Genomic DNA, 72,089 nt, shown 5'->3' on the forward strand with positions numbered 1-72,089 from the left:
GGAGGAAAGCTTCAGCAATAGAACAAAAGGCAAGTGGGGAAACAGATCTGGTAAGTGGAAGTTTGAGTGCTGGAAATGGAACAAAGCAGAGACCTGTTGTAGCTGGCTGGATTTCCACATGTAGACCGTTGCACTCTGGCGCAGATCGGGCTGCAGGCTGGAGAGCAGGGCAGGGTGGAGCAAGTCCCAGGTGTGTACACGGAAAGGGCAGGGCCTATGATGATCTCCAGGAGCGACGAGAGACGTGGGTGGGGCCACAAACTAGGAAGAGAAAGGAGAGCTGCAAATATTGATTTTATTGATATGGGTTTCGATACTGCTATGCAAGCATCAATACTAATTAACATATGCCCATTTTAAGGCTAGTCATCAATTTTAGACACCATAGGGGCATTTCTTTATTGTTTTATATCAAATCAGAAAAAAAGACATATCAAAAAAGACATACAAGGCCATAAATAGCGTAAGCATATTAGATGTAGTTTGTCCATGATTGTGTTGCCATAGGCCTTGCATCTGGTTATGATTACAAATCTGTAATGGCTAAGTTTAGGAAAAGGGTTTGGGCTTGTCTTCAGTGTAAAACAATGTCAAGTTTTGCAAATTTACATTGAAAACTGTGACCAGGAAACAGTGGACTCTGCCGGTCTTTTGCCATGGCCCTCTTTGTTTACTTTTAGGGACATGTGGATAGAGATAAGTCACGTGAGGGTCTTCCTGGTGGAGGTCTGCAGGTTTGGTCCTCTGGGTGGAGCTCTGCAGCCAGATCGCTCTCATTTATGATGCGTTATGTGTCATGCTGATGAATAATGACAATACGGGTGATTGCAGAGGAATCGTGTCAGGAATAGGTCGATTCAGTCCTGTCCATGATAGGCCTGGTTCAAATAAGGTCACACTGTTATTGTCCAGGCCAATTTATGTGTATCCATTACAGTGCAATAGTTTGAATCCTTACACTCCACTAGCTTCATATGATAGGAGCTAGTTGCCTCTCCACATCACCAAACTAACAGGTTACAAGGAGCTTAAATCAATTTGCAATTTCTCCCCTCGATCACGCCTGATGGTTTTTGAAATTGTGGATGACAAAATGAATGCAAGCTGGGAGTCATAAGGTTTTGTGCAAATTACACAGTGGATAGTCTCTGTTGTATATCTCATGGGTAGAGCAGAGCAGCAATGTTTCAGGCAAAGAATGGCCTTGTGCAATGATCAATTGGCAGTTTGAGGAATTCACTATATTATTATTGTAACACGTGTTATGTTTTGATATTTTTGGGCTACTCTTGCTCACAATGGCTTTTCTTTCTCTGTTTTTTCCCAGCTTGCTGCCGCCAGACTTACCTTCTTGTACATACATATATACATATACATACATATACACTGCCTGGCCAAAAACAAAGTCGCCACCAAAAAAAAGGCCACACACTCTAATATTCGGTTAGACCGCCATAGCTTTAATTACAGTATGCATTAGCTGAGGCATTGTTTCCATAAGATTCTGCAGTGTCACAAGGTTTATTTCCATCCAGTGTTGCATTAATTTTTCACCAAGATGTTGCATTGATGATGTTAGAGTCTGACGCTGCACAAAGCCTCTCCAGCACATCCCAAAGATTCTCAATGGGGTTAAGGTCTGGACTCTGTGGTGGACAATCCATGTGTGAAAATGACGTCTCATGCTCCTGAACCTGACTCACTCTTTCACAATTTCAGCCCGATGAATCCTGGCATTGTCATCTTGGAATATGCCCGTGCCATCAGGGAAGAAAAAATCCATTGATGGAATAACCTGGTCATTCAGTATATTCAGGTGTCAGCTGACCTCATTCTTTGAGCACAGACTGTTACTGAACCTAGACCTGACCAACTGGAGGAGGCTCGTAAATATTTGCTTACCGGTAGTTAAATCCAGGGGGTGACCTTTTTTTTTGGCCATGCAGTGTATAAACCAATTCTAAAGAAGAGCTAGAATTCAGTGGCAAGTCATCTAACTGTCACCAGAACAATGCAGAAAATTTTAATGATTTAACTAAAATGTATATAGAGAGACAATTGCTGGATAACCTACTGACAGACTGTTGATTTGTTCCAGATTCTGGACTATTGCAAGGTCAATTATAAACATTACTTATTCTAAGCACATTGGGTTATAAATGGAGCATCTTAAACTTTGTCTGATGCAAAGAATATATGTGCTCTTTCCTCCCACCGCTCTAACGCTACTAGTATAAACTTGATGACTGATCATCTCATTTATCATGTATGTGTTCACTTCCAAACAGCAGCAAAAGCATAAATGTTTTATTAGAGTTGGTTTTAGGACAACAGGGCATGGATTTTCCCACAGCACAAAACCCAACAGGTTCCCACCAGATGCGCTTTTGATGGTGTAACTTCAACCCATCTGGGACTGTGGATTAAATGTTATTGTCTGTCAAAGCACCAAACTGTGATCAAGCATCAAAAGGTTTTATACAAAGCAAAGAGACAAAAACTACAAGATTTATTTATTTTGCTCATTGATGCATGGTCTCTAAGCAGGGCATCTCTTAATGAAGTAATTGACTAACGTGATAACCAATCAGAAGCTGCGATGCCTGAGGGCGGGAAGGCGTCTGCTGTCGACACAACTGACTGATTTCCATTTAGCTCGCTCCCTCACACAGGCGTTTATCCCACGCAGTCTACACACAGAGAATATTTGTTCATTACCAGCTGCCCGTGTACAAGTAACAGTGCGGCTGCTGGGGTTTGGTATGTGCGAACCAGGGAGACAGATTGTGGAGAAAGGGGGCGATGTGCGACACGCTTCGTCATTGACTTTACAACAAGGTGTGAGTGGCTATCTGCAAGCTACATACTCCAACAGGTTAGGGGGACGGGGTCACACATGGCAGACATTGTTAGCTACAACATGCCAGTTTGACGAGAAAAAACAACACTGGAAGGAAAATAATTCACTATGCATGTATGTCTTTGCTTGAGAAGATGTGATTGAGTAAAAGGATAAGGGTCACTATTGTGCTTAGTTAAAAACACGGACTTAATCAAGGAATCCACTCATTTGATCGTAACTCAGATGGACAAACCATTCATTGCCCCACTATGCTTAGCTGTGTTGACAGAAAACCTTGGTGTACTTAGGCCTATTACAACTTTTTTTTATGTCAGCTTTTCCAATACGTTGAGCTGGAAGTCAATAGAGAGATAAAGACTATGGGAGATTGAATTACTACACAACAGAGAACAAAACAGGGAGAAGAGAAATCAAGTCATTTACTGAGAATATAACAGCAGAAATAAGGAAACAACATGTCTATCTTACCTTTTCTGGGAAGTTACTGCTCCCTTCATCTTGAGCAATTACACAATCTTTTATGAGGAACCTTTTCCCAAACAAATAAGACAAGAGGTCACAGTCAGCAGAGGTGGGCAGTACTAGTGACATTTACTTGAGTAACTTTCAAAAGAACATGCACTTTTCCAGCAGTATACTTCAGGCATACTCCTACTTGAGTAATATTTGACTCAAGTAGGCCTAACATTACACTTACTTGTGTTTTGGTGACTGGTAGTATCATATTCATAAAGTTGCAGGTAGTTTTATTCAGCGCGAGATCACACACGTGACCTGAGGTCACACTCGTGACCTAAGATCACACTCGTGACCTAAGATCACACACGTGACCTGAGGCCCCACACGTGACCCCTCGCTGTTCTCGGGCTCGTGCAGTGTCCATGTTGATCTCAGCCTTTCCTCATCTTGGCTGCAGTCGCCTTCTCTCACCGACAATCCAGGCGAGGATTTGTGCATTTTAAAAACATGCAAATATCCTACAGTCCCACGTGCACCGCGTGACTCGAGTTGGTTCACTTCATGTAAAGAGCGGGATTTTCAGTTTTCCTCAGCGCTTCTCCGTCCCTAAGATGCACTATGTGTGCAGTGTGCGCTGTGTGCACACGCTGACACGCTGCTCCTCCACTTTAAACGTGCAGATTCGGGGCGTTTCACTCACGTTTGCGCAGCGCTCCATCGCGGTGCGTCTGGACAAACCGGGACATTTCCGGGTTCATGTTGTAAAACGCACATTTCCCGGCTCCAGGCTCGTGTCATGTGAGGCTCAGATCTGGAAAGGCCTGTGGTCTCACTGGGTAAGTTTCACATTGTTGTTTTCCCAAAAATATTGGCAGGATCTTGTCCTGAACATGAACACATTTGATCTTTGCCTCACACATGTCGAGATATATTTTATCACGCGGAAATATAAAAGTTGAAATTAGAATTAAGTTGTGTTTGTTTTGTTTGGATGTTATGAACTCATGACTGTACTGCCATCATAAATAATCATTTTGTATTTGTATTTTTATATATAAAAAGTTGAGTTTGACTGTTGAACTTGTATTCTGATCTATTTATCTTTTGTGTGTGTGTGGGGGGGTGTGTGTGTGTGTGTGTGTGCATACTTTTTTTTCCCAGCTAAAAGGCACTAAGCACACAAAGGAGCAGATTGGGAAAATCGTACTCAAGACTTTATGTGGAAGTAAGGACCAGGAGGATGTCCCAGTGATGGTACAGCTGCTGTTAGACTGGTTTTGCAGTTTGTCAGTGACCACAGACGTTCAGCCGTGTCCGGGGTTCTGCTGCACCTCCACCATCCATAGAGCGGGTAAGGAACGTCTTTCTATTGGCACTCCACAGCGTTAGTTCAAAGCTTCTGTGTACCTGGGAAAATCAGAGAAGCTCAGAGACACTAGTCCTCTGTGATCTAATGACCAAAAGTCAGACTGCTGTCATTATGAATCTGCTCTGCAAATTAACCAGTAATGGACATCTGGAGCTGCTTGTGGTGCACTTGTTGCTTTTCCTGTGATTGTTCCAGTTCAGTTTCTAAATTGTTTTACTGTGAATATTATTTTCGAATACTACTACACTAAATATAACTTTATAGTTAAATATTTTGTACATCCATATCCCTTCTAAGCTTGTTGTTTCTTTTGGGTGAATCCTGCATGTACTCTCCCTGAGCCCTGAAAGATGAAGTCAATAACATCGACTGTCTTGTTACCTTCTAGCCTGCTAGTTATTGGGCCATTTCAGGAGGAAATGAATGCCCTAAAGCCAGGCAATACTCCTCATTCATTGTGGAGCTTCGTTGAGTGAATATGTCCTGAACACAACACAACTAAAAGGATTCTGCTCGAGCTTAAGCATGTGGGCTGTTCTGTTCTGCAGTGATCAGTGGAGGAGGGCACCACATGAGTTCAGAATTACAGCACATAGAACACACGCTGATTTTACACATGCCATCAACTTATAGCAAGCTTCAACTCGGCTATAAGTTGTTGTTTTTTTTACCATTGGAGTGGGAAATGATGAAGGCAAATGTTGCAGGCTGGAACATTCTGTTATTCAGTATTTTGGAGGAGTGACTCGTGATGACAAGACGATTGGGTTTGTGCATTGAGAGAAATATTGAGAGAATCACACCTACTCCACATGACTAAGACAATCTTCTATCTTCTGCTGCTATTGTGGGCTGAGGTGATCTGTGAAGGAAGGCAGCAAAGTTTAAAATGATAAAGGGCTTGAGACTTGAATTCCAATACCACAATGACGATAATGTAATGTGAAAATAAAGTAATAATAATTTCTTCAATATGTCGTCTTATACTATTTAGATCCAAACCATTCTGAAACAGTCCAGGAAAGGTCGAATTCAGTTCTATTTGAGTGATATTATTTCACTTCTTTTTTTTGTATTGATTAGTATTTCAGTATGGATTTTATTGACCAACTTAGTCCCTTATGCATTCCAACAATGTAATAATACAACACAGCAGATTTGAAGTATCCCAGCATGCCTGAGCGTGAGAGACGAGGACCCGTAGTGTTATTGCTTTTGGATGTGGCGTATGGCTCTCAAAGGGTGCAGCGGACACGGCCCCGGGCGACCAGCTTCCATTACTTCAGATAGCGGTGATTTGGATGCTATCTGCTGCACTCTACTGCACCATTTGTGTGTGCATGGGCGGTCATAGGTGCTTTGTGTGTGGTCCCTAATACGCTTGTGATGGACTGGCGTGGGTCCCATTCAAAAAGAAGGAGAGGGATAAAACCACCTTCTTGTTTTTTCCACCTTACTTTCCCAATCTTGGTTTGAGTTTTGAAGTACCTGCAGGATCACACTGAATCTTCTCAAATGTTATCTACATCTTATAATGTCAGCACAATCAGAGCAGGACTAAAACACACTCACGGTCACTCTGCCTGCCTGTCACGTGCACACGAAGAGATAAAGAAATTCATTTGAGTTTTTAATTTGTTGATGCAATATTTACAGTTTATTTTAGGTGGCTATTCTTAACTGACAGGCTCCTCACTCAGTCTCAGTAAAGTTGACAGGTTAATGTTGCCTTTGTCCAAAAATGATCCCCCATTTGAGTACTGCCTCATTTAGATTTTGTTTAGTTTTTTTCTTCGTATTGCCCTGACTTCCAAAAAATGCATTTAAATCAGCAGCTATCCATTTGTCAAGATATTGGAAACAAGTGCAGACATATTTTTCATTGCCAAGTGTTCTTTCTCTAGCTGAACCATTTATTAAATATAGTATTTTAAATCAGATGTGTGGACTATAATCTGGAACACCCAGTGCCTTGGCTGAGCTGAAGTACCTAAAGATCACTGTCAGGGTGAGTGTCCTACCTACAGTTGTTTTACCAGTGAAGGGAAAAAACAAAGGCTACACAACCAACAGTTGTAAATTTGTATTTTAGTAAGATGTTGTATTTTTGTGATGTTTACTTACATGTGTAACAGCAGAGCTACTCTGCCCACATGATATTATAGATCGGACATATCATCATTAACCTGTTAAACCCATGCCAACTTTATCTGGACCAACTCAACTAATCAATGTGCGGGTTTTCTCAACCTGTACAAGGAGATGTATCATACTGAGAAAAAGTAAAGAACAAGTAAATGAGAGTTAAACACAGACATTTAAATCTGTCAACATGTGATGATCAGCTATGTTTGCTGCAGAAAAAAAGCAGGCCAAAGTGTCTCCACTTTTAGCAGAAAGTGTTTTGTACTAATCTGATGCCCATGTTTCATTGGCACTCGGTGGTATCAGCAAATTTACCAAAACACAAACACAATCTTGAGCTAAAATATCACATTCTGACAGACAATGTTCACTACATAAACATTTTAAAATAATTTACACTACAATACGACCAATAAAAAGATTACACGAAATATGGCATATTTAGATGTACCAGCTTATCTATATTGTGTTACTTGCATGGGGATTGTACATGCTCCCATCTTTATAGACTTATGTTTATACTAAATGAGATTGGGAGCCCTTTTCCACAGTCGATGGATCCTCTCTCCATAGACCACTTTGTAGAACTCCTCCAGAGTCGGCTCCTCTGAAACAGACCAAGTGTCCTGCTCACACTGGAGCGCATGTGGGACAGGCTCCAGAGGGAGCGACTGCGCCGTGTCACATGACCACATCAAACATGATAAAACTCTTGAGTTTTAATAAATATCAATGCTTCTACAAATGAAAGTGTCTTTATGTGTCAACATTCATTCAAACATGTGAATAATACAGGTTAAGTGAATCATGTGTTCTCTGTGGTTTAGGCTGATCATTAAATAAACACATGCACAGCCTGAAACCTATTGAGATGATCATTTGATCCACAATGTCCTTCTTAAAAACTTTTTGCTGCCATTGTCCTGATTTGAATTCATCTGATCTGATAATAGTGTTTTAGTGTTGGCAAAGTATTTACTCCTTTTTTATTGTGTAATGACCTTTATTTTATTAAAATGCATTTTACTGCTTAAGTTAGTAAAAAATGAAAGTTGTGTTGCATTGTGGGCAATTTCAAGCACTCCTAGGTGGCCAAGGATACACAGATGCATCCTAGATAAATGAGCCAAACGGAGGAGTCGACGTGAGGGCTTTGGGGGAATTGGAACATCACTTGGCGGAGCTCTGATGACGTGGAACTCTCTGAAGTGGTTCAGAAGCCGAGGATTCTGGCAATTGGGAAGCACCCAATTTTTGCTTTCTCCCAGAAAATGGCTTTCTGATAGGTTGAAGTATATAAGTAATGCTAATGCTAACTTTGGCAAAAGTGACTTCTAATGAAAAACACAAAAGTAATGGGCAAAGCAAGGCAAGTTTATTTGTATAGCACAATTTGTACAAAGTAATTCAAAGTGCTTTACAGAATAAGGACATTAAAATCACACAAATCAAAACATAAATAATCACAAATAATCATTATAAAATTAACATTAAAACAGAAGAGTGCAGAATAAAAAAACTTTCAGTCATAGTCACAGCTAAACAGAACTGTTTTGAGCCTAGATTTAATACATTGCCAGAATTACTGACTGTTTTTCTCCACTCTTTGCTTGGTGATTACTAGACTAATTATTATGGTATTCTTAAATTCAGCTGGTTGCTAGCTTTCAGATGATGTATAGATTTTGTAGCTGGAGCAGCATTTGCCTTTGTTTCAGCATTTCAATTTTTTATTTTATTTTTTTAATATTGCTTTGTTGTGCTGTGTCCATTTATTCTAGAATTGGTTTAGCTGGCTTTGTAGCAGATTTTATTTGTATTTTTCTTATTTAAAGGATGTATGGCATGTGGGTGTTGTCATTGGCAGTTCCTGTATAAACAGTAAAAAAAATGTAGGCGGAGTCATACCAGTGTGGGTGGGCTTAAGAGGTTTTAAACAGCATATAGTTGCCTACCTCCTCTCTTTTACAGTATGCTTAACCCAGCACTACACTTATTTCTCTCCTCACTCACTCTGAGACTGAGATGCCAGGGCTGTAACTTCCAGGCTACAACAGAGCACATTATCAAGACAGAACACACAGCATTGTGAACAAACCCAAACTTTATCTGTGGTCTCAGCAAAGCAAGAATGAAAGGAGACAGACAGAGCAATCCGTATATGAAATTTAACCTGTGAGCCAATCAGAGCATTCACAATAAAACAAAAGAACACTTACATTTTACCAAGTAAGCCAGGCTTGTACTAATGCAGTAGAAAATGCTGTACACTTAAGTGGTAGTTTAAGTTGTAAATTGTAAACCTACATTTATTTTATTGACCAGTTTAAATAGATTTCATTGTTCTTTATAGCATTTTTCAATAAATTGTTGATCTGTACTGCATCCATTTCCATTCAAAGATTTTAAAGGCACTATACTTGATTTTACAGTCTTAAAATGTGAAAAAAAAAAAGTTCATTTTAAACAGTTTGGATCAGTTCAAACGTATTCCTCACTTTCCCAGTGTATTCCCTACCATCCTAATCATTTCCCATTACAGCAATACTAACAGCTATCTTGCTAACAGCACAACAAAGATAAACATATGTTAGAATTAGGTGCAAACAGCCCACAGCGGTCTCATTTTGACCCTAAGACCTGCTTTTTCAATACATCTACTGGGCCAATTTTTATTTTTTTATTTTTTTATTTCATGAAAAAAATGTAGGACAGACCCTTTGAGGTGTTTTTCCCCCCTTATCAAAAAAACATGTGCCTTGACAGTACAAAAATAATTGCGTTTTGTAACATGGCTGCAATACCTGTGAATCTATGTACAAAAAATACCAATTGGTTTAACAATGGCCCTCCGTAAACCAACAAAAAGAAAAGAACCACACAGAACCAGCGTGATTCTCCAGTAATGCTGTACATAGATTGTGCAGGGAATGGCTTGTCTATAGTGACAGGTAGTGTTATGATCACATGGGAAGGGTGACCTAGTGCTTTGAGATACTATCCAATTACTGAAAGGTCACGGCTTTGATCACAGGACCAGCCAAGAGGTGTCCATCAGTGGGGAAGTCTGCTGTCAAATGGTCCTTGGGTTAGTCAGAGCTCAAAAAGCCTCCCCGGAAAGTCATGACAGGGGCTCGATTGGTAAACAGTGTTAAAGAATGGGCATAAATCAAATTGGTCAGATAAAATGTTCTAATTTAACTGTGTTTGACCTTGGTGAGAAATTAGATCAAAACGATTGCCTTTCATAAATCTTAAAATCTGAACTTGAATGCGAACCGATCAAAAGATTACACATTTTAAAGCGCCTATATTATGCTATTTTCTGATCTATTATGTTGTTTCCTCATCACAATTAGACCTGGAGTTGTGTTTTGTTCCATTCACACATGTTTAACACACAGACAAATAATGCATGATTACTCAAACGTGTGAATGAAACAAAACACAACTCCAGATATGTTTTTAAGGATGTAACAACATTCTAACATGGTTTAAACCTCACAAGAATCCATTTTGTGTAATATAGGACCTCTAACATCATGTTCTGTGACAGCTGTAACACAATCTGACTCTAACTAGCAGCATTTCATAACCTTGTAGCACCAAAAAGCTCCAGAATTCTTCAAACTAATTTGTTAATTTGCTTGTTTTTTCTCTCCATGAACTTCACCAGCAAATATAGTATCTCACCCACAGGCATTAAGAGCTGTAAGTGGTCTTAATGTTATAGCATATGACTCATCCGTGGGATTATAGAAGCCCTACATTAACATTTACAGTGTTTTTTAACCTTGATGAGAACTCCAGTGTAGATTGCTGTGTTGCCATATAAGATTCATCAGGTGGTTACAGTTTACATTCATCTAAAATGGCTGGACATGCGGGAAGTAGCTTCGACACCTCACTTAAGAGACCTCTAGGGCTTGCTAATGTTAAACACACCTATATCTACCTGGTCAGCACGGTGATAATGTGCCACTCAGCAAGAAGCATTACAGGCTTGTGAAAATGAAAACGCGGCCTCGCTCGCAGTTAACATCACACGAGGTAAAATGAATCCGACACAACGAACCATAGATCTCGTATTATGTGTGGGGAATGACAAATGAGAAATTATGCTTTGGAATCTACTTCCCTCTGTGTCATGGAGAAATTATAAGCTTCTCAAGATTTCTCAGGCAGCCTTCAGCACCACGGACAGCTCCTCAACACAAGCTACAAAATAGTGAAGTGAAGTATGTGCGAGCTGTGATTTCACAAACCAAATAAGCAAACAGCTAGAAATGTGTTCCATTAAAAGGTCCCAGTATAACCAGAAAAGGTTAAGCTACCACTGGTACCACTGTCCAGCACTTAAAGAAGTTACCAGGCAATCCCATCAAAATGAATTATTAGATATACTTTTTTATTCATAAAAACTGTCTTTTATGTAACTCCATCCATCCATTTTCTTCCGCTTATCCAGGGCCAGGTCACGGGGGCAGCAGTCTAAGCAGGGACTCCCAGACTTCCCCCACCCCAGACATGTCCTCCAGCTCCTCTGGTGGGACCCCAAGGCATTTATGTAACTTCAGGAGATAATGAATAGTATAGGAATAGGTATAGGGGAGCATTCTACTATGAACAGACATATTTTATTATTTTTGATTTGATTTTTTTTTTTTTTTTTTTTTTTTTTTTTTTTTTTTGCATTTATTTATTTTATTTTGATTTTATTTATTTATTTATTTTGAGTGAAAATGTCACTGTAAACTTTTTTTTTTTTTTTTTTTTGTAATCAGTAGGCCTGTCCCAAGAATTACCACAGTATATTTAAAAACTGTTTTGCCGGGATTATCTTGGGATCTTCTTCATCACTTTTTCTGTAAAGGTCACAATTTTTCCACTGCAACTATGAGTGAGTTTGGGATGGATAAGCGTAGCACTGATACCAAATGTAAGACTGTTAGGTCCCATCGTGGCAGGTTGAGTTGTAAATTAGGGGTAATTAAAAAGAAATTCTAATGCTGTGACTGAAAATGGCCAACCTTCATCCCAATCAGATAAGCCACTGTAGGTATGTGAAAGAAAGGCTGTAAGTGTGTAACAGAGGTGGTCCGGTTGAAGGCTGGGAGTGCATGTGAGGGATGGAGCTAGAGATTGAACAGAAAGAGATAGATGGATGAGGAAGGCCCCCTGCCGAAAGGTCAGCTGTCCCTGCTCCACTTAATGTTTGAGCTTTTATCTTGTGAGAGCCCCGCATGGTGACAGATTACAGATTAGAGCAGGTATCAGTCAGTGAAATCCTGATTTTATGTGCGTGTAATGAAGTCGACACTAAATACAGATGGAGGAAGTTTGTGCGTTATTTGAAAGGATTGTGCAGTTTTGTTCTTTGGTTTTACATGGGGTTAAATGGTGCTCGAGGTCAGAAGTAAATGGGACGATTTATGGACTCTCAGTCTGAAGGGAATGGGCGATGTGCAGCTTTGTTTCTGGATGAATAGGGCACCTCCAAAATGCAGTTAGATCCGAAAAGTCTAACTTGTATGACTGCATTGTAAACTTTCAAAATATGCCCTTTTGTATTATTACAATTTGGTGATATTTGTGCCATTTCTTTAATATGTAGCTTGGAATTTACAATATGGTAAGTGGTCGCAAAAATTGTTGTGTGAAATTGTCTAAAAAAATTCTTCTCTCTTTTTTCTGGCATTTAGCAAATAGAAATAATTTTGGTAATCCTAATTGACCTAAAACAGTAAAAATTTAGTTTGATTTAATCTCAAACAGTGAGAAAAAAAAGCATATGTGTCTTTTTTATATAGTGTATGCAAGCTTCTGATTTCAGCTGTATGCCGAGAGCGGGATTCGAACCGCCAACCTTCAGATCAGTGGACAAACACTCCAACTGAGGTACTATCTTTACTATGCACAAATCAAAACTTTTTTTAAACGCAGTCTCATATTTATGCTTATGTAACACATGCCGACATCCAGGGTCCTTTTTATTCAAATGTAAACAGTGGAAGAAATAATGGCTCTGACTCACCCACCCTTGTTACTCACATTTAAAGGCTTTCAATTTAAAGGTAATTAGACTTAATCTAAGTGAACTCTTGTGACCTTTGGCCCCACAAATGACTCCCCTTTATTAGCTGCCATTCATCCGTAGCTGGTCTGACCAATGAGCTTTGTCATTGGCCTGTGATATGCTTGATTGCAGCGTTAACCTTTTTGTGTATTTGTATCACATTGCAAGTACCTTGCTTGAATTAAAAATATTTGTGTTACATTGATTATTGATTACTGTTTGTTTTTGTTTCTATGGCATTTTTTTGGTCGTCAAGTGCATACAATTTAATGAATTTGATACACAAAGATGGAAAGTCAGTTTATTTTTCTTTGAAAAAAAAAATTAAATGAAAAAATAATAAAAACAAAATAATAACATTAAAATAAAATAATAATAATTTATTAAATAAATCAAAAAAAAAATGGTGCCTGTGGGCTGCACTGAAAAAAGTTGCCAGGTGTTCTTTTCAAAATGAATTATTAGAAATATATATTTTTTATTCATAAAATGTGTTCTTTTATTATTATTATTAGAGTAGATAATGAATAATAAAGAAATAGTTATCAATAGGAGTACTGCTACAGAATGAAAAGGTATCCAGTTCTTGCACATAACAGCTTTCTACTATGAACACATATATTATATAGTGGAGAGTGTGCACAATTTCATCAATTTGATACTCAAGGATGAAAAGTTACTTGTAGATGTATTTTATAGGTACAATTTTGAGTACAATACTATCAGAAAAAACATCTTCAATTAAGAGTAATAATATGAGGATGTGCACTTGAGTCGATGTGGCTTTGAAGGTGAACTCACGTGAAGAATTAGGGCATTGATTAACTTATTGATTATCCCATGTTGCCTCTTTACTACATTAGCATGTACATTAGCATTAGCACTGGAAAAGATAGCCTCCATGTTTGTGTCCCCTCAAACAAATCAATGAAGGGCCGTCGGTCTGTTGAATGCATGTAAACACAAATATGAAATGTTTTTATCAGGTTTACCGTGCAGCTGTGAGTTTATTTATTCAGAGATGAAAAGGAATTATACATCTCACTTTTCTCATATGGCCTCACGGCATTTTTAGCACGCCTCGTTCCATTCACAGGCACACAGCTGGAGGCGCTGCTTAGGGGTAGCCCGTAATACAAGCAAATTGGAACAAAAACAGTGGGATCACAACCTAACAATAATAGAGCTGTGTCAACTGAACTCTCATAAATGCCTGATTGTTTCTGTGTATTTAGGTAAGTGACTTCAGTATGTTGCAAAAAAACAAAAAAAAAAACATTTCTATCTTGACGCCAAGTTTCTGTGTTAAAGGGCTCATATTACTCTATTTTTTTATATTTTCTGATATGTTATAACGTTTCTTCATCAAAAACATATCTGGAGTTGTGTTTTGTTTCATTCACACATGTTTAACACACAAACCCTGCATGTTTAGGCTTCTCTCTTGTTCTTCTCTCAAACTGAAAACACTCTGTTCCACCTTGTGATGTCATGAGGTAATACAGGAAGTGCATCACTGTGTTTTTAAACTCTATACACCTCCATAGGCCTGTCACGATAAATGCTATATCGACTTATCATTCAATCTCCACTGAATAAAAGGTAAAAGGAGCTGATAACTTGAAAACTACCACTTCATGACGTCACAAGGTGGAACAGAGCATTTTGACCTTTTTTGAGACCTACTCAAACATGTGTGAATGAAACAAAACACATGTCCAGGTGTGTTTTTGATGACCTAACAACATTCTAACATGACTTAAACCTCACAAGAGTCAATTGTCCGTAATGTAAGACCTTTTAAGACGGGTGAATTCCATTATATTTTCCCCTTTTATAAGTTTTACAGTTCACTACATGTTTTCCCGGATGATCTTAATTTCATTCTAAAATGCTTGGTTTGTTCACAAAGTCATTATGTACACACTCCATACATTTCAGCTGTCAAGGATAGGACTATAATTAATCCATATTCTGCTCCGAGCCACTGCTTTTAAGTAACGTCCCAAAAACATATACCATCCCAGATACTGTTTAATTAGTACGTTTATTCTCCGTCAGCTTAACAGAACCCCACAGAACAAGTAAGGTCACAGTACTTGTGTAGCATTAGAGTAGTACGCTGAATGGAAAGCATGTGTCCTGAATGAAAAGGTCTGTCATGATAAATACAGCATCAACTTATCGTTCAATATATGACAGATGGAACCTTTTTTTTAAATATTTATTGTGGGTACTTTTACTTTATAGTAGTGGGATACTTTTTTGCAATATGATAAGATTTGACGTGTAGAAGGTTGTATACATAACTTTTATGACTCATTATAGACACAGACTAACTACTTAAGTGTTGCATTTTGCTACTTTGTTATTTCAGCTCATGTTTTTTTAGAATACTTTATGGTTTGGTTTCAATATTATTGTTCATCGTCTATATTTACTTCAGCAATATATCACGCTTTAAAATGTGTTATTGTGACAGGCTATTCATGAATAATATAATTTGAAAGTGATGGTTTTGTTGTTGTTGCCATGATTCAAAAAAATCTACCAAGGAAAAGACTCAAAATCACTTGGTTTTGACACAAATGATGATTAAAAATATGTTTTTCAGCCTGCTGGTTTGAATGAGTGCCTAGATTAAATACTGTTTTTTGAGTCAATTAGTATCTGGGTATTTTTTGGAAATTACTAATTCCTGGGTACAACTTTGGAGTACTTTACCCACCTCTGAGTACCTGGCCAATCACAGCAGACCCATCAACTCGCATAAAACTCGACTCTCGTTTTAAATATAGAATTCTCCACAGCCCCTCCTCTGTTGTCCTTGAGCGAACACTTACCCCCAACTTCCCCATATTCATCTTGAGGTCCTGCCGAGTGTTTTGAATAATGCAATGCAAAACCCCACAATGAAAAAAAAACATCTCTAGCTTACCAACACACATAGCAAATCAATCCATCTCAAGGAACCCGGGGTGTAAGAAATCTTAAAGTTTTGCATTAGCATTTTCTTTAAGTATCACTTCTGAATAATACATTACTGTGTACAAGAGGTGTGTATCTCTCTTTCCTTGGGGTTCTGAGCGATTGGAATTCATTGCTTCAGGCTTTGTCCTATGTCCTTTACTTGTTCTGACACACAAACGCGCACACGCACACTGTCTTCTGAACGTGACCTGACATATCGGCTTACATGTCCAGTGCAGAGGTTAACCTATATTTATGACTATTTCTTGATGTTTTCATGGGAAGTAAAAAGCTTGACAACTTATGATGCATTATCTTAGAACCTCAATGCTATATGTAACAATAATGGTAAATAGCCACATTTTTATATAGCGCTTTTCCATCTTCAAGACACTCAAAGGGCTTTACATCAAGGAACTACTCACCCATTCACACATACATTCATACACCAGTGAACGCAGACACTGGGGGCGAGGTGGGTTAAGTGTCTTGTCCAAGGACACAACAACAGTATTGATTTGTGACAGTGGTCAGTGGGTCAGATCCGACAGCTCCACCAATGATGTTTATGTTGAGAGTTGTATCCAAGCTACCAACCAGTGGACAAATGCTCTACTGAGCTACTGTTGCCCCAATAATAATGATGAAAGAACCTAGCCTCTTTGGTCTAATGCAATGCTTCTCAGACTTTGGTACGTGCACTCCTTGTGGTACGCAGGATTATTCTGTTCGTACTTGGGTTCCACGGCTGGTCCAGTCTTTGTGTGGAAAATATAGTTGATGTTATTTAACGTTTTGTCCTCTTTTGAGTTCTTTTGTTTAGAACTTTTTAAGTGTTTTTTGACCTGCTGTTCGTGGGTATCAGCTTCCTGTTCGAGGGTATTAGCTCCCTGTTCGTGGGTATCAGCTTCCTGTTCGAGGGTATTAGCTTCCTGTTCGAGGGTATTAGCTTCCTGTTCGAGGGTATTAGCTTCCTGTTCAAGGGTATTAGCTTCCTGTTCGTGGGTATCAACTTCCTTTTCGAGGATATCAGCTTACTGTAACATTTTAAAACTTCAAATTCAAAAGATATAATTTGTTTTCAGCTGTTAATCACTAAAGAAACGGTCCTATTTATAATTTTTTTATGTATTTATTGTTTTATTTATTCTGAAACATGGATACCTGATTTAAACTTGTCGCAGTCCTGGTGGCGGTGCTCAGAAGGCCAGATATTTTCTTTAGTATCAACGTCTACTGAAAATGCTGAAATAAAAAAAAACATTTTATTTTGGCCAAGCACCAAAATTTCCATCAAACTAGCAATTTGCGTGCTAACAAAACACAGCAATAAATACTCGTCCATAGTAGCTGCACCATGCCAAAGTCAGTTAACTGCGTGTCTGAAACTTGACCTCTGACCTCTTTGATAAATGACTGTAAACACAGCTTTATAGCAAGGCTTAACGCTCACAAGAGACTATTTTATGTAATATAGGACCTATAAATCTTCTTAATGCAAACACACAAGCCATAGAAAAGTTGTGATATTACTTTATTGGAAGGTGTCAGGGTGTTAAAATGTTAAGCAAAAACTGAAATATGCATAAAACGCTTTTACTGAATCTATTATATTTAGTTAAACTCTGCCAAAAATCCTGTATCTTACATCTTATAATCTGCAATATATTAAAACTGCTGGTGGATGGGTATATTTCACTTTTTTTATTCTTAGTTCAATAGATTTAGAGATTACTTAGCTCTCCAGGAAATTCTGAATTCAATGCCAATTTAAAGGGAAAACACACTATTTTTTGATTTGTGTTATAATGTTGTTTCCGCATCAAAAACATACTTGGAGTTGTATTTTGTTCCATTCACACGTTTAACACAAAAACCCTGCATATTTAGTCTGAGTTCTTCTCTCAAACACAAAACACTCTGTTCCACCTTGTGATGTCATGTGGTAATACAGGAAGTGCTCCACTGTGTTTTTAAACTCCATACACCTTCACTAGAATCATTTGGATGATTTCAGCCCCGTTATTTCCCATAGTTACTGAAGAAAATGTAAAAGGTAGCTGCTAACGTAAAAACTACCACTTCATGACATCACAAGGTGGAACAGATCATTTTGAGGTTTGCAGATGTAGACACACTAATAATAAAGGGTTGCTCAAACATGTGTGAATGAAACAAAACACAAGTCCAAGTCCAAGTTTGATGAGGAAACAACATTATGACATGACGTAAAATTCATAAGTCAAGTTTGTGTAATATAGGACCTTTTATCCCATAGTTGATTGAAAATGCTTTAAATCTTCCTCCAAATATCTATAGTTTGATACTTGTGAATCCATAGTAGTTACTTTGATTTATACAGTTCTAGAGAGCGCTCTGTCTCTTGTCTCCGCGCGCTGCCGGGTGGATATGTTTGCTCTCTCAAGCACCTTTTTACACTTCCTTTTCATGTTTTTTCATTAGCACAGACCTCTTCCCATTTACCTCCTCCCAAACGTTTTTACGACTGTGTTTTATATCAACCACACTGATGCTCTGAATCAATGTGCATTTAATCTGGTTGTAGCATTAATATGCAGCGAGCGTTTTACAGCACATACAGAAATGAGATTGCACATTTCAGATCAGAGAGACGGCCAGGCTCTATGCCGCGGCTTTGTTGTACATCGTTTTCTCTGACAAAAGACGGTACCGGCACAGTGCAAAGCCATCTCATAATAGTCTTATTATATTACTGCAATTATCATTTTTCATCTATGGAAATAATGGCCGAGTTGTGTTACCACAGATACAGACTTTATGGATCAGAAAGACCGTTTTGTCTCATTCAATTTGTTACAGTTTGTAGTGGTTTGACATAAAGACCATACATGGCGTACATTATTAGATATCGACCAAATGCCAATAGCAATTTTTATTTCTTTAATCCACAGCAACAGATGGCAGATAAACTCTACAGGTAGTTTGAGGCTGATATGCAGGGGCCAATTTTCAATGATAAAATTATATGATTTTGAATTAAGCCCGGTTGGTGTCCATTGAGTGCACTGATACATTAGAAAAGTATAATGATAAAAAATAATACAGCAATCTTCGAGTTGTACAGGGTGTTCATAAAGTCTCTCTGCAATTAAAAACGAATATTACAAAGGCAAGTGATAAAATATCTTAATCAGACTTGTTCTTAGTACAAACTCTCGTGGTGTTAGGTGAGAATACAACAGGGGCGAGTCGTTGGCCTGTCACGATAATTACTATATTGAGTTATCGTTGAATATATGACGGATGGAACAGTCATTTTTGAACGTGGTACTTTTTCTTACTAGTGCTTGTGCAGGTCTTTTTGTTATTTTTTTGTGCCACGATAAGATTTGAGCTGAAAAGGGTTGAATGAATAACGTTTATGACTCATTATAGATACAAAATAACTACTCAAGTGTCTCATTTTCATATTTATTTTTACATTTAGAATAGTTTTTGGAGATAATTCTAGCTAAGCGTTACTGCGTTTGGCATGCATTTGTTTCAGTATTATCATGTATCATCTATATTTCTTGCAAGTATTATTTTTAGATATCTTTAAAAATAAACATATAAAGTGTATAAAAAAAAGGCTTGAGAGCGACACACGGATGCTGGAGGTGTGTTGTGTCCATACACCTGGCATCTTTCTCACCTCACTCATGTGGAGGTGTTTCCTCTTGATCTGCCTCCTCACACTGAATCTATAAAACCCTCCAACACCGGAATGAAACAGAATCTTTTAAGAGCCAGAAAGACTGATTCCAATCGCAGTCCCACTTTTTTGTGAAGTCTTTTCTTAGACAGATTAAGTTTTGTGAAGCTGTTGTTACTATATCCAGCTCAATACATACTGATGTTTTAGATTAATTGTGTTGTGAGGCATGGATGTGTTTTTTGATTGTGTTAGGATCAACTATGGACTAGGACTCTTTTTTTTCACTATTTTCCTCTTAAAAATCAGATTGTTATAGATATTCCGTCTTGTCCATATTGCTAATCCCCATCTGCATATGTCCTGTCCGGATTTTTTTGTACATTTACTTACCACCATCCAAAAACATACATGAATTCGGAGCATTTGTATTTCTCACAATGATCATTTTCTCAAGTATTCCCTTTTTATGTGTCTCATAGAAAAAAAAACAAAAAAAAACAGTGCTTTGTTATTGCATCTGCTACATTCTTTTTTATGTCCTTTTGTCCAATCTCCCTCGGGACTCACACTTTACACGTTTACACTTCACTTCTGGCTATTTGCATGTTAATATTTCATAATTTATTTTCTTTAAGTGGGTAATCCCCTCTGTGTTTCCCAGAAGTACAAAAATGGACACATTCAGCTGTTTAGAGGATCAGCTTGTTTTTGACCTGGAACTCTATTTGAGTGGTCTGTGGGGAAGAACACAAGAATACACATTAATTACGGCCTACAGGTCTGTCAATGAATATGCAGTCAGCCATTATATACTGTATAGCAGAGGTGGGCGAAGTACTCAAGTAGAGATACCAGGGCAAAAAAATACTCAGGTAAAAGTATCACCTGAAAATGTCCATTTAAGCAAAAGTATTAAAGCACCTGTTTAAAAATGTACTTGAAGAGTAAAAAGTAAAAGTATTTTTCACATATTTTGAGATAAAAAGCTTCAAATGTAGTGATTTTGATACAGATTTGTGCTAAATTTTGTTCAACAGAAACAAATGAATGTCAATATTTTTTTCATAGCTGTTTTTATTTGTATATTTTTGTTTGCTCAAATTATGAACGTGTTAAAAATAAACCCCCCGGCCTTGTCAGTAGCTCTCAAACTATAATAAATACCTGCTCTCAAATGTAGTGAAGTGAAAGTAAAAGTACAGATACCTAAAATGTATACTTAAGTGCAGTACTTTACTACTTTTACTTTGTTACCACTGCAGTATTGTTGAATCATTTGGATCAGTATGCATAATTATGGCATATCATTTACTGAAGAATATCACACACAAATCAATAGCCTTTCAAAGTATATTTTTGTCTTGTATGATCAAATATCAGACATATACTTCTCACATGAATCACGCCTTTATATCAGTGGGAAAATGATTTGAGATACTAGAGCGGGGTTGAAACCTGGCAGCTGTTGACTGTGGCCTCTAAGCTTCTCCCAGCTGAGATTTCATCAGAGGCAGTGTATACTTTTTCTCAAAGTTTTTGTGCAAACCTGATTAACATTTGAAACAAAGTCAAGGGTAAACTTTGTAAGGTTAGAAGAAGTGAAGGCACAGGGAAAAGGGGCCAGGGAGTGGAGCGGCCTGGTAATGTTCTGGAGAAACATTTTGAGCCTCACATGCTTCGAATGCATTAATTTCAGTCATCGTGAGAGCCTGTGTAAGTAAACCTGTAATTGGACAGCATTATGTATATTATTTAATCCTATAATTACACACACACAAGGTCCAGACCAAGTTTTGGACGTGTGGGGATGGACAGTTGAAGTGTCAAACCGTCCTGCTCTATATAGCACAGATGTCTTTTGACAGCTCCTGTTACTTACTGTAAATATTTCAAAGCCTGCCTGTCAAACAACATTACTGTGTCTGCAAAAATGTGCGAAACTGCAATTTTATGGAGATATCCTGATCTGCTGTGGTCAGTAAAGTGATCCAAAGACGCAACAGTGGTGAAGATGTGACAGGTGAACATGTGGAGAGCCAAGGCTGGACCAGGTCTGATCCAACGGACACTCTAAATGAGTCTAACATGTATGTGTGTTCATTTGGAAAATACATAGGATTTTGTGGTGTGTATTAAGGATGGACCGATCCGATACTGATATTGGATATTGGCGCTGATACTGAAAAATTTGCTACATGGGATATCGGCTTCCAAATGTCGATTCAAACGATATCCTGGTTTGACATATACACTCATGTAATAATTTACTGGTGGTAGTCGGCCCAGGAAGCCTCATAATATTTGAACTTTTATTTTAACAAAGCTCTTCAGTAGTTACTTGAGAGATAAGGAACAGGTACTTAACCCTTTAAGGACTAAGCACAGTATAGACCAGTATAGCTCGCATAGACTTTTATTCTTTTTTTAGCCATAAAAATCATGTTAAAGGAAGTATCAGCATGTACTGCATTTTTTCACACAACTACCTTTACTTTACATATGCATCCATATTTTTTCTTTGACTCACCAAATAAGTGACTGGGAAAATCCCAGTGGCACCTGCGCTCTGATTCGTCATCTTCGAGGGACAATGGAGGCAGATTACTGTAATGACAGTAAAATATTTAAAGAGCCCCATGCCTCTGCTTTGAGATGCCATTTGAATTTACATGAAGCACAATTGTTTGCGGAGTTATGATAACGGAAAGTCCGCAACCGTGCTCTATCAGCAACAATGGTATCTGCCACTATAGGGTTAACACATTTAGATCCATTTTGTCTATTGATATCCGGTATTGGCAGATATCTAAAATTACAGTCATCAGTATCAGAACTGAAAAGGCTGGATCGGAGTATCCCTAATGCGTATCACAGGATGTGTGTGTATCAGACCACTATTAAATATAAGCAAGTGTTCATAATATTTTGCTTGACCAGTGTGTTTTTGCATATTGCCTTTCTGTCAGCAAAAAAGGCAACACTTTACTTTTAAAAGGTGACATATGGCTACCCAAAGCTGTGACTGGAGCGAACCAGCTTTGCCACTTTAAAACTTTGACATTGTTGGGCTTGCCAGTCATTGGCAGCCCACAGGAGAAGAATGTTAGCAAAACTCTCACTCATAATAGGCAGTGACCCTGACCCTCTCCATAACACACTGTCAGTCCAAGCCCAAACCTTCAGCCATCAGCTCATATCACAAAGCCATGCCAAAAAGCCCATCAAGCGCAGCTCTTGCCAACCACCAGCTGCCCCTACAATGCCCCCTCCCACAGCAAAATCAGCAGTAGCCCCAAGTGCTGCCAGCTGGGAGGGTGTTCAAAACATACTCAGCCTAGGGATTCACCGATCCAGCTTTTTCAGCTCAGATACCGATTCTAATACTATATCCAAGTGTCTGCCGAAACCCGATATCAACCGACAAGAATGCAGAGAAAGAAACAGCATCTATTTTTTAAAAACAAAAATAAAATAAGACAGAACTGATCCAAATGTGTTATGTAGCTGTTATTTATCCTTAAATAATTACAACAACTTTGTTTAAATATTAAATACAAGTTCAAACATTATGAGCCTTTCTGGGCTGATTCCACCCAGTACTCTTATTACATCAACGTATATGTCTGTCCAGGATATCCGGAACCGATATTTCTCAGTATTGTTGCTGATATCCGATGCCAGTATCAAAGCGGTGCATCTCTATGATCCACCCCTCCACATTGTGGCCAGACGGCATGGGCTGGGTGTTTTTATTGACGTTTAAAATTTCATGATCTAATTTTTGTTGCTTCACCAATCTGATGTTTGCAGCAGGCTCAGATATGAGGAAGAGTGTTATTATCAAGGCAAAGTTTAGGCTGAAATTCTCCTAAATTTGCACAATGATTTCAACAAAAGGCATAACATGTGGAAAGTCTGATAATATTAAAAATAATATATGAATACTGTGTTGCTTAGTGAAAAAGGTGACAAATCACAGCCCCCTCACCTGGCATGTAACAGAATGATTACGTTATGGGTAGATTTTAAAATACTACATCCACCACAGTGTTTGATGACACAGCAGTGTGACCACTGGCTCCTGAAAAATGAACAGAATATAATTCTTATATAGAGGTGTTTTTGTTGATTAGTAAAAGCTACGCTGCAATAGCACTGAGTAGAATTAGTTTGTATTAGCGCTCTGGCAAACGACTTTCTGAAACTGAACGAACATGTTGAAAATCCAGAGGTAAAACTGATCCATCCATCAACACAGTGCTGCCTCCTCTCGGGGGTGGGTCAGTGCTGCCTCCTCTCGGGGCTGGGTCAGTGCTGCCTCTTCTCGGCGGTGGGTCAGTGGTGGGTTAGTGCTGTTTCCTCTTGGGGGTGGGTCAGTGCTGTCTCTTCTTGGGGATGGGTCAGTGCTTCCTCCTCTCGGGGCTGGGTCCGTGCTGTCTTCTCTCGGGGGTGGGTCAGCGCTGCCTCATCTCGGGGGTGGGTCAGCGCTGCCTCTTCTCGGGAGTCAGCGCTGTCTCCTCTCGTGGGGGGAGTCAGCGCTGTCTCCTCTCGTGGGGGGAGTCAGTGCTGCCTCCTCTCGTGGGGGGAGTCAGTGCTGCCTCCTCTCGTGGGGGGAGTCAGTGCTGCCTCCTCTCGTGGGGGGAGTCAGTGCTGCCTCCTCTCATGGGGGGTCAGAGCTGGTCTGTGAGAGCTCAGCCTGATGTCGATTGGCTCCTGCAGGTGCCTCAGATGCACACTGTTCCTCGTTGTAGTGTGCCGTAGGGAGCGCTCACAGAACCAATGAGCTGCTTCTCGTTGTACAGCCCAAAACTCTACTCCCAGTGATTTTTTTTGCAGATTTACACCATTCATATAAATGAACTATTTCAAGATTAAAACATGAATTATGTTGAAAGGTGTCCACTTTGTACGACATGTTTGATAGTACTGATAATAGCGAAATTGAGAATTTAGCCCGATATTCCTTTCTGCAAACACCGTTATGCCACACTACCAATTCAAAGAAGCATTACAGGTGGAAATACACTGACATGGATCCAGTCCACAGGCAGTAACACCAGGTATAGATGTGGTGCCATTTAATCCATTCCCTTTACTTGCCACTGCAGTTTATAATCAACCATACTCTCCTCATGGTTTTCTATTTTCTGTGTGCCATCATGTCTTCTTCATTCCGTCCTCAAGTCCAGCTGTGCACATGTTCACATCTCTTGTTGTACAGCCATAGCCAATCCCCTGTTTATCACTGTATTGGAGGAAGCTGATGGTAAGGAAAACATTAGATGAGCTCTCCACACTTCACTCACTTCTGGAAGTTACTTTAACAGACAGACAGCTTGAGTTTAATAACTGTTGCCTTTCAATTTGGAGTGATCCACACAGTATATAATCTCATAGAGGGGTGTCGGTGGAGCTCGGGTCAAAATGCCACAGAGCAAATTCACAGGAGCTAGAAAGTTTTGAGTTGGTAATTTGAGTCCATAAGTTGATGACTCTTTCCTTGGTTCAATAGAGAGTTTTTGATTTGAATAATGTAACTTTCACACTGCATAACTCAAGTACTACTCAAGGAATACCCGAGCAGCATTTTATGTAGCAGGAGTGCACAATACAAACTGAACCGAAATGCTTGAGAAAAACATAATCATTACTGTCATAAGATGTCTGTGTAGACCCTCAGTCGTCCAGGTCTGATCCATAGCAAACAAACAGATCCATAGCAACAAACAGATTTAACTTTGTTGTTTGCTATTACTGTCATAACTACAAATATATAACTTATTGTCACTATGCTACTGAAAAGGAGTCAGACATATGTGAATACACCTGCCAGTTGGCCTTAAAAGAACTGAGCATCAAAGTTGACCTCGCTCTTTATTAAACAATCAAATCGCAATCGTAAAGACGGGTTAGTGCCGTACTTTATACTCTGTTCTATACGGCAGCTCAAATGGTGCACAGCGAGTGGAACATTTAATAAAAATCCTTTAGTATTAGGTGTACAGCAGCTGAAAACATTGCGAAAAGTTATCCCTGAAGGCAGTATGGTACCCCTGAGGCCCTCCCGTTGTCTAATCTCTTGATGAAAGTATTGACCTTCTATGATCACATAATGGACAATGGACCCTGGTGCAGCTACCCATGTCGGTAAGAGTTATTCTACCTTTATCACAACAGATTTCCAAAATAACAACCCAATCAAAGCATTTTTAGCTGTGGCTTCCTCATCCCCCGAGACACACAACACTATAAATCCCTCCAGCAATACACTAAAGCAAGGTACAAAGACTGCAAAGGGGGGAAATACTTACCTTTGACCATCAGAAAATGAAAGAAAAACTTCTTCTGTAGATATCCCATGGCTACCAGAGCTGTAATCTTGATCGACTACAGACTTGCAATGCGCATCGATTAGTTGGCGTTGAAGTTAGCAAAATATCTCAAAGCTATCTCTATAATGTTTCCATATATTTGACACGTGGTCCGAAGTGCACTGACAAGACGAGAAAAGCAGTAAGCGTCATCTTTATATGTAAAAAGGCAGATTAAATTCACGTTTCATTCCCAAATCTCCATCTTACTCACTCCACGTGTCCTCCTTTCCGCTGTTCTTTGAAGAAATCCATTACAACGCCAATAAAAATAATTAGTCAACAGATAAAAAATGGGTTAACTCCAACTCAAAGACGCCAACCGCTCGTTTGAAGCTACTGAGGATACTGAGGAAATGGTTTGAGAGAGGAGTTAAAGAAGTATTTTTTTTGCTAGGAAAGACAATCCATCTTTGAACAGGAATGGAGGCTTCTATAGACATCATTTATTTCCTATTTATAACTCCATCCTTAGACCTAAATCAAAACAAGAAAAAACAATAGTGATGATCAGTATGCTAATAGATGTGAGAGCAACCATTAGGGGCCTGAACGATTATGCAGAATATGTCTCAGGCACAGCTCACATTTACTGTAGTAGTTGTAGTAGTAATAGTAGTAGTAGTAGCAGTAGTTTCAGTGTCATTAACTCCTCCCTTTAGATGGATATAAGGCAGTGTCCAGCAGCAATCTGACCAGAACTGAAAAAGCGGCTTGGATAAACACCGAAACGTCTTTACTCTAAAACTTTTGTCCAGTTTTTCTAACATATCATCGACGGATTATTTAACTTAACACCAAAAAGCCTACACCCCTAATGGCTACGAGGGAAGGCTCCTCAGATATAGGATTCTCTATAGACTGGTCTCCCTACACTATATGTGCACAGTAAAGCGCCTATAAAAAGAACAAGCCCATTGATGTTATTCTGCACACTATGTTCTCATGATCTAATGCATATTAATGGCAGAGTTATGTAAATATTATTACTGCACCAATTGTAGCGTCGTTACCTTTGCGATGGTTCATTAGCGACTTCACTGGCTTAATGTGGAGAATGTCAGTTGTTATTACGTCTATTGAGTATTTAAGTGGAAAAGCTACAGCTAAATGTCAATAGAAACTCTAGCCTCTGTGATTTTTGTTTAGTAATCACTTCTAACATGGAGATGATGCAAACAAAGACATGGCAGAGGTATGGTTGCTTGGTACTGAATGGTTGTTAGTTGTACTGTATGTACCGACAAAAAAATGGTTAATGTATAGCTGAATATTGGTTCACTGGTTCATGGGCGGTGTCTGCGTACACTGGTATATGGGTGTTCCTTGGTGTAAAGTACTTTGAGTGCCACCATTGATTCCTGCTCAGCCCTGTTTTTGTGTCAGTGGCATAAAGTAGTTTCAGTATTATCATTTTTATCGTTTGTTGTTAGTTTTTTTTAGGTTTGTAAGAGCAAAAAAAAAAACATTTCCTGATTCCACTGACTGTATGAGTGGACAGAACTTTAAACCTAAATATCTCAGAGCTACCCTGAACACGGATAGAAACTTATAATTCTAAAGGGACAAAATGTGTTGGTTGAGGTTTAAAGGTCCCATATTACACTATTTTATGTACTATGTTATAATGTTGTATCCTCATCAAAAATATACCTGGAGTTGTGTTTTGTTTCATTCACACACACATGTTAAACACACGCAAACCTTGCACACTTAGGCTGAGTTCTTCTCTCAAACAGAAAACACCCTGTTCCACCTTGTGATGTCATCTGATAATACATGAAGTGCTCCACTGTGTTTTTAAACTCCATACACCTTCACTAGAATAATTTGGAGCCCTGGAATTGCCCATCTCTCTTGAACTAAAGGTAATATGTAGCTGTTAACTTGAAAACTACCACTACATGACATCACAAGGTGGAGATGTAGACAGATTAATAACAAAGGATTACGCAAACATGTGTGAATGAAAAAAAACCCACAACTTCAGGTATCTTTTTGAGGAGGTAACAACACTATAACATGGCTTAAAACTCACAAGAGCCCATTTTACATAGTATAGGACGTTTAAGTATCAGGCGAGTACTTGGAGGGAGACCAGGAATACCATTTACCACAGTGGGGATTAAGTGGCTCTTGTACAAAACTGTTGTTGTGTCTTTAGGCAAGGCACTTAATCCACCTTGCCTTGTCATTTGCAGCGTTAATAGCCACTTCTCTGTCAATCTGTCTGGGTTATATCAGGACTGGACTTACCTCTGCTAGTGTGTGACTGTGGAGAGCATGAATAATGGTCAAGATTTAAGCCATCCAATTATCTTTAGTCCGTCAGAGGATACACCGAGGCATACGGAGCCAATCTTCTTTATTTCATCACTTTCGGTTTCCATCACATAACACATTTCTGACTCTCCTGTATAATTAAAGGCAGAATCCAAGCCAAGACACACTGCTTGTGGGAGAACACAATGAACCACCACTTTATTAATGTCCATTTTGCTGCTTCTTTTCGATTGTTCTTTCTTGCCAACTTTGGGAAATGTTGCACTGTCTTTTGGAGAAACTGAATGAGTGCTGAGTGCTAAATGGCAGGTATGGCTTTACAACCAATTGTTCAAAGGAAGTCTCTTAACGATTATAATTTAAGCTTTTCTTGATTAAACTCTGATTTCACACTAAGAAAAAAATGTCTTTCATCAGTTGTACCACTTTAATCTTCTCTGCTTGTGTGCGTACATTCTACCTCATTAAAGCTCGACATTTAACCGAGCTATGGATCCTTGCCCTCCGCTCTTCTTGTCACCAAAATATGGGGGGAAAACACAGAGAAGACAAAGTATGAAAGGTCAGGTGTACAGTTGAAACCAGAAGTTTACATACACTATATAAAAAAACAGATATACTTTTTTTTGACATGAAATTAGACTAAACTCTTCCTGTTTTAGATCATTTAGGATTACCAAAATTATTTCTATTTGCTAAATGTTAATGAGAGGAGGATTTTTTTAGACATTTTTTTCATTACTTTCCTCAAAGTCAGAAGTTTACATACAGTAAGAACTTTAAATAATTTGGGAAAACCCAGACTGTGATACCATGTCTTTGGAAGCTTCTGATAGGTTTATTGACAACATTTGAGTTAATTAGGCACACACCTGTGGATGCATTTGAAGGCACACCTGAACACACACTGCTTCTTTGTGTAACATCATGGCAAAGTCAAAAGAAATCAGTCAAGATATCAGGAAGAGGATTACAGACTTGACCACAAGTCTGGTTCATCCTTGGTGTGATTTCCAGACGCCTGAAGGTGCCACGTTCATCTGTTCAAACAAGTATACACAATTATAAACACCATGGGAACGTCCAGCCGTCATAACGCTCAAGAAGGAAACGGTTCTGTGGCGCAGAGATGAAGAGATGATGATGCTTTGGTCTGAAATGTGTATATCAACCCAAGAAAAAAGCAGAAAAAGACCTTGTAAAGATGCTGGCTGAAGCTGGTATGAGTGTATCATTATCCACAGTGAAACGAGGACTGTACCGACATGCACTGAAAGGACACTGCCAGGAAGAAGCCATTACTCCAAAAGAAATATAAAAAATCCAGTTACAGTTTGCAAATGCACACAGGGACATACCAAATACTAATTAAACGTGTGTAAATGTCTGACTTTGTAAAGTAATTCTCAAAGTTATCCACTAGAAATCATTTTGGTTATCCTAATTGACCAAAAACATGAAAAGTTTTATTTGATTTCATGCCAGACATCGAGGAAAAAAAAAAGCATATGTGTCTTTTTATATAGTGCATGTAAACTTCTGCTTTCAACTGTATATGAGGAGAGAGAGGGCCTGCAGAACAAAGGAGTCCAAACACTGCACACAGTAAAATGGATATAGAGGCGCTGTGATGACTGTAAATGCATTTAGCTGGCGGCATCTGTCTACTTCTTATTGGAGGGACACATCACTGTCCAGATGTCACATGGTCTAAGTGTGTATTCCAGAGCGTGCCTGTGTACTGTGCGATGGTCGCGCCCAAGAGCCTTCTGGGATGATAAATGAAGCTGATGATGATGTGAACCGCACAGAGCCGTATTAAAATAAACAACTTTAACAGCTCAGATAGACATGTTTACAGCCTGCCAGAATGCGTGGTGCTTTATGAGAGTGTTTGCATGTAAAGTTAATGTAAAACAACAGTTATAGCGGCGCTGGCAGCTCTATGCCACTTTATGAAAACTTTGGATGTTGTGTTTGGAACAATGAGTCTACGGGTGATTAATTTCACTCTCTTTCAGCGAGCTTACACTTTAAAACTGGCCTTCATGATCAAAACCGTTACCGTACTGTGTCATGGGATTTGGCAAAGTCTGAATTATGATTCTCAAATGACAGAGTTGATTTGCTTTGTTCTGTGAAATACAAGAATAAAGTATATTACCGTCAGAAGAAAATTTTTTATACTTTAACCCTTTTACACAACAAAAAGGCTTGAATTTTGGGACCGGGAGCATCTTGCTATGTTGTTATCAGTTTGTGTGTGTGTGTTTGTGGGTGGAGTCTTGTTTGCCAGTCACTCTCCTGAACCACATCTGTAATCAACCTCAGCCACTACTTCAGTTCTTCAATCGTGACAAGGTTAGATGTCACTGGTTAACACTCCTGTCGCGTGGGTGAAGGTTGTAGATTGGTCTGGTTCCTTGAGTAAAGTCTAAAAGTAATTTAAATGTACAAAGCTAATCTTTTCCAAGTTCCAACAGAACAAAAGATACAATTGTACAATTTAAACGGCATCAAATTAGTTTATGCAGTAATTCTAACTAAGACTCATGGTGTCTGCAGAGATTCTATTCCAAATATCACAAGTAAAAACGTTTTGGGCTGTAGACGCTGCTCTGTTGATGCGTGTAAAAATGCATTTGTTACAATTACGCGATATACGAGCTCCAGTTTGTGAAGGCCTGATGTATTTTTAGAAAGTCCATTCAGGCAGAATCTGACTTGAGATGGAGAGGAGCAGTGAGAGCAGGAGTCATGCTGGATCGGAGCAGCAGGAGACGCAGACTGACAGCTTCCCTTCATGTGAGATCCACTCGCACTTTTGTCTCTGCTGAAAAAACTGCATTTAACTGAGGGGTGAGCTGTCTAAAATAAGATCAAAGACATCCATAGATTCCTAATTTTAGCAAGAAATCCGGCCCTAAATAACCTCCAATCGTCTATGAATTTTGCGATGCACTTTTTATGTAGAGTCTGCTGGTGTCTTTCTTTTTGTTAATACACACGTTATATGGAAATATCAACTAGAGACAAATGCAAACATCAACCTTACGTAGTGCTCATTCAATGTCAGTAAGAGTACAAGTATAAAACTGTGGGTTAACTATATACATTTTAAGTTGCAAGTGCTAAAAGTTGCAGTGCCATTTATTTTACCGAGCACTGCAGCTTTACTTTCAAACCTAAACTATTAAGTGCTGCCAGTAGAGCGACAAAACACAAACTGGTTAGAAATGCAAAGCGTCGGCAACAAGTAGACTGGTGAGGGAACTTGCTGCCAGATATTGCAAACCCCAACCCGTACAATCAACTGCCAAGCAACCAGATGACTTTCCGTTGCCAGCTCTGCGTGTTGGATAAAAGCGCTAGAGTCTCCAGGCTAGTTAGCATCTTCACATGTCTGCCCAGTTCAGGTCGTGGGGATTAGCTTTAGCATGTGTGAGTTCCCATGACAGTTGGAGAGAGAGTTGGTGTTTTTCGAGAGGGAGGAGGCGGGGGAGGTGGGGGCTAAAGGCTCGGCAGGGCGCCAACGTCCTGGTTTGACACACGAGACACTGACAGGTCTCAAGGTCTGCCAACGCGCTCGCTCACACACATACGCAGACGCACTCACACACTCGCACACACTTGCACACACGCGCTGCCTGTCTGTGCAAGGTCTGCCAACTCACATCTGTAAAAGTTTTCATGGCCAGAGGCTGTTATTGGGGGAGTGTAGGGGGGAGATGGGAAGGGAGATTGTGAGGGATGAGAACAAGGGGGTTAGCATGACAGACCAGAGAACTACACACACAGAAACACACACAAACACACACAAGCCTGACTCAGACAAGTGCTAATAAGCCTTTAAGGTGCAGGCTAAAGAACAACAGGGATTTTAACAGGACGCTTGAATGGGCTGATCGGAGAAGGAGGAATGGGAGGATCAAGGATGTATTATTTATTCTTGGCTCCTTGTGGCTGGTCCCGTCTGGTTTGCCACCCTGCTGTGACTGGCATATACTCAAATCAGGTGGAACATTAAGACAACTGCCAGATAAAGTTAATAGCCTAGATTATCTTTTTATCTCAGCACCTGTTTCGGATGCCAAAATGTTGATGTTTGACGCATTGTAAGTAAGTAAGATGGAAAAGCATTTAGCAAGCTTAGGGAGAAAGTGTGATGGTAAAAGACTGCAGAGGAGCATCTCCAAACTGCAGCTTGATCCGTGTAGATTTGGAAGGATTTTGCCTCGTGCCAAAGAGAACGCTTTATTCAATGTAGGGATGTGAAGATTATATGGTTTCATCGATAATCTTGATTGTCAGGCCACAGTAATGTTAATAATTGTAAAAACGACAGAAAAATCGATCGCATTTTAAAGCAATGGACAAAAAGTTGTGGAGATGAAAACGTTTCGCTGCTCATTCAAGCGGCTCAACAGGAATGGGGGGCTTTGACATCATTTATCTTCCATTTATAACTCCATCTTCATACCTAAATCTAAACGAGGAAAACAATAGAGCTAGCCAGTATGCTAATAGGTGTGAGAGAAACCTATTAGGGGCCTGAATGATTATGCTAAATATGACTCAGGCACAGTTCACACTTAAGTTAGCTCAATAGACTGAACGAACAAACAGAAATGATAAACAATAGGTGCTCAGAAGGGGAGGGACTTAGCACAGGGAGCAAGGGGAAGGTGGGCTCAGAGCACCAAAAACAAAAGTGAAACTTATAAAACATGTTAATATGTTGTTTTTTGGCCAATATACCATTTTCAAAATAATGAAAGGTAACATGGTGGTCTAAATATGTGACAAGTTAGTAGGTAATACCCCATAGAAATAACATACCCCCTCATTTTAAAAAACTGTCAGAGGCCTTGACACTATGATTTGATGTTCAAGTTCAAGCGGCTCAACAGGAATGGGGGGCTTTGACATCATTTATCTTCCATTTATAAGTCCATCTTCAGACCTAAATCTAAACGAGGAAAACAATAGAGCTAGCCAGTATGCTAATAGGTGTGAGAGAAACCTATTAGGGGCCTGAATGATTATGCTAAATATGACTCGGGCACAGTTCACACTTAAGTTGGCTCAATAGACTGAACGAACAAACAGAAATGATAAACAATAGGTGTTCAGAAGAAGAAGCCCCTTCTTCAGTTCTGGTCAGACTGAGGGGTGCTCAGTCTGACCAGAACTGAAGAAGGAGCTTGGATGAGCGCCAAAACGGCTTCACTCCCAACAACTTTTTGTCCAAATGGCAGATTTGAATTTTTCTTTTACTAAGCTGGTACATGGTAACGTAATTTGAAAGTAATGAAAGTGAACTAAGGATTCCGTCAAGTGCTATATCGTTATTTTTCTTCACTAAAATTTGCTAATAAAATCTGATGAACACAGTCAGCCATCTGCATTCAGCTAAGTCCAGTTCCAAACCGAAACCCTGAACAATAATGACTAGTATCGACTATGTTTAATTGCCTCTTGATTTAATTGCAGCTCCATTGATTCCCTGGTGGAGTATGAACACTTGAATGTGGAGCTCGGTATTGACAGGAGCTTAACGCCTCGGCCACATTGGGTGAAGCGCTCCCGGTGAAACACTGCAGGGCTGGGCGAGCGAATTAACAAATGTTCGGATGTAGTTATCTGAAGGCGTCCCTCTATCTGTGTTAATGAGCATGTTAAACGTGCTGCTTCTGCTTAGAGAGCAGTTCCTAAATGTCAGTCTGTCCCCCTTAGGGCTTAACTTCCATGGTACTGCAGGATTATGGGAAAAATGTCAGGGAAAAGGGGAAGTAGTGGCAAGTGCAAATGTAACAAAAAGGCAAAGAAAGACGGAGAGATGTGGCGAATGGGTTTGGGGAATATGGGATGAATGGCAAGAATTAATCATAAGCCATAGATTTGAAAAGGGCAGAGCGTACACACTTGGGAGAATGCACGAGGAGACTACACACAGGCAGGTGGCACGTCAAAATGGCCGCCGGCAAATTGACTCATAGATGGACCACAGTGCATGCTCTTGTCTGCGATTTCTGCACCGCATCCAGTGAGTGGCAGTCTCGCATCTACTTAGCAAGACCCTAAGGCCGGGTAAGATCAATAGCAAAACAAGTGGAACAGAAAATGTGTCTGGGAGGGAGGCTAAGAGAGGGGAATTGATGAACATGAGAGGGGCAGACGTAAAATTCAGCACGGCTCGACGTGACACCCTGGTTTGAACAGAGGACTCGCTGCAGGCGGCTGCTTCTCCGGTTCCTGATTTAGAAACTGATATGTGCGGACTTTTACTTTAGAGATCGAGTCGTGTGAGGACTGCAAAGAGATGGAATAGACCATGTGCTGAATGTTGTGGCTGTGTTTGTGTATCGTTGAATGTTGAAATTTAGTGATATGACAATAATAAAACGTGATTGTTGTGACTATTTACTATTTTAGTGATATTCTGATGATTATAGTGAAAGTCTGAACCAATACTCGATCAGTGTAGATACCTTTGGTGCATCCCCACTGTGATCCACTGTGGTCCTAATGTGATTCACTGCTTCTCTGTTTAATGCGGTTCTTTGCTCCCTCTCAATCTTTGTCAAGCTGAGTGAGTAAAACTATAATTAATGAAAAATAACCTCAGCATAAGGCTTTAGTTCCCCTTTAAAGGCAACATCCTGATTGTAATCAAGGCTCTAGGACAATATCAATATGAATTATTTTGTAATAAATGAGAAATTTTGGCAAGAGGGAAGAAAATAGATGTTTTTAAACAAACAATTGAAGAGAGGGAATTATGCAGAATAGATTTTTTTGAGCTTTCTACCATGTTATTATGATGTTTCCTAATCAAAAACATGCCTGAAGAGGTTTTAGTTGTCATCCATGCATGTTTGAGTATTTTAGAGATCTCTCCCGGGCCCTGTTCAAACCCTCTTTACGGTGAGCTGGAAGATTCTGTCCAATGCTCAGTTTACAAGCCCACGCCATTCGTGCTCCCATGTGGCAATTCTCCATAAAACATAATACAAAACAGTACACAGTAACTACACAAACCTGATGCAGTGTGCAGTAGTGTCATTAGCAGCATGCGTGCTGATTTTGTTGTAATAGCGCTCTGAAGGGGAGGGACTTGGCACAGGGAGCAAGGGGCAGGTGGGCTCAGAGCACCAAAAACAAAACTGAAACTTATAAAACATGTTAATATGTTGTTTTTTGGCCAATATACCATTTTCAAAATAATGAAAGGTAACATGGTGATCTAAATATGTGACAAGTTAGTAGGTAATACCCCATAGAAATAACATACCCCCTCATTTAAAAAAGCTGTCAGAGGCCTTGACACTATGATTTGATGTTCAAGTACTGTCTTCAAAGATATTATAATGTGTTTGTATAAAAAAGACCTGCAATACTCAGAAAAGAAAACATTATGAAACATCTTAGTGAATAAGCACAACATTTTCAAATCTTGTTTCTAGAGTAACTCCTTGGCCTTGACTTTACTAGGAAAAACAGAATGGATGGAGCTAAATGGATGACTTCTTGACTATGACCGGTGCAGATGCTTGGTCTGTAAAGAGAGGGGTCAGTAAATAACAGCACTTAAAACTAACAAACAATTTCTGATAAAAATAAGAGATGGGTTTTGACGAAACCCTGAATCATAATGTAGTCTACTCCATTCAGTGTAGAGAAGACTGCACTAAGCGTCACATTAGAGAAACAAAACAGCCACTCCATAAAAGAATGTACCATTATCATCACGAGAGAGTAGCTCGGGGCCCCAATCTGCCGTCCATCTCCATCTCAAAGCCACTAACCACTCCTTTGAAGACAGTAAGGTACAGGTCTTAGCCAAAGAAAAGAAATGCTTTGAGAGGAGAGTTAAAAAAAGTAAGTTTTAGGTCTGTATGATTATGCAAAATATAACTCAGGCACAGTTCACACTTAGTGTAGTTCAATAAAACTAGCTAACAAACAGAAACTGTAAACAAATAGGTGTGTTAGTTTCAGTGTAGTGAGCTCCTCTCTTCAGATAGATAAAAGGCAGTGTCCACCAATAATCTGACTAGAACTGAAGAAGCCGCTCGGATGAGCAGCGAAATATTTTCACTCAAAAAAAACCCAAAACGTTTTGTCCAGTCGACAGAATTGAATTTTTCTTTTACTATAGATCATATCTGGACGATGGAGGGATTACGCAGATGGGTATTCCATGGTGAATTTAGCCCTAGTTGAATAAAATTATAGCCAGATATAAAAAGTTCTCCTTAAAAAGGAGCACACAGCAACTACAGAACACAGTGACAGAGCCATTAGGGGATGTTTTTACCTCTGTTTCTAAGGGCAGTGTTTTTTCACCATATTATTTATGTTTGAGGTCAGTAAAAAGACAAAATCCTGCCCAATTCAAATGGCTACTTAACATATGTAAACAAGTTAGCACAATCAGCTCTGTTCCCCCATCTGATTTAGCTTACGTTTTGGTTTCAATCATAAGGCTCCATAAAGGTAAAACAAATACTATCTCTGTCATTAATGACATTTTTAGCTGCTCTACACAGACCTCCTCAGTTGCTAATGCTGCTCTGGGCGTTAGCAGTGACAGCTGCATGTAGAGAAGTTATTCGTGGTATCGCCCGATCTATTTACTAAATCTGATCCAAGCCGAAACTCTAAAAATGCCCAGATCGGCAGCTGATACAAATAGCAATATAGCAGTTAGATTTGAAGCTTTGGACTGAATGCAATGTAAGCTCTCAAATGATGATGAGTTTGGTGAAGGGAGAGAAAGTAATTTTTAGAGGGATTTTAAGGAGACAGCATAAACAAGAAGGTAATTTAGTCATGCCAATATGAAGCAAACAACTTTTTTATTTTTTATATATTGTCAAAGCAATTTTCAAAGCAATTTTGAAAGCAATTTTGAAGGCTACTAAATTAAATTAAAAATTAAAATACAATCCAGCGAAGAGACTGAACTAGCTTGTTAGCTGAGCAGTGCTATTCCTTTTTTTTCTTATTTATATATACACAATACCGTATGTTTTGGAAAGACTTGAATATTTAAACTGTGCTGTCAGCCGTAAGAACAACAGGAGAATACTTTCACAAAATACTGGGCTTAATTTACTTCACTTTCTGCATCTTCATTTGTCAATTGTACACTCAAAGCTGACAGGGTATTGACGTTTCATGGAGTGATGAAATATGCAGGCATATCTGGCACTTCAGAGGGAGAACTGTTTATTCTTATTGAAACGTCTTTGTATGTTGAGATAAAGATATAACTCACCGCTATTGAAAGACAGTTTTGTTCATGGACCTATAGAAATCCATTTCCAAACAAAATAAAATTGCTAAAACAGTCTACCTCAGGAGCTTTAGAGCTTTTTACATCATGTACCACCAACATAAATGTTTGACAGTGCATTATGGGAACTGTAGTTGAAATATTTTTTTGCATTTTATCAAGAGCCATCATTAATAGAAATTGACTCTCATTTTGCTGGTGGCTAGAAATGTTCTCAGGGGTCAGATTTGTACTTAGTTTTAGACCCTAGCTGTAGAGTGATTTACAAAAGCTGATCAGCGAAGGAGTAGAAAGGATTGGATGTTAATTCAATAACTGTACTGCCCTATTGCCAGGTATAATCTCACTAAAACTGGGCATAAGGAAGCCAAAACCTGCATGAAAACCATATCTAAACTTGCAAAAGACCATTGTTTTGCTGTAAACCATACATAGAGTTTAAGTCTTTAAATAAAATCTAAAAGTATACATCCCCAAGCACACTGAAACAACATCATTCACTCATCTGTTTCTTCACCAGTGTTGCATGCATTGGGACTAAATTCAAAAGCTTTAGAACTTAATCTGTAGCTTCTCTTGATCCTTTAAATGGTGACTTTTCTATCCCTTTTGTCTCTATGGTGCAAATCAGTGCGACTTAATCAACCCCTAAGGCTGTATACGTTCTGTGGGATGTGCTCAAATGTGTGAAGTGGCCAGAGGCGTATAGTGTAGTGTGTTACATGACTGGCTGGCTGTGCTGTACATCTGTATGTGTGTTCCATTGTTTCAAAGTGCTAGCCCATCCATCACCATTAGGCTGAAGCACGATGCCTGAATCGCGCTCAGGAACAATCTAATTCGGCTAAAAACACCAGCGCCGCCTTCCTCCGCGTCCCTATTGTCGGATTTGTCTTTTCGCTTCACCTTCTACTTCTTCTCCCTGCCTCCTCCCTCTGCTCTCGCTGCCTTCTCACTGCAGGATTTAGGCAACAGACTCGAGCAGATGAAAACCTCCCAAGCATGTCTTTGGTAATACCCCCAATACACACACAAACACACACACCCACACGCACACACGCTCACAACCAGGCACATTGTTCTACCTCCGCACTTTGGCAATAGTGTAGTTATCATTCTGTAGGAGGCAAGAGTGAAACAAGGGCTCCTGCAACCTCTCTTTGTCTCCCAGCCAAAAAGAAATACCTCTCTAAAGTAAACTAGCAAAGGCCGTAGCATTAAAAATATTAAGTCTTTTAAATGTTAGAGGTAAAGTTGGATGGATCATAGCAGAATATACTCCCTCCAGCCTCAAGGGGGCGCTCGTTTACTTTTCTGAGCGTTGCTTTAGTCTGAACTATTATTTATTTTGCTTTTTTTTACCTCATATTGGCAATGAGTCTGTTAACTGTTTTTCACGTAAATGTTTGAGTTTGAAAGCAAATGTCGGCTTTGGGACAAGAAAGAAATGGTTTGGATTAAAATTCGTCTGACATAGACAGTTACCTCAGCCAAATGATGTTGATGTTATGAGCCTGTAGAGCAAGAATAAGAGAAGGGGGGGAAAGATGCCAGTTTCACAGGAGTTTAAACCACAATTCCTATTAAAAAGCACACACTGTTAAGACTGCATCATTTGTTTGTCCTGGACACAAAATGTACTTTGAATGGTGGCACAGTTTGTTGCTCAGATTGTTTGCAAAGTAATTGGCAAAGGAAGAGAGATTATAATTCTGCACTGCAAAGTAAGCCAACCCAAGTCAATTAAAACATTTCCTTGTCTAAAAGATTAACAGTATCTGTACTGTTGCAGTTTGGATGTTATTTCACGTCCTCATGTCATCATAAGGTTTTAAGGCATAAACTAAACTTTATTAACCTTTTGTGAGAGAAGTTCATTCTTTGCATTTGACCCAATCCTTCAGCAGCACTGGGACAGCTCTCAGGAGCATTGAGCTGGGGCCGTACAGCACTTGTGGACACATCTCCAGATCTTGAGCCTGGCTTTGTGCTTAAGCTGGAGGATTTGTGGCTGTACATGTTTTTGGTTGGGAGAAACCCCGAGTGCCTGGAGGAAAACCCACCCAGACACAGAGAAACATGCAAACTCTACAGTCTGCACAGGCCCGGTGTCAATCCCGCAACAACCTTACTTCCCACTGTGAAGGGTGAGCTCTAGCCATTCAGCCAACATTCACCAATTATATGATAGTCTATCAGTGACTATCGTATAATTGGTGTTAAACCCAACCGTCTTAGATTTGAATAAGAACAAACAAAAGAAGATGAAGAAAACTGGAATGTAATATAATGAACAATTAAAGAAGACATTTAGTTTAAGTTATTCTACTAATCCACAAAAAAAAACAAAAAAAACCCAAAACTGTGCTGTCTAAATTAGCACATCGATAATTACAGATCAAATTAGCTTGAAAGCCTATTAGTTGTGACTCTGTATAGACTCGGTGGGGTTCACTTGAGGACACTTGATTTGTCAACATTTGCCCCGAGAGCAGGAGTAAGCTGCAGACCTTGGAAAGGATGAGAACGATTTAGGTAAAAGGATAAGTGATGGCTCTGGAAGCATTGTGCAAAATGTTCCACTCTCCATCCAAGCTGCTCATTATTTTGGGCCTGTCTTGTGCAGTCAGGGCTGAAGGATGCCACACACTGGAGGTAAGCTCTCTCTATTTCTAAAACCAAGGACTAAGCAAATATTTGTATTTTTATCCATCCACTATGACGGCATTGCAAAGAACAGTTTACCCCAAAATGAAATTTAAATAGATATGTGTGGAATTCTAAAGTGGGTTTGGAAACTAGCAAAGTGTATATATATTTATATTCGTTTGGCTTAACTTTTTTCTGCTAAATTAACAGGCTCTTTATAGTTTCATCAAACAGGGTAATGAACACGTAATTACTTTTGCAGGAAAATTACATTGTAAAACCTTAAGCTAATCAGCACTTCATGTCTGCAAGGGGAACAGTAAATCTAAGAAGCTATTTGGGAACATGGGTAATTATGTTTTGTATTGCTAATTAGTTAAACACTGAAGAAATAGTGCACACAGTTTTTATGACTTATAATTGTTACTAATTGTGACTTTAAATAGACCAAATTTAAACTTTACAGACTGTACAAAATATGTCTATATGGATGCTTAAAAATCTCAGTTTGTCAAGTTTTTTGGATGTAATCCTCACTATCTCCCAAGGCCTGTGTGTCAAAACCAATAAAACTCCTCTGACGACTGAGCTCATATACATTACCCCTCAGAAGACCCACACCTTCCTGGTCAAACCCTGATTTCCCAGAATACAGCGGGCTGATCCGTATTGTAGGATTAGTGCTCAAAGCTGCAGGTTCAAAGACAGGTCCCAGCCTCAGGCTGTTTCCCTGATCAATGCAGATAGTGTGGCTCTGAATGTCAACGCACTTCACTGCACAAGTGCAGCGCACAGCAACTGTAACTTCTCCCTTCAGCCCAGAGCCTTAGTCATTCAAAAACTCTGTGTATCTCAAACTTGAGGTTGTACTGGGATTGAAATCCAATCTTTTTATGTTGACATTCAATAGTGGCTAGTTAAGTTTTTTTTTCATGATTTTTTTTTTTCCAACAAATTTACCAACAAAACTATTACCCCCCTTATGAAGCAAAGAGCCTTTGAGGACAAGTTATTCTGTGTATGCAAAAGGCAAATACTCTGCTGTTGATTATATGTTGAAGTCAGTCTCATTAATAACTCTGATTAGTGCCAATTGGTTTTACAGGCATGAATTAGGAAACAGTTTGGTTTTTTGGGTTTTTTTATCAAATAGGATCAATCAGTTTTAATATTTTAATCTGAACAGTAATGATAATGATGATGATAATCTGAACAGTACATTTTAATCTTTTCTTCATGTTTTACACTAGATTATTTCCTGATGCAGTCAGTTTATCTTTTACAGATCCATCTTCTTTTCCTATTTGCTCACATAACAGGTCACAGACGACAGGACCCTGACCATGTAAGACCATTTCACCAGAGATAAAAGCTGCACCTGGTGGTATGTGGTGATACTGTGGTCATTCTCAAGTGTCTTGTTTAGAGCTGCTTCATTTCTTTAAACCTGTTTTTGCCACAGTGTAATACCACAGTACTAGTTTTTGTTTAATTGAAAGAACATCCTGCCCTGTGTCATTTTGACCCAATTGTAAGGTGGTAATTGTAACTTGTAAGATGTGGTAATTTGGTTTAAATCGGTTGCGAATCAGTAGATCCTACTAAAGACTTGCTTGTTTTAGGGAGGAGAGAAGGAACCAATCAAATGGAGTTAGACTCTTGTATGGCCAGGACTAGAGAGATGGGAAGAGGATAGGATATATTGTGCAGTCTCACTTTCGATTACCCAGGTTCAGAATGGTGTAGGGGACTAGTCCAGCTGTCAATTACATCTGTGGAAAGAAAAGATGAAAGAGTTTTGCTGTACGGAGTAATAGAAGAGCCTGAACCCCACAATAATGGAGTTTTCTTGCTAGCTGCCCAGTAATATTTTTGGGATGCTGCGCAGGTATTTGTGCAGGTGGAGTTTGCTCAATCACTCACGGGCTTGGCTCATAGCCCGTTCACATTACAAAATGTCTGCTTTGAAATGTAGTGAGAATGTGAAGCAGGGCAGAGCAACATTGTGTGGGTAGTCGGCGTTTGCAGAGATGACAAAGAGGTTTGGCACAGGTACAGTCTCTTTATGTATGACTCAGCAGGAAGGCTAATAGGCAAAAATACAACAAAAGCTTTAGCTGCAAGCAAGGACACAGGCTAAACACTGGACATCAGCTTTGTTAAGGATAAGGGGTCACATTTGAACAAGTCTTTTAATTATAGTACTTTCTTCAAACTGCCATGTGTATTGTGAATTACAACCACACTCAAATTGATAATTATATTTAAGTTTTTTCATAAACTATGAAAAACTTTTTTTTTTTATTGTTACAGACAGATAAGTCCAATCCAATTCAATTTTATTTCTAATGCACTTAGTTGACCAAAGTGCAGTACATAACAATAATTATAAAAGACAATAAAAACAGACACAGATTGCACAAAAAGAGTTCACTATAAAAGTCAACATTAATCACCGTGAAATGCTAAAGAGAACAGGTGAGCTCTAAACGCTGATTTAAAAACAGAAAGTGACTCAGCCTGTCTAAGGTGCAGGGCCAGTGCGTTCAACAGTTTTGGACCTGCAGCAGCAAAAGATCGGTTCCCTTTAAGTTTTTTCTTTGATTTGGGGACCATTTGGAAGAAGTGATCTGCCGACCCGAGCGTGCAGGGGTGTAGGACTGAAGCGGGTCGAACAGACAGTGTGGGGCAAACCCATGGAGGCATTTAAAAACAAATGAAAGGATTTTAAAATCAATTCGATAAGAGACCGGGAGCCAGTGCAAAGGCATTAAAATGGGCGTGATTTGGTCTCATCTCTTTGTGCTGATAAAGAGGCAGGCGGGTGCATTCTGAACAAGTTGCAGCTGTGCGAGTGATGTTTGGTTGAGCCCAAGTGCGTTACAACAATGTAGGCGGTTAGTGATAAAAGCTTTGATTAAAGTCTCAAAGTGATGTGCTGAAACAGGTTTAACTTTAGCCAGCTGACAAATTTGGGAAAAAAATGGTTAACAGCTATGCTAATCTGAGCATCTCATTTTAAATCACTATCTAGTCTCAGACCTCGACTGGTCACTGCAGGGTTCACGTACTGTGTCAAAGCACAAGTAAAATGTTCATACAGAGGGAAAGATTTGATTCAATTATTTATTTCATTTGCATCAAATAAATGGAGCTATCATGGTGTATGACGTGTGTTTAGAGAGGCCATCAAGCTGATAGAAGCGTCAAGAAGGGCGTCTGGTCTGAATGACACGCACAGCAGAGTTCACATCATGAGTTTTGACATCAAGATTTATGAGTTTTTAACCATTATAATATTGATCATTATAATGGAATTGCACTTGTTATTATCTTACCCAGAGTTGTATTTTGATTGATTTGTACATGTTTGAGCAATACTGCATTGTCCTGCATTTGAGGCTTGAGTGCACAGAATAATTCTGTTTTACCCATCCCCGGCCCACAGCTCTGTATTTGTTATTTTTTTCTCTTTTTTATGGAGGGAGAGAAATCTAAAATATTCCAAAACAAATATGTGTAAATGAAAATCCTTGGTTTCCTGTGAAATAACATTCATGTGTGCTTTTTTAACAGGAAAGCAATGGACCTGTTTCTATCATTACATTTTATAATGAACAAAATGTAAAATAATGATATTTATAGTTTATCACTAAATAGAAAAAAAGAAACATGTCCTCTTTAGTTATCTCAAAAATACTTACATTTTTCCTTTGAATGATGTACTATTATTTTTAGCTGCCACACAAACACCCCCCCTCCTCCCTCGGTGACATGCGGCTGTAGCTGTGGAGCTTTGTGGGGGTGCGGTGGTGACAGGGCAGAGCTGAGGTGGGACTGTGCAGTCTATAACTGTACTGAGCTGCACATGACATAGTGTTCAGTGGTCACATGTGTCAGCCTGATGTGTGTTCTCTGATAGATGTCCACTGAATGTTTCCTATGACCGTGAGCTCACACAGACTGCAGCACACACCAGACTAGCACCTCGGACAGCTCCTCTGGGCAGACTGCAGCCGCACACGCCCCAAGGTTTTCAAGATGGAGCATTGGAAAAAACAGCTTGGAACTATCTCTGCTTTTGTTAGACGGGGTATAGCCATCTAAACTTCTAACCATGCCGTATATCTGGGTTTAAGATGATGTCACAAAATTGAATGTGACAGTAATGTATAAAACAGATGAGGACAGCTACAATGAATATAGTTGTAATCCAGATAATTTTGTGAAATCAAGTTTTAGGGTCTAGTCAGCAGTAGAAGGGATCAAGTTTAATGTGGATTTTCCTTTTAGATCATTCATACACTGGCCTTTTCTTCCAGGTGCAAAGGATCATTATGCAACTTTCTGGTGAAGAGTCTGCCCCCTGCTTGTCTCCATAGTGATGTTATTGCTTTAATTTGCATTATTGTTCCACAGTCTGGCAATAAATGTGTCTATGGCCATGTTGACAAGCAGGTGATGCCACCAGGCCAAGTTACTGTTCTGACTAATGGAGAGATGAGCCCACTTTTGTTAAGAGCAAGATGAGTTTAATGTCATTCTGTGGAACACTCCAGGCAAAACAGTCAATCTCAATTGAGCCTGGTGGCAGATTACCTTCTAGAAAAATGACATAGCACACCGTTTCAACACACCACATTTCTTATACTTTCTACACAGCTTTGTACATTTATGTTTTATGGACTTGACTACACTGCGGAAATAAAATGTTTATAAACAACATTTTTGATGCAGATTCCTGTGCTTCCTCCAGGCAGTGTTCTTCCTACAGTTGCGTCTTCTCCTCCTCCACATTCCATACATTGTGAAGTTCTGCAAAACTGTTCTTTGACAATAACATACACGTCAGTACCTGGTATGGTTTATAGAATGTGACTTTCTTTTGATAAATCCAAAAAGAGGCCGTGTTAAACTTAAAGCAAGTTTCTGTGTTGCTCTGCCATCTTTTCGTCTGGGCTGTTTCAACATTTACAGCACAGCAGCCAAAACAAGAAAAAAAAAAAAAAAAAAAAAAAAACTGTGTCCAAGTATCTTTTCTGTGTACTTTGTACTTTTGATCTCTTTGTTGGATAAAGCTTTGGTGTCTGAATCAATCCTAAAATAAAACTAAAACCATTTGTGCTAATACACAGTGGTTAAATGGAGCAACATGCACATGGCTAAGTGAAATCTATCTCTGCCTTGGCTATCTGATACTCTGATAAATGTTTGTTTTTCAGTTGAGGGGAACGAAAGTGCGGAAACAATCTGAAAGTCATTTTCAGTGGAAGACTTTACTTTCTGTGTGTTTGGTGAAAATAAAACCTAGACAAAACACTTGAGCAGTGAATTCACTCTCTCTCCTCACCAAGAAGTGCCTAAGAGGCGGTGCACTTGGATTAGGACGAATGTGTGTGCATGTGCGTACTGTGTGTGCGTACGGCGTGTGTGCGATTGGTTTTGGAGAGAGGGTTCTTGAGCACGTCGGCGGCTTGTCGAGAGATGAAACCACTCCTCTATCAAACACTCTTCTGCCGGTGCTTTTCCTGACATATTTTTATCACCTAAAGACGCACACCCACCCGCAGAGTACAAATGACAACATGCATTAATTCAATCACTCGTTTTCATTTACCGCTCCCCGCCACACCTGCAGCGCTGGGCTCATAAAGATGTACAGTCCGGTCGAGCTGTGACTCAGTGCATTTTTACAGCCATGTCTAAGCTGCTTCTCCCTTCACAAATACAAGAACATTTTAACGCTGAGAAATGCTATGTGTGCTTTTGTCAGGAACAGACAATGCTAATGCTATTAAATTTTAATTCGGACCCACCCAAAAGTGAAACATAAAACGTATATAAACTGCAATTCTTAAAGTTTTTTGCATTTACACACCGATCAGATGTTTTTTTTTTATGCATAACCTACATTGAGAGAGCTGTCTGTGTAATCCCTCAGTCCTCCAGCTTTGATCCATAGTAAAAGAAAAAATATTCTGTCAACTGGACCTAGCTAACAAACAAACTGTAATAATAGGTGTGTTAGTTTCAGTGTAGTTAGCTGGTCTCTTCAGATAAATATACAGCAGTGTCCACAGCAATCTGACCAGAACTGAAGAAGCGCTTGGATGAGCAGCGAAACGTCTTTTTATCCTTTTGACAGGATTGGATTTTTCTTTTTCTACATTTGGAGGGATATCATGATTGGCTGATGACACACTAAAGTCAGGAGCATATCAAGGAAGGATTTGGAAGTTACTCACTAATCTTAAAGCTGCAGTACTACTAACTTTTTTTCCGTATAAGTTGCAAAGTAGACCGCTGCACGGAAGAAAGAGCCATGTTCTTCACTATATGATGTTTTGGGATGAGAGTGTGTTTGCTGTACGAGGATGGACCTAAATATGGACTTTTAAAGCTGTGCACAGGCCCTAAAAATCATGCATGTGAATACTGGGAAAGTACCATAGGGTTTGTGAGAGGAAGGAGTTAGATTTAATACATCCTCTTTTCACACATGAGAGAATTTCATTTTAGCTGATTACCTTTATCTAAATGTGGGCAAGTGTTTCATTTTTCTGGAGGGTCTGGACGGTTTCATATTAAATGTTTATATTAGTGTGAAAGCCCTCGGGATAGTGACTGAGTTTTAATTTTTACCCTCAACATTTCCTGCAGAATTTTCTTGTATGGGCCTGTCTGACCAATGGACAAGTTTGTCAGAGAGTGTAGTGCAATATCACAGACCTACTGCAAATACTGAGGGAAGATGAAGACTCTTAAAGGGGATGTGCCTCTGATTTCCAGTCTGGCAGCACAGATGATCTATATAATCTCTAGACTTTCAACTCGGGAACTGAAAGCAATTTTGAAATATGGCTGTGATCTCTCCCTCTGTTAAACTTGAACTAATGGCCAGGAAATATTTTTTTCAGTATCTTTTGCTGTCTCCGAAGATGATTTACACTGGAGGAAAACACTTTAGGCAGTAATTCTGATAGTTTGGGCATACAAGTTTAATTCATCATCTTGTCTGAATATTTCCGGCGCTGTAGAGAATTGCAAATTGCAGTTGTATTTAAAACTTTGGCTCGGCTTCAGAAGATTTGAAATGGGGCTTTTGGCACTGCTGTGAATGCCTGTCTTAATGCATTTGTGTGAAATGAATAAATGGACAAACACAATGCACCGAACAACAAATGTAGCCAAAGAAGGGACATAATTAGAAAGACTTCTCTATTCATCCTGAAGACGTGGCATTTACAAGAAAAGATGCGATGGTTTCCATGAAATTCATTTTATCCTTTTAAGAAACAAGCCAGCTGTGTATGCAATGTGGAAAATAATGAAGTCTGTTTAAATCAGGAGGTAATGGTAGAGAACATTACTAAGGACCCATTTTATGCCAAACGGACTACTAGATTTGATTTTTTTTCTTTTCCCCCTGTCCATTAAAATGTTCTGCAAACTACAGACAATGGGCAAAAGATTGCATTCAGTGATATGTAACACATCGGCCATTGGGGAATGAAATAAAACAAACTATTGCATTAAACACGCAGCCCCAGCATTTAATATGACATCACTGATTTCAGAGCTTTTGGTTCCTATGACTGCAGTGAGCAGCTTTTTCAATGTGATTTCCAATGCAAGAAAGTTGGAAAAATAAAAATTGATTTTCTTGTCTTTTTGCCCAGCCCTGACGTTAGGGCAGGTCACGTGTATCAGTCAAAAACACAGGATCTAGAGTCTGTGAGCCGGTGTGCTCCCTGTTTCCTCTCTCCTCTCAGCACATACACACACATGAGGGGGTGGGGCCACTGTGTCTAGTCTTTAAACCATGCAAAAAGAGTCAGTGATCAATGGCCCACTAAAGTCTTCAAACAGAGTGACGTTAAATACATTAAATATGTGCACGGAGGATTAGCGATCAGCTGCGATGCACAGAGTTTAACACGAGCATCAATCATGTTTACTTTGAAAATTACAGACATATTCATGTTCAGTAAGTAGAGAGCTGGTTTGAACCCGGAATGCACCAGAACTGAACCAGGACTAAATAAGAGGACTGACCTTTACCACATCTATCAGAACTAGAAGAAGACTAGGCCAGGACTCTAGCAGCCTTCTGTTAGACTCACAGTGAGCAGAAAGGAGCAGCAGGCTACACAGAACAGCCACAGGACACTTTTAATTTGAAAAATAGTTTCAGCTTCAAAAGGTTAAATAACATTCCAATCCTATATTTGAATGTAGAAATTAGAAAATTAATAAAATGGGCTAATAGTGAGCCTTTTGATATTATTCGGATGTCATTTTTAATTAGCTTGGTGCCAGATTGAAAAAATAAATATATAATTTAAAAAAATACTTAAGAGCCAAAAAGAACAAATTATAGCAGCTCTGATTATTATGCAGCTGAAATTCTACCAGGGTGTTTCGTCACATAAATCATGGGGCAAATGCAGAGACTGATGTGGAAAAAGAAACAAAGCTTATTGAAAAGTGCCACAAATCTTAAACCTAACTAACACAACACAATCTTGTTAAATGTAATGACGGCATAGTTTGACTGGTGCTTCCTTTCAAAGTCCCCCATTCTACCTGCAGTTCTGTCCGCATTATCTTCCCATTCACTATCTGTCCTCTGTGTCTGTTAATGAATTCATTCTCTGCATGTTTTGCTATTCTGAAAGTACTCTATGTCCACCTCGACCATCTGCCTTTTCTTCAAGCTAGGTTTCCAAATCATGCAGCATTATTACTCGCCCACCCTGTTTAAGATTCTTGGTTGTAACTTCCCCCACGTAAGCCTGTAGTCTAGATAGATCTGCACGGCACGCTCCACTGTTTGGGAATATCCTGTCAGTATGTGCCGTGGTCTCGGAGGAGGCTTCTCTGACTCTGCATGTATGAGTATGTAAAGCTATTGTCTTATGTCTCCTCTCAGCTGAAGCCAATTAACCCGGTCGCTCAGCTGCTGATAACACGCACTCCACACGGGACGAGAACATAGCGTTTATTTATGGACAGTGCTTAAAGTTGAGGAGACGCCGTGTACACTTTAAGACAGGAGCCACAAATCTGTTGCCACCAAAAGTAATGAGCTGACATCCTGACTTCATTGTGTTCATTTGATTTGTCTCAGTAATGATTTGAAAATGCACATTAATCATTTTATTAACTTACCCTCGCAAACCTGCATCCCTGGGTTAAAGGGGCGCTATGTAAGCTAGGTGGAGGGTGTGACGCAAGTGGACAGAGGGTAGACCTGTCATGATAATCACTACTTTTTTTACAATATTGTCGATTTCAAATAGTGTTGCGGTTTAAATCTGCTCTTGGTTATTGTGTCAGTGGCATACATTCATTTCAGTATTATCGTTTATCGTCTATATTTACTTCAGAAATATATCAAACTTCAAAATTTGTCATCAGGAGAGGCCTAACTGAGGGAATGTGACGTCAAAAAAAATGAAACCAGTTGAAGGAAGACGTTATAGAGGCTTATTTGGAGGAAGTTCCATATTTTGGAAGCCCGAACGTGCAACTAAAGAGCCAATCAGGAGAAAGGTTGTTGAATGTACTTGCCCTTTCTTGCCCATACAGCTGTACTGACATGGGGCCAAAAACCCAAGGATGATGTAGAGCAGATTAAAACAAACATTTTAAGACCAGAATGATGAGTCTGACAGCAGCAGTTACAGAAGAGTTCATTAGAAAGAGCCAGAGTCGATGGAGCCAAATCGTGCCCACACTCACTTCCTATTTGGAAAGCAGGCGAGCTATGTCCATCTATATATATTTGTCTTTGCTCTGAAGCTTTCGTTTCTCCTGATGTTGTTTTGCCTGTAATGTTCCACAAAAAAACTTTAGGAATCTCAATGTAGACAAGCAGATGATGGATCCTCTATGAAAAACGTCCACAGTGCATTTTTAAGTAAAACTCAAATTTGACAATGTTCAAAAAAAGTCTAGTTTTGCATTACCATTTTATCTCTACTGGGTTGACAGGAGTATATAAGTACTCAATCTTCTTTAACTGAGGTTTACTTGTAGCTTGTGACATTTAAGGGGCTGGTTGTACATCTTGTCTTTATATAAAGTGCTGTAATGTTATGGTCTGGTGTAGAAAATAAACATAATCTTCAGGGACATTTTGAAGAATCCCACTGCACAGATGAATCAAGTATCTTTAATTTAGTCTACACATCTAGCATATGATTACGATGATTAAATCTGACTTTTCTCTGACGGATGGATTTGTATGATGCATTACATATTACAGTAAATAATAAAACATTAATGTGCTTACTTAACAGCATGAAGGTGTGGGGTTGCTTTGTAAAAACCATTGGTGTGTTGCTTTGCCAGATGCTTGTGGCTACGAGGGTCAGATTTCACACTAAATCCATAAATTACACTAACATCTAGCTCTGTAACTGCTCAATAATGCATTTCTAATTAGGATGTATAGGCTTTTCACCGGTTCTACTCTACATGCTCCATGCAGAGAGAAAACCCCAGCTGTAAGTCACAGGGGGCCTCCTAAAGGGAGCGTACAGGTGGGAATGAAGATGGTGGATGAGCAACAGCATGAGTGCTTTTTAATGAGGAGGCTTTGTCAGTTTAAACAAACAGCATGATTGTAAAGGGCCATGGAGAGACCCCCGCTCACGCTCTTACAGGCTGCAGGCAGACAGTGTCTAACACCCCCTTATAGGGTTAATTAAAGAGAACTGTCTAGGGAAACTATGGTTCTATGATAATCTGGACGCAGCACCAGCTTGGCTCTCTTTGACTTTGGTTAGTCGCTTGCTGTTTCCTTTGAACAGTTTCTAGTCAACACCAATCAAGTTTAACATTACCATCATCTTGGCCTTAATCAGTATATCAACTAATCGTTCAATATATGAAAGCTGGAACTATAGATTTTGGTGCTCAATATGTATTTTGTGCATACATTTGTTGCAATACTGGGGAGATTTTCGCCATTTTTATTTAATAAGGTCAGATTTAAGCTGTAGAGGGGAAATAAATGACTGCTATGGCTGATTATCGGTTTCTTCTGCCATTTGTTGGTGGCAGCTCAGCCTTTTTTATGAAACTATTTAAAAATTGGTGTACTGGGATTATCCGGCTTTGTGTCAGTATTTTCAATATTATTGTTTATCGCAATATTTCTCTTTAGTGATATATACTGTGCTTTAAAATGTGTTGTCATGACAGGCCTGCCATCACCGCTGTTCAATGACTCCTGATATATAATTACTGCAAGTTACTTTCCCAGTATGGACTTCAGCCACTTGCTTGTCTCCATGGTGACGCTTTTGTTTTTGATGAAATGTTTCACAATATTGTATTAACCAGCTTTTTCTCCTTTAAAAAAAACATGCCTCTTTTATTAGTGCTGTTATGTATTTGGAACAGTTTTGAAGAGCTGCAGATCTGGAAAAACATAGCTCTCACAATTCATCAAGCGAGCTTATGCTTACTCATTGTATTATTCAAACACCTTGCTTAAAATGGGATTGCATCATCATACTTCTATCGTCATCATCATACACACTTATTTATGGTTCACTGTTCAGACCTTCTAACATTTAAGTACTATGCAGACCACACTTTTCAGCCCCTCACCCTTTCATGTTGCGCTCTAAGATATCTTTGCCCTTATATCAGAGGCCTCAGTGTATGGAGTGAGGACATTTTGTGACAGCTCATGTATGTTTTTTGCCGATGTATCTGCCAGTGCAAACAGGAGGAGGACTATTGATTGTGTCGCTCTGTGCCTGAGTGCGGACTACACCTCAGTAAGTCTCCCGCTTTTCTCCCACTTTCACAGTTTTGAGGACTAAGGTGTATAATTAGCTTTTGTCGACTGGATGGCTGTCATTATAGAGTACACACAGCCAAATCACAACAAGGCTGACTGAAAACATAATTTTAAACATACTAAAATCCAGGGCACATTGTAAATCATAGAGTTTAAGCATAACGATGATACTTTTCTCTACAGCAGCGTATGTACAGCTTTTGTTGGTATGAGACAAATATAGCCACCTTGCATCAAAACCTCTAAAGCAGGGCTGTCAAACTCATTTTCACTGATGGCCACATCAGCAAACTGGCTGCTGTCAAGGGCCAGATGTAACTCTGAGGCAGGTTAAATGTCACTAAATGTAACCAGATGTAATGTAAAATAAATGTATCTACTTTTTAACTTGTTAAATAAGTGTTTCTGTATTTATAACTGATTCAAGTTGCAAATATTACATGTCTGTGTAACTGCGCATCTCCTGATAAACATTTGTGTGTATCTGGTCAGGGCACACCTGCTCACAGACCTTCAGCACTGCTTCAAAAACAGCCTTTTACAGCCTTTTAATTATTGGTCAATTTGTTATTTTTCTTGAAGGCTAACTTTTGCATACTTAGCTCCGTGTTTGGTGTCGAAATGCCGGCGTAGATTGTTCACTTTAACAACCAACCGCGCCTCATAACACAAAAACTATACATGTTTTTCTCCCTGAAGCACAAACTTGTATTCACCTTCAACTTTCTCGAAACTGCCCCCCATGTCTACAATTTTCCTCTTCCTGAACATTTTGGGATAATTATATGCAAATATTTCTCAGTTCCAGTTGTTGGAAAAATCTCATTAGTTTATGGTCAATGCACACATTAAAGCAGCATAGACTTATTTTAAAATGACAGTCATGCCTTTTAATTTACCTTCTCGCGGGCCACATAAAATGACGTAGCGGGCCACATTTGGTCCCCGAGCCTTGAGTTTGACACACGTCCTCTTAAAGGCTCTAAATCAGTATCACAGGCCCATCGCAAATGTTAGCAATTACGTACCAGAGAAAAGGGAATGTGCGAGGAATGTTCCACAGTATAGCATGAAATTTACTCAACTTGCATTTTACAATCAACATCGTGGGTAGATAAGAGTGGAGAATACCAACCCCTAGAAATTATTGTTCCATTTATAATATTTTGAACGATAAGTCGATATAGTAAGTGTGACAGGCCTAGCGACACATACATTTTAAAGTGCCCTGACCAAAAAGAATAACAAATGTGCTGTAGTACTATGTGGAGGCAGATTGTGGAAGTGTGAAAACAAAGAGGGGGGAGGTACTTAATAATGTATGGTTTTTCATGTGAGACCAGAAAGCAGGGAAGGAGAGAGACGAGTCTGACCAGATAGCAGCCACTGTATGTGCGGTCTCGGTCTGTATGTCTCGGTGACCTTCTGCCTCGTGTGAAACCCCATCTGACTGAGGAATGAGGAGGGATGGAGTGACGGAGCACTGAAGAGGAGACTGCTAATGAGGACACAAGAAAGACAGCAGCATCCGGGGAGCGCTCCAGAAGTGCGGAATATATGAAGATGGTCTCAATGGAAACAGCACTCGCACAATGGCACAAAGTGTTTGATTCCATATTAAGAGGAAGTGAATCTGTAATGCAGCAGTCCAATGTAATGAGTAATATTAACTTGTAACAGAGTAATTAATGCTTCTTCTAAGTAGTTCATGGTACCATATTTGTAGGCCTGTCACTATAAAAAATTCTGAAGCACGATATATTGCTACAAAGGTATAGCATATTTCTAGATACTAATGCATATATCTATAGGTAGAAGTGTCTTGCCCAGGCGCACAATTCCAGTAAAGCAGAGCAGCAGGCTTTGAACCATCAACTATCTTTGTTCAATGTATTTCTACTGTTTGGCGTACTCTCTTTTCTCAATCTATAACATTTATTTTTGAGTGTACCTCATTCTTGTTTTCTTTTGGTCTGAAATATCCTGTGATCACTGACTCAAAGTAAGTCTGTGGAAGTGTGCAGTCTGGTGCGCAGTGTGTGAATATAGACAGTATGGAACCACTGACTCCCTCCCCCGGGATCCAGCTAATTGCAATCCCAAAACTTCTTGCTTCATTAAGACAAAGCTCATCTGAAGGTTACTATAGTAACTCGTTCCAAATCCTTCGTCTTAACCAGAGTCCCTGACGACGGAGGTTTGATCCCGCGAGGCTCTCTTAACGCGGGCTTGACCGAGATCTGAGACAGGTGAAGAATGGCACCAGATGAAGTGATTATGTGCACTGTTTTAAATAGATAATGCTTGTTTTGCTATTCCCCTGATGTGTAAGTCTTTCATTAAAGGCTTTACACTGCTTTGCTAAAAGTTAGGTGTCCGGGGACAAGTGCTGCTTAAGCAAGAGATTATCTACAAAGAAAGAATTACTGTAAATAGAGGACTTAAAAATACCAACCAGGGCCAAACTTTGCATTAGTGATCTGACTCCCTTTGGTGTGCCTTTTGCTTGTCTCCATGTTTTTGTGCCTGTGTATTGCCTCAGTGACAGGTGAGGACTCCAGCCAATACCCCAAAATAAGCACCCGCCCTGCGCACTCCAGAGCATGGCAGTCCACGTGGGCACTGGCCACTGCAGATAGTGGTATCTCGGCCAAGCGCTTGCTTTGTCAAGTAGGAGCAAACTGCAGACCTGGACCCCAGCCAATTCCAAAATACACAGTATCCACTGAAGCCAAAGGGAATAAAGTCTACTGTTCTGTGGAGAATCACCCTGACTTTACAAGATCTACTTTGTCTGAGTTCAGGTGCAGAGCAGTGGCACTGGTCAGGACACATCATCCCGCTATGAGCACACAGGGCTGCACCAGCTGGCTCAACCTAAAATCCTAACATAACTTAATTGTGAAATTGTGACACAAACTCTAGTGTCCAGTGAACTTTATGAATAGATAACAGCATAGATGCCCCTGTTTCAAAGACATTTACAATTTTACTTTACTTTACTTATTTTACTTTCTGAAAGCTGATAAAATATATAATTCTAAATATACATAAAAATCACAGACCTGCTTAGAATGCTGCCAGCACTGGCCCAATGGGACAAATGGGATACTTATACACAATATTATGCCGGTACTTAGTAATTGCGTGTGTGTAATGAGCATGTATTTTTAATTGTGTAAAACAATGCTTAATGCAATGCCGTGTTCTAGGTCTCACTAATTAACTGAACAGACTGAAGTAATTACAACAAATGAGATTATTTGAATAATTTCCCAACATGGCACATATTACAGAATAGAGCTAAGTAAATACAAGTGCATGAAACTATGATAAAATAGATGAAAATGCAAGTCTCCTAAAATAAATTTGCCAATGCTGGTGAACTGCACAATACAATAATACATGCGTGCAAGTAGAAGCTCCCATATGTGATTGATACATTGGTAGAACAATAGAACAAAACCATTGTCTGACATTACAAACACACATTCAAATAGGTGTTGTTTGCCCAGATCAATAATACTGTCATTAGTGTAGGTGTGTTGTCTCCGATTCCTCTTCCAACCGAAACTTACTGAATAGCTTATTTACTTCTCCTTGCTTTTCACAATTGAGTTTTTCTTCCCAGTGTGTCTAAAGGTAGTTATCCCATTTCAGTCCGTGGGTGCATGCATTGATGAGTGTACTCCCACGACAGACTGTAGTAATGATCAGTACACAGCAAAACAGCCAAACACAAATTAAACAACAAAAAACACACTGGTGATACTGTTATGACTAAACTATTGTTTTTTGGGTGCACGAAATATGAATCTCAAGTTTTCATATCTGCATACTTAACAAAATCTGCTCCTTTTCTAATGAGCTGGTCTGTTAAAACTATAAAATGCACAACAGACGCAGTTATCAATTGGTTACACTGGCCGGGTCTTGCTGAGTTGTCCTGCTGCGCGACAAGTCACAAAGGATCCGGGCTCCGGGTGGTTACTCTTTTATGAAGGCCAAGCACCAGATAGTGTACAATGGACTAATCCCCAATGGCTGACTTGCTCACTACATGTAAAATGCATGGGTAGGGATTTGTAAGGGATGAGTAGCTTAAGCCCTGAAGATGCTCATTTGCATATACTGATCATGTGTGCGCAAACACAACGTAACTGACATGATCTCTTACAAGCTGGGCAAGGCAAGGTTGTTTGTTTTTGTTGTCTCATGTAACTCATTCCTAGTGTTCATAACCATAATACAGCCACAGGAGACTAAATACAGTGAATTCCTAAGCTAGGCATAGATTATAGAGAAGGAAGTGTCTGGAATGGTAAACCTTTGCATACCAAGTACTACCTAGGAAAAATATTGTCTTACCATCTTCAACCTCATAACTTTCACAGTAAAGTTTTATGAGTCAAAGTTTCCTCTCTAGCCAGGCCTGTATTCACTTATTGTTTAGTGTCTGTGTTTTTCTTTGGGTGACTATAGCCAAAGAAAAGAAATGGTTTGAGAAAGAAGTTAAAAAGGCAATTTTAGTTAGGAAAGACAATCCATTTTTGAACAGGAATGGACATAATTTATCTTCTATTTGTAACTCCATCCCTCAGACCTAAATCAAAACATGGAAAGCAATAGTAATAGTCAATATGCTAATAAGTGTGAGAGCAGCCATTAGGGGCCTGAACGATTATGCAAAATATGACTCAGACACAGTTCACACTTAGGTTGTTTTCACACATGTTTGCACACTCTGTGGACCCACCCCAGTGTGCACCAGATTTAGGTGTGTTTACTTTACTTTCACACACACGGCGTATCATTCACCCCCAACACACACCATGAGCCACATGAGAGTCCATCAGTCCACACGCTTCAAGCAGACAGAGTCCCATGTGTACGCGCTCACACGCTCACTTCCCCTTTAGGTGGTGGTCTTTTCTTACACTTGTAGCTAAATACGCTGTAAGGACTGTACGCGGAGGAGGCTTGGGGCCGGAGGAGAAAAAGCTTTTAGAACACAGACAGACCCAGTCTTACCTGAGCAGACAGAGGCAGAAGACGAGCTTCCTTCTGGAGACGGACACGTTCATCTGGCAATTTGGATTAACTTAATATCAAACAGCAGCTCTGCAGCTGCTATTCATAGTAATACGTGATCTGAGCACTTTTTTGCTTAATTCCAAGCACTTTTACTGTCACAGCCGACTGTGTAAGTTGGCCCGAAGGCAGCCGCACTCAGCCTGCTCCAGAGTGCAGGTGAAGTCACTCCAAGACATCCTGTTTTAAGTGCTCTCGGACCGACTAGAGTGCAACTATTGGGTTTGGGTTTTTGACGTTGACCTAACTGATGGCAGTGTGAAAACGTCCTTACCGTAGTTCAATAGACCAAGCTAACAAACAGAAACTCTAAACAAATAGGTGTGTTAGTTTCAGTGTAGTTAGCTCTTTCCATCAGACAGATATAAGGCAGTGTCCTCCAGAAATCTGCCCAGAAGTGAAGAGCAGCAAAACATCTTTACTCTAAAACTTTTGCCCAGTTGACAGAATAGATTTTTTCTTTTGCTTTAGTACCATATGATTTGAGCTGTAGAGAATGAACTTTGTAATAGTATTGTTGTTAAAAAAAACAAACTACTAACTAGCTAAAGTTTTTCATGGCGTCATTTATTTAAATAATACTGTACATGTAGAATACTCTCTTTACTCTCTTTCAAGATTATAACTTATCATGGAATTTTCTGAAGTAATACACCACACTTCAAAACTTGTCTTCCTCTATGTCAAGTAAGCCAACCTAACCCTCACGTTATGTGTGTGAGTACACTGTTCTTTCGGATTCAAGTCTATGTTCTATTTACAGGCCTCTCAGCCAGGGTACATTATGTTCCCAACTTCATCTGACTGTACTTCCTTTCATTTTCAAACTAAAATCAATTAAGTGAATGGCATTAAGCAGGATGGACAACAGGATATTGCAAGGACCCCATGTGGACTCCAAACCCAAGTGTTGCTACTGGTATAAATCAATGTTGCATATTAAATGGGGAATAGTATACAAAATCAACTTTTAAGAGATTTTATTTACGCTATACTGGTGTTCCTTCATCACTAGCTTAGTCAAAGATCCTGTTTTCACCTACCCACTGTCTCCGCTTATGCACTGTGCACGTTCAGACACTGGGTTATACAAGTAGGGTTGGCTAAATTTCAACAATAAAAACACAAATCTGCTGCCTTGTATGGTGAAATTTTGAACTGCAGTTTTGAACAAGACGTAAATGGACTCGTTTCTGTTATAATTAATTAAATATGTGTGTAAATATACCTGAGTTAGCCAGAAAAAATAAAATAAAATCATCCCACTCCCTACAGTCTGCCAAAAGTCTCATCCACGCCTTTGTCACCTACCCTGCTTTACGCTTCACCTTCATGACTCCAATGCATTCAGAACTCCGCTGCCCACCTCCTCCCATGAACACAACACATCACCCCTGTCCTCAGCAATCTCCACTGGCTCCTCATGCCCCAGCGCATCGATTCAAGCTCCTCGCCATTGTGTACAAGTCTCTCTATAACCTGGCAACCCCGCATACCTCTCTAAGCTCCGCCACCACACACCCACCTGTGCTCTCCGATCAGCTGATGCCAACCTCCTGTCTCCCCCCATCAGGACTCAACATAACAAACAAGACCTGGGGGGACAGGGCCTTCTCCGCTGTTGCACCCACCGTCTGGAAGTCCCTGCTCAAACACATTAAAGACTCATCCACACTCATCCACACTCATAATCCTCAAAAAAAAAAGCTCTGAAAACTCACCTGTTCAAAACTGACTTCTCCTGTTACATTTTTTTGTGTTTGTGTTTTGTTTGAAGCGTCTTTGAGTGTCGTGAAAAGCGCTATACAAGTGTTACGTATTACTAAAATGAGTATCTGCGTGTGTTATAGTTCAGGGGTGTCCAAATTATGGCCCTCAGACCAGTTTTTATTGGCCCTCAGCCTTCCTGCCAAACCATCCCAATTGACCATAAGCAGTACTTTTAACAGCAAATTAAACTATTTCTACCACTATAACCTCAAACATCACATTGCTTTGTGATTCAGACCTAAAATTAATGTGTTTTAAGCCTTATTAATATACAGCGGCTATGTCAAAGCTGTGTTTAAAGTACCGCACTGCATTGATCACTGGTCTGTGGTCCTTTGCTTCGAATATGTTTTGAGAAGTGGCCCTCGATTTAAAAAAAAAAAAAAAAAGTTTGGGCACCTCTGTTATGGTTTAATACTAAACTGCATGGAAAAATTGTAGTAATATTAGAGCAGCAGTTTCTATTAGAATGGTATTTATTTATTGCATCTAAACAAGCATCATTTTAAAGTGTGTTTGCAAAGCCGCTAGAAATGATTCAGAGAGTACACCCACTTCTTGATGGAAATACTGTGTGAGATCAAGCCTTCTCTCGCGGCCCTACAGGGACCTCACAGCTGTTCCCCTGCGTACACATGTGTGAGAGCGTCCCATGGGCTTTGTTTCTCTTCATCATTTGTTAATTAGCCTGTTAACTCATCTAATTAACACACCAGCTAGGCATTTTTGTCAGATTTCTTTGGGAAATAAATCACATCAAATTAAAACATTTTAATCAGGACAGCGTCAAACAAAGTCAATATGCAGAGTAATGTAATACGTCTGTGTACTGTTTGGTGCCTAGACCTCTGCAGTAAAAGGTGAGTAATGGAGGTGCGCATCAGGATGTGACCTAGTAGGCTTCTTCCCCCGGAGTCAGGACGCAGATGGTGCTCAAAATACAAACTGAAAATTGAACTTGTGAATCCTCTGGAAAGGTGGTGCTGAGGTGGAGGAGGGCTGCGTCATCTGAACAGCTGACTGGAAGACTGGAACGCTGAGGGTAAAATGGGGTGGCTGAGCGGGTCAGTGGAGGTATGGCGGAAAGGAGTTTGCCAGTTGGAACTTTTCAAATGTAAGAATACTTTACATTCTGTATTTTTCTAATATTAAAACTGGGTGAATGAAGACTGAAGCTGAACAATGTGCCTGAAATATAACATTACTTTTAGACTTGTATATGCAAAATCTGTCTATCTCTATCTCTCTCTCTATCTGTCTCTCTCTCTATTTCTATATCTATCTTCATCTCTCTCAATAGCTATCTCTCTCTCTAGCTATCGCCATCTCTCTCTATCGCTTTCTCTCTATTTCTCTTTCTATCTCTCTCTATCTCCATCTCTCTCTATCGCTGTGTCTGTTTATCTCTATCGCTATCTGTATTGTCTGTATTGCTATCTATCGCTACCTCTCTATCTCCATCTGTCTCTATCTCTCTTTCTAGCTGTCTCTCTATCTCCATCTCTCTTTCTCCATCTCACTCTCTCTTTCTCCATCTCACTCTCTTTCTCCATCTATCTCTATCTTTCTCCATATCTCTATCGCTATCTCTATCTCTCTCTTTCTATCTCTATCTTTCTGTAAGGCCATCTCTCTATCTCTATCGCTATATTTCTCTCCATCTCCATCTCTCTCTATTGCTATCTCTCTTATCACTGTCTCTATCTCCTCTTTGGTTCAAGGCTCCGCCCACAGGCCTACATCACCCCCGCTTCCACGCAACTATTCTCCATAAATATACAAACGCAGGACACAAAACTGTACACACCAACTTGACAAACCTGATGTGATGTGCAGTAGTTTCATTATCAGGATGCAGCTGACTGTCGTGATACCGCTCTGAAGGAGGAGTGACGTAGAGCAAAGAGCAAAGGGACGGGAGACTCAGAGCATCAAAAATGAAAGTGAAACATGTTTTAGCGAATATCACATTTGCAAACATTAAAAGGTAACATGGTGATCTAAATACATTATGTGTTAGCAGTTAATACTCCATAGAAATAATACTTAATAATACACAATACTTTTAACCATCCATTGTCTGATCACTCACTCATCTTTCACTTATGATGCCCAGACGTCCCCATCCCTCTCTTTTCCTCTAATAAATATATATGGAATCGATTTTTTTTTTTTTCTCTCTAAGTTTTCCTTTTGAATATGTTTATTATAGGAAAACAATGACAAACTATATATATCAAAGAATATTTTTAATGGATGTACTTTTAGCTCATATGGGCTAACCTACATTTTACTGGAACCACTACATTAAAGGTGCGCTGTGTAACTTTTCTGGTGGGTGGGGGTCTGCCATTTGAGACATCTTCACTGAGTTAGATTTAATGCAACACTGTCACACATTTCAGGGTAAAAAGTACTATCTATTGCATCAAAAAAGAAAAAATCTTGAAAAGTAGTGTGTGGAGTAGCCTGTCCGTAGATTTGACCTGTAACACGGCCATGTTGGTGTCGTCTGCTCGTCTCCATGAAGATAAAATAAATGCACACCCCTAATACACACCCCACTGTTAGAATACGCTCATTAGAATATTCCTCGTTAGAATATCATCAATAACCATGACTCCAGTGACCGTCGGACCTGCTGCCCTCTGTCCATTTCTGTCCACGTCTGTCTGTACACGAGTCAAGTGTTCGTGTGTGGGTGAAAAATATAATTAACAATGTCTAAGTAATGAGATTCACTGAGATGATGTAGACTGTACAGTCTACATCATCTCAGTGAATCTCATAATAATATATAATAGATAATAGATAATGAGGTGGGTGTCTACAAAATGTACATTACTACACATTTGGTTTCAGTCATTTGGATTTACTAAATGATCTTAATGGATAATTCAATGTTATGATGCATGTTTTGGTTTATGTCAACCTGGATGTAATTGTGAAATAACAGCAACAAGAAAGAGCTACTGATCACATAGAAGAAACCATATAATTGCCTATGTTTACATTTGTTTACCATTTTGTAACAACTTGCAAAATGGCTACATCGAAATTGAAGACTTTTGTAACAAATGTGGTGCTGAAAAAAGATGATAATAATTGCAACTGTTTCTTTCTGAATCTTTCATCATCACCCTGTATCCTGTATGTTATTAATACCCTTATCCATAATTATTTTGAATGTTGTACAAAAGGTATAGTGTAGCACTTCTGGTCGGATAAAGAGGTATATTTTCTTCCATTTATTGACATAAAATACAAGAGAAACATCCATCCCAAAGCCGATTAATTTGTTTTTCTGTATGTATAAATATCCATCCATCCATTCATCTTCTTTCGCTTATCTGGGGTTGGGTCGCAGGGGCAGCAGTCTAATCAGGGGCTCCCATGCTTCCCTCACCCCAGACACGTCCTCCAGCTCCTCCAATGGGACGCCAAGGCATTTCCAGGCCAGCCGAGAGACATAGTCCCTCCAGCATGTCCTGAGTCTTCCCCGGAGCCTCTTCCCAGTGGGACATGCCCAGAACACCTCCCTAAGGATTAATATAAAGAAATTAAATAAACTGTCCCTGCAAGATAATTGAAAATATGACATGGGTGGTGTTTTAGAATATATACCGTTGTCTTTCACTATTGATCCCACAATAATTTATCAAACAAAACTGAAAAAAAGTTGTCTTGTGGTGATACTACATTATTTCAACGTTTCAAATGTCATTGTGCCAGGTTGTAAAGGCTCATTCCACAATAGTTTGTTGCCAGAGATGTGCAGAATGTTTGTGGAGAAGTGCCTCGTCCCACAAGTGTAAACAAAACCCAGGCATCAATCTTTAAAAAAGTCCTTACTTGTAGAGATATATAGATGGATAAAGGTCAACAAAGTATGGTTTTGTTATGTGCCCTGGCTCTATATTACACAGTGTGTCTGTGTGTGGCCTCTTCCAAATAGAGGGACCTTTCTGTAAAGGTCGGCCTGTGACACCGCTCACATGCACAATGCTGTTGTGAATGCTTAGAGTCACAGAGCGCAGTCTTAAGAGCTTTTATGGCATGCTGCTCCTCACTCTTTTAACCTTTTGTGGCTGAATTCAGAGTCTCCTTGTGGGTGACATGGCTGAGTGGCTTATCATACACAGATATATATAGCAGAGGGTGATGTGACATTAAACCATCTGACATGAAACAAGAAAACCGATAACCCAGCTATTTTTTCATAATCACTTGCATGAACTGAGGATATGTGTGGTCTCAAAGGGGGCAGTACATACTATGAGGTCTATGTAGGTCTTTTCTGACCGTTTACAGTTGCAGAAAGGGCAAAATTATGTGGACAGAGACCCTAAAATTGTATGGTAAATATTGTTTGTTTAATGTTACCAGGAGAAATGACCAGGCTATGGAGTAACAAAAAAGATTATTATATTTGCCATTGGACTGTTGGACTGGAGTGTAGTTTCTCCTCAGCATTGCAGCTCTGGTTCTCTGTTGCTATGTGTCTGCGGTGTTGTCCAGAGTGTCCCCTCCTTTCGCCCAAAGCTGAGCTGCTGTGATATCAGTAGAGATATAATATTTAACAGAATATTTTGACAAAGTGTAATTGTTTAGTCGTCTATGTTCAATAAACTTTTGTGCCAAATAGGCCTTTGTACCTTTTTTAAACCCAGGTGGTTGACCCACTGTGCAGCCTTCATGTGGTCTTTCTCTTCTCTACACTATTTTCTGAAGGACATCTGCCAGCCAATCAGATGCCCAGCAGGAATCATGAGGCTCGCTCAGTCTCTGGAAATCAAAAACTAAAAATGATGCATGTGGTGCTGGGTGCCATGTTTGTTTAACGTTTTAAATTCCACAGGAGGTACCCAGTAAATAGGATTGGAGAAAATTAGGCAAAACAATTTCATAAACCACTGGGCTTCTTTTGAAACTTCTTTAATTTACAATGGGATATGCAGCTGTGCCTGGATAACACAAATTAATTAAAAACATCAAAAACTGTACTTACAAGACTTGCTATGACACATCATTCAGTCACATCTTTGCATAATTTCGACATTTTTAGATGCTGTTTTGTTGAAGCATTTTGTAACTAAATGCTCGCAAACTCTCTGCTTACACCATAGATCAGAGAGGGAAAACAAATCCTACTTGTGATTAATTCTTCGCAGACAAATTATTCTTCACACAATGTTCCAAATCATGACATCTTGTTTACAATGTAGGTGTTCGAAAACACAGCCAAGATGGTGGATTTTCAGAATAATAAATACGATTAGTAAAGGATGCAACTATATGTTAGGAGAGAGAGTTTATGATCTTGTTTTTTTATATGTCCAAGGATATGTTAGGGAGGAATGTTGAGATTACTCATTTTTTCAATTATCGTGAATATTCTTGGTCATGGCAGGTTTACCAAAGAGGTTTTAGAAGGTGCAACACAGAGCACAACACGAGCACACAACAAATACAATATGTGCATCCTCTGGTCATAAAACTCACCAAAATCTCGAACATGTGATCCAACTACAATTTCAAGATAATTATCCATCGCAGTTTGTCCAAATGAAGTAAATACGTGTCCAATCTTCAGAGTAAAACAGTCCAGAAAGTGTCACAAGGCTCACGGCACAAAACAAATGTGCATTAAGAGTGCTACAATTTATGCAAACTGCAAAATGAAAGTATTAAGTAAAGCATGCAGACACGTGTGCGAGAATCAGCTGGGAAAACAAAGCACGTATCCGTAGTCATCAGGTGGTAAAAGAAAATTAATTTCCAACAACTGGACAACAGAGTGAAGACGTTTTGCTGCTCATCTAAGTGGCTTCTTCAGGTCCAATCAGGCCTTTAGAAAGACAGTCTATCTTTGAACAGAAAAGGAGAGCTTAGACACCATCTATCACCATTCATAACTCCAACCGAACAGGTATGAGAGCACATATTAGGGGCTTGAATTATGCAAAAAATGACTCGGGGACAGTTCATACTTGGTGTAGGTTAATAGACCTAGCTAATAACAAACAGAAATTGTAAACAAATAGATGTTTTAGTGTAGTTAGCGCCTCCTTTCAGATACATTGCAGTGTCAATCTGACCATCAATCTGACTGAAGACGCTGCTTTGATGAGTAGCAATGTCTTCACTCTAGTTGACGGATTAGAATTTTTTTTTGCTTTAATAATAATAATAATAATAATAATAATATGATATTGTTGTTATGAAAGACTATAGCCTATATAATATTACAAAAAACTGTAATCAGAATTTTTTTTTCCAAATAATCGTCAAATCGCAATATTTTTCCTCACTAAAATTGTAATAAAAAATGTGATATCGTCACATGCCTGATGTTGGTCAGGCTGTTTTCTTTTTAAATCTGTTGTAACTTGGCTCTTAATAATGGATTAGACATTAATAATGGATTAGAGTTCTCATAGTTTGACTGCTCATCCTGTGGTAATCCTTATATGCAGGGTGTGTACTGGAGCAGGAGGCTGAGGCAGAGCGTGGACAGGCAGTACTGTGGATGAAGAGGACTGAGAGAACAATGAGAAAGAGCCAAGGACCATATGACTTGTGTAAGGAGTAAGGCGTGTGGGAAAATTTGAACCATAAATACAAAATGTCTCATTTGGTGTTACAGGGGGAAATAGTCTTTATCCTACACAATGCTCGTCTTGTATTTGGAAGAGGTTTTACGTTGGGTTTAGTTTGAACTCTATGAATTTGGGATTGTGTAATTCATGATAAAGTTAATGAGAATCCATGTAAATTATTATGTGTGAGGTTGTCTCTTATTAAATCAAAATGTTAAACAGTATTCAACAATTTGGCAAAGCAGATCTTAAAATAACTTATACATAGGTTTCAAAGTGATGTAAAAGTATTTCCATTAAAATTTAAGACAACACACAATTGAAACACAAATATTACTTGATAAAAATGCTATTTATAGGTCTACAGGTCACTATTACAAACAAATACACAATATTACCTGATTTAATAATAATACAATAAATCAAACAAACTTTATTTATAAACCATTTTTATACAAACAGAAGAAACACAAAGCGCTTTACCGTCCATTAAAACAATCCCAGCCCCTCCAGCCAAGCAACATACACATAACAATAACACAATACAATAACATAACACATGATATACAATAACAAAACAAAAACATATATTTCTTGTTTCTATCAGGCCATAGATGAACCACAGACATTCAACTCACTGGAATGTTTGTGTTCTATTGTTTTTCCGTACATCTTTCTCTACTGTACGGTGGCCTCAAGGTCCATCACATCCATCACACTGTCCCCACACTTAACATACAGTGAGTCCTTTGTTGAGTGCTCCCTGTCCTGAGGAGGTAGTCGTACAACCCGCCCATTGTAAAGACTTGTATGTATCAACAGATACATAAACAGAATAGGTCTTAATCTGCTGTGCCACTGATCCAAAAATAAAAACAGATGGAAGCGCAGATGAACTCAATCACTTTGTAATTACCCGCAATGTCTTCTTTCCTGATTTAATTTCACTCACATCAACTAAATTTGCAGCCTTTCTGTAGCCTACTCAGAGTAAGACCAGGCTGAATGGACTCCTGTTGTTATTGATCATGGTTTGCTCTTAAAAACATGATCTGCATATGGTTTTTAAAAAAATGTGCAATTAAATGGGTGGAGAGTTACTTAACTAACACATCTCAGTCTGTGTGTTTTAATGGTAGTTATTCTACAACTAGAAGATTAAAGCGTCTATAACAATGTACACTGACTCTACATTATACTATTCAACAGAAAGCCTGAGTAATCTAATAAGTCTAATAAAGTAATAAGTCTAATTCTTGGTTCTAATGTTGCATTAAGAAATGAGCCTTTGCTGATTACCTTGAAAGGCCTTCCTTTGGAACAAGTACATGAATTTGATTTTTAGGAATAACTATACATGAAGAACTGAATTTGTCAGGTCACATGAACGAGATCGTGACCAAGAGAGGGGAGGACTGTATCTGTTATTACACAATGCGACTACTTTATGACACCTACCTCATACAGTCTTTAGAGTTAACTCACCTTGACTCTGGCTCTGCGGTCATCTGCTCCAAAAAAAGATATTCAAAAACTTCAAGTCTTCATGCCTAGCTCTGAGCTGTTCACCATGTACTAGTATTAACAGTATGCATCAAACTCTGTCATGGCTACTGGAGGATAGAAAGCTTGTGAAGAATTTGCTTGTCCTAAAAAAACATTTTTAATAATAAGAAGCCTAAATTCTGTTTTGTTTTTTCCTAACATTGTTTACATCAGTGATAGGCATGGTCGCTCCACTAGACAGTAAACAAAGAATGACATGATTGTTCCTGTGCCTAGAACAGTGTTGTACAGGGCTGCTCTTCATTTGACTGTGTTACTCTCTGCTGTTAAAGCTAACAATGTCAGATGTTTTAAAATTTGTCTTTAAAAAGAGTAAGGCTTTATCTTGTTAGCAAGGGATGTTAGTGGGTTTTTTGTTTTTTTGTTTTTTTTTTTGCAGTTTAAATTATATCTACAGGTCCAGCTGTGTTATACTTGTATGTGTACTTGATTGTATTTTTAAGTAATGGAGCCCAGGATGACTAGTTTCTACCACAGTAGACAATAATAATGGTCTACAAAGGCTGTATGTGTTGTGGGAAGTCATTATGTTGTTAGATCAGACTTTCTTTTACACCACACTTAAGTCGTTGTACTTTCCCCATTACGCAGGGTGTAATGTACAGGAGTGTAACCTTAAAACTATGTTATTAGAGTTATACTCTGTGCGAAAAGAAAAAAAAAATTCTAGCTATAGATAGAAGACTTGCAGTTTACACAATAACTGCAGAACTAGAGTGGAATTTTGAAACAATAAGACATGCTTCATCGTCAAATGTCTGCTAATGAGACTGCAATCAAAAACTAATAAAGAAATAATGACTATTCAGGACTAGGGACAAAAACACCACGCAGTCGCTTGTGTTTTGCCATCGCCATGCATGTTGCTTTTTTGACATATTACTGATAATATTCTCGTCCCAGGTGCCTGCCTCTAATAGCTTATTGAAATGGGCTCCAAAATGCTCTGGGTATTGTCAGTGGCGCTGAACTGTGCAATTATTTTCCCATTGTAAGCCTAGGGGCCACAATCCCCCGACACGACAACACAACCCTGCCTCCATCTCTGTCTAGCTCGATCCGTCCATTACTTTGAGTGTGTTTTGTTTATTGTTACCTGTGCACCGCGTGGTCCTTGTGCACCCGCTAACACGCTAGCTCGTCCTGGACACCTGCCTCTACAGCTGAGGCCTGCTGCTCATTATGTGTCTGCTATAATCACACTCAAGTGGCTGGGCTGCATCCGTCCTATATCCTCTCATTAATGTCAAACACTGTACGCTCTGCCACTTTTGGACTCTGAAATTCTGTAAACAAAATGACAAAATGATGCGTTGAGTTCACATTTATGAGTATAAGGGCTACTTTGGTTTTGCTATTATGCTATTTAGGAATATTTATTCTTGTTTATTCTTAGTTTGTCTGTTTCATCATTTTATTTGGTCAAAAATGTCCTCTTTTGTGTGAACAAATTTGCCTAAAATGCAAGTCATTTACAATATGACATGCATTCTCTTCATCTAGTTTCTGTTGGATGTTGCCGGTGCCTGGAATTCATTCCACAACTGTTAACCACCTTGGCAGTGTAGTCATTTGTTCAGTAGAACATTTCCATTATCGCTTTGGGAAGCTAGCATATCATATCCACAATTTGGTTGTCTCTTGGCTGGTGCACATTTGTACTCACTGTTTTGTTTTGCCCTGTAATATTGGTTCCGATTTAGCCAATAACAAATAGTATTGTATGTACCCCACCAGATAAGACATCATCCCAATTTGTTTTGATGTGAATAGAATTAAGCAGCAAACTTACAGGCTTAGGCTAATGTACATTTGAGGCCAGCTTCTAGTGGCTATGGTTTGTATTATCCTTGCTTCTGTTTTTTTTTTTTTTACAGGTAAGTCTCCAAAATAAAAGAAAAAACCCTCCTTGCTGAACATATCCATCTGCCAGTGGCCTGATACCAGTCCCAGCCTATGATGCAACTAATTGTCTTCTGTTACCAGAAACATCTTTTCTCACTTTCGGGCAGTGTACAAACAGAGCAAAGACAGAGGTTATTGGAACGGTCAAATTACTAATTTAGTTTCCTTCCACCTCCTTTGTCTTGGCCTTATCATTTCAGCAGCTCTCTACTGCTCATATCCTCATATTCATTTCAGTTTCTTTATTCCTCGTCATGTTTATATTCATGACTGATACATCATTGCTTTTTGCTGGACAGAAGGTCGCCGTATTGAAAACAAATGGACTCAGAAGATGTGTGCATAGTATTATTCTCCAGGCACACACAATGGATTGGGATCTTACAATGCAAAACCAATAGCAGACAAACAAAAACAACATCCCAACCCAACAATAGTGGTAATATATTTCTGCTCTGATACACTCCTTTGAAATGAGATAAAAGCTAATTAGTAAATCTAAATATTTAAATAGCACAAAATAGATTTATATGCAAAGACAAATGACTGCTATCTTGTAGGACCAGTAAAAATGAATATAGACATTTCTAATTACAATGGTTCGGTGTGTATTCTAGTTGTAATCAGTCCAAATTAACTCTATGGATACTTGGTTTTGGAGTTTTCTTTCCAAAGTTCAAAGAGAGTAGGGTTGTAGTTGACTAAAGACATGCTCCTGTGCATTGATTAGTTGGCTAAGGAGGCCTGGCAAAAGCATCTCTACGATACGACTGTGCATCTCCCAAACTGAAGTCTGGACTCCCAAATATGCAGCTAAACTTAATACATTATCTGGAACTGAAAAATATTGTGGATTTTTGTAGAATCAATGAGCAAAGCATTTAAATCTTTTAATCTGAAGTGAGATGAATTTCATTTTGTTCAAAAGGATATGTGACCAATGAGCTCCTTTGTCACTGATATAAATGAATCTGATTGGCTGTGTTTGCGCCGTGCTTGAGGTGCTTAAGAGAGGGAGAGTTGTCCAGAATGATATCCCCCTGTATAAACACTACAGAGGGATATCAATCTGTTCAGGACTTACCAGGCAACTCAATAAATGCCTTCTATTGGTGTCCAGATAAATGTTGATAATCCCAATGCAGTGAGTAGTCAGCTAATATAAATATTGGTTGACTAAGCAACCTATAGCCTTAAACGAGTGCAATTAGTGATAAGCGTGGTGTTCCATTTTATTTAATGATCTTGCTGCTACTACACTCGATTTTAACTGCCTTGAACAAAATAATTCTTGAAATGTGTAATATGTTCCTGAGCAGGTCAGAGGGTTGCTCCAGTGGGGTGAGTGGTGCACCTGCTCGGCTAGCAGCTCCTCGGAGTCAGGGGCAACAGCCAAGCAACTTCACTGATCACAACACCTAATTTATTTAAACTGTATTTTTTTTTTATTATTATTATTATTATTATTATTATTATTATTATTATTATTATTATTATTATTATTATTATTATTATCATCATCATTATTATTATTATCATCATCATTATTATTATTATCATCATCATTATTATTATTATCATCATCATTATTATTATTATCATCATTATTATTATTATCATCATTATTATTATTATCATCATTATTATTATTATTATCATTATTATCATTATTATTATTATCATTATTATCATTATTATTATTATTATTATTATTATTTTTATTTATTATTTGTATGTATTTTTTTACCCACATATATTCTCTATACCTTCTTTTCTCATTTATGGATTACTAGTAGTAGCACTCTCCTCTGCTGTCTCCACCTTACCTCCTCTAAAATCACGGAAATATCACATGCACAGATAAACACACACATACACACACAACACAGACTGGTCACAAACAATTGTAAATAGCTGTAATGTCTACAATCCATGTTTTGTCTTGGTATGTCTTGGTATGTCTTATGTCACCACTTGTTACTACTATATATGTATTGTCACTATGTTGTCCTGCATTAAATAAATTAAGGGGAGAAAAAATGTGTAATATGTTAAGATAGAGTAGTTCTCATGTGTTCCCAGTCCTATACTCCTCTTGGTTTACAGTGTTGGTTTGCTAAGGGAGTTAGTTGGGTGGACACTGCGCTCATTTCCAAAGGTTAACCATCAAACTAAATGTTCTGAGAACCTCTAGAGTCACCCCTGTTGTCATGGCAATGGCTTTAACAGTAAGAAGAAGAGAAGAAAAAGAAGAGTACAAAGCAGTAGGCAGTAGACTGTGGTTTGAAGTAACAGCTAATAGTTAGGGCTCTTTAGAGACTCACACCTTATCCGTCATCGCTGTTATGTTCTGCCGTGTTAACTTCAAATCCATTAGACACTCATTCCACTTCTTCCTTTACATCCCCATTGAGGAGCTTATTTATTCATTTGAAGCTATAGGCCCCTCGGTGCATCCTCTGCCAGGCCCAGGCAACTAAACTCTTTACAACAGTAGTATCTTGGAAAGTGTAGGCAAGTAGTAAAATACATATCGCTTAGACTTAGATATCATATTGCTGTACGGCTTTCTAATTAGCTTGGTATCATTAGAACATTATGAGTCCCACGTGCTGTTGAAATGCAAACAGTTTTATTTGATCCGAGGGAATGTGGCATTTAAAGTCATGACTTAGTTCTAAGGTGCAAAGAGACACTAACTTAACTTCTAACTTAAGTTGAGCCAAAGCAAGAGCAGTGCCAATGATCATATCTATTTAAATATATTGGAACTTTAGTAGTGATGTAGTAGTGAGTACAAACAGTAACCTACCAGCGATTTTGCACTTCAACTACTGCTACTGGAGCTACCAAAGAACTCAGTGAGATTAAGAAAACTCATTCTAAAAATCTTTTCACATTAATATAATAATACACAACACAGACAATGGCTCTGCATTCACCATCACATGTGCAGTTAGTGCATGAGTCCTATATTCCTACATTCCACATTATGTGGTAAGCCTACAGCATATTGTTTTTTAGCAAATGAGCTCAAGAACAGTGAATCTATTATTGTTGCACTTTGATAATGCTCAAATGTGGTGATTCGTCACTGAATCATATCTATTTCGACAGGTATGAAAAATGAATTGTATCAACATCTCGGTTGAAAGCATGTAAATTAAGATAAGAG

This window comes from Periophthalmus magnuspinnatus, chromosome 11 (assembly GCF_009829125.3).
Source record: "Periophthalmus magnuspinnatus isolate fPerMag1 chromosome 11, fPerMag1.2.pri, whole genome shotgun sequence".
Classification (NCBI taxonomy): domain Eukaryota; kingdom Metazoa; phylum Chordata; class Actinopteri; order Gobiiformes; family Gobiidae; genus Periophthalmus; species Periophthalmus magnuspinnatus.